Raw genomic sequence first — 59,371 nt, 5'->3', positions numbered from 1 at the left:
GTAGTTGTGGCTCCTGGGCTCTAGAGCGCAGGCTCAATAGTTGTGACGCACGGGCTTAGCTGCTCCGTGGCATGTGGGATCTTCCCGGACCAGGGCTCGAACCCGCGTCCCCTGCATTGGCAAGCGGATTCTTAATCACTGCGCCACCAGGGAAGTCCCCGGAAATGAAATTCTTAATGCCATCAAGAGAACAAAGTCTTAGATTGGCCACAGACCTCATCAGCCCATAGCCTTGACCACGCCCCTTCCCCTGGGCCTCTCTCCCTTGTGTTTTGAAAGAGAAGGGCGTTGACCAAATGACCCTAAGGTGCTTGACATCTAAGTCACCTGAGACTGACTTTCCTCAGGGGTGGATGGAGAGGAGGAAAGGAACAGGGAGGGAGAAAGAAAGTTTAGGGAGCTGGCTTAGGTGGGACGAGGCAGAAAACCAGCTCCACACTGAGGCTGTGACTGTGTTTACCCCATTTTTCACACTGTGTTTGCATGCCCAGGAGCAGTTTCTATTTTGAGCATTAAACTCTCCCAACCCCAACACAGAGAGAGCCTGAGCAGTGCTTGACTCCTGCCCCCGGCACGGTCAGTGCCATGCGGCTCGCCCTGCCAGAGGCCTGGCGCCTTTGGGGTTTTCCCTGGTGGCTGATGGGCCTGAGCCAAGCCCGGGAGCTGTGCCAGGTCCCGCCACGCGGCCCGCCTCCACGCCCAGGACAAAACTCCCAGCCTCAGCAGGGTCTCCCCCGCCATGCAGGTGAGAAGTGGCGAAGCAAACATCTCTGACACTTAGGGAGACAGCATCAACAGGCAGGCTACCCTCTGGTTTCCCTCCAGAGGCCCGGGGCTCCTGCGGCTTCTGCTTGCTGTGCTCCAGTCCCTGGGGCTTATAAAAAAAGGTCAGCAGAGAGAGACCAGCCGGCACAACCTCCCAAAGTCCTCTTGCTCCCCTGAGCCCAGAGCCCCCTGGCTAACGCTCCCCAGCAGCCGGTGGGAGGTCTTTCTGGCCTCAGGACCCCACGGCCGCTCTTCATTTCTCCATGGACCTTTTCGGTTCCCATTTCTCTGGCTTGGGCAGCCCCCTGTGCTCACAGCCAGGCCACTTTTCTCTAGCCAGGGTCCTCTCCCAGTTACTCAGAGCATCCACCCTACTTCCTTGGTGCTCAACAGAGACCAGTACTCTCCTGACCTTCTCTCTGTCTGTTGTCCTCCCCCTCCCCCTTCAGACCTGGCTCACTCATCACAAGGCAGTGACTTTGCCCCCTGGAATGGGCTGGCCTTGTCTTCGGGGGCTTTGCAGTCAGGGCAGGCATTGCCGGACTTCTTCCCAGGGGCACCGTTGATCCCTTGCTTGCTGGTAGAGCCTGGATTTTCACAGCTGATCTATCTTCCTCCCTTCGACCAGCCATGTGCTTCACCCTGTCAGTCACAAGGGTCCATCCTCTGCAGTGCACCCCTACCCCACTGCCGGACAGCAAGAGGTGAGAGGGGGGTGGCCCAGTACCTTCTGGAAAAGGTTTCCTTGCTATTAAAATGACCCTGACTGGATGACACCCTTCCTCTCCTTCAAGTGGATATGGTCATGACTGCTGAGAAATACAGGAACCATGTGCAAATATGAGGGGGAACTTAACCACTATGCTGAGGATGAGTGCAGAGACGGAAAGAACTTGGGTCCTTGAAAATGTCTTTGAGATACTGACTTAACCAACCATGGAACTACCCATTTTGGGGGCTTTTTAGATAATAAAATCCCCTTTGTTTGGGTTTTTTATTCCTCACAGATGAAAGCATCCCGTGTTAGAGTGTAACTTACCCACACCCTTTGCCAGGTTTTGCATAAAGAAAATGTCCTATATCAACCCCAAATCTTTCTTTACCCGTGGACCAAATCAGGCCCTCTGCCTGCTTTGATAAAGTTTTACTGGAACACAGCCATGCCATTCTTTTACAGATTTGTCTATGGCTGCTTCTGCTTGAGTAGTAGCAAGAGAGACAGCATGGACTACAAATAAGAAAATATTTACTATCTGGCCAACTCCTAATTTACACTCAGTAGGCCAATAGAGAAGCAAAAGTTCCTCAAAAATTGTCACAGATTGGACTTCCCTGGTGGCGCAGTGGTTGAGAGTCCGCCTGCCGATGCAGGGGACACAGGTTCGTGCTCCGGTCCGGGAGGATCCCACATGCCGCGGAGCGGCTGGGCCCGTGAGCCATGGCCGCTGAGCCTGCGCATCCGGAGCCCGCGCTCTGCAACGGGAGAGGCCGCAACGGTGAGAGGCCCGCGTACCGCAAAAAAAAAAATTGTCACGGATTATATATAGGTACATGAAAACCTTAGGAAAGGAGGCACTGTCACATCCTAAAGTGTCTCAAATGCCAAGCATCAGGCCACAACCTGCCACAGAGTCTGTCCCGAGAAGGACATGAGGGGATACAAGCTGTTGGTCAAACTCACGGGTTGTGATGGTTAATTTTCTGCGTCCACTTGGCTAAGCCATGGTGCCCAACTGTCTGGTCAAACACAAGCCTAGACGTTGCTGTGAAGGTTTTTTTTTTTTTTACATGGGATTAACATTTAAATCAGGAGACTTTGAGTTAAGCAGATTTCCCTCCATAATGTGGGTGGGTCTCATCCAATCTTAAGGCCTTAAGGGAGCCTTAAGAGCAAAGACTGAGGTTTCCTGAGGAAGAAACAATTCGGCTTCAAGACTGCAACATAGAAACCCTGACTGAGTTTCCAGCCTGCTGGTCTGCAGCTTTCAGACGCAAGCCTGCTACATCAACTCTCACCTGAATCTCCAGCCAGCTGGCCCTTCCAGAAGATTTTGGACCTGTGAGTCCCCACATTCACATGAGCCAATTCCTTTAAACAATTAAATAATTAAATAAATTAATCTCTCATCTCTACCTATCACGATAGGGTATACAATAAATATAATGTAATATAATATAATAATATAACATAATACATATTTCCTATTGGTCTGTTTCTCTTAAGAACCCTATTACACTGGTCATTCTAATTCTGTCCCATCTGTAAGGCTGACATCTTAATTATTACAATGAGAGAGTTTTCAAAGTGAAGAGCCAGAAATGATTCCCGATGGACACAAAATTTAAGAATTTTAGTCATTATATGGCGCCATCCTTTCTTAAACACCCAGGACCTTAGTTTATAGTTACACATTTGGGGAAGGAAACTTGGGAATGGACAGCCTCTGTCACATCAGGGGCTAAACAGAGGTGGCTTTGATGGCAGGTTCAGAGGTAAGGTCAACTCGGCTGAAACATCTTTTTAAACCCGGGGTTTACAGGTCAAGTCTGGCCAGCTTGCCCCTTCCCCACTGGGGATGTTTTACATTCCTCGGGAAGTTGCATGCTTAGAAGAAGAGGTAGAGGAGCCCGCTCTTCCCTCCAGGACACAGTAGCAGCCACATCCTCTAGCTGGTGTGTCTCCCCAGAGTGCCTGAGGAAGATCATTTTGAAATTCACAACCCAGGAGCTGGACAAATGGCCCTTGTTTGTCAAATGCTCTGTGCTCTCTCAAGGTTCCTTTCTTTTCCATCTAGAAGGTCTCCACTTCCTCTGGCTGCTTAATATCCTGGCTTGAGGGAAGGTCTTAACACTTCTTAGTTCTCAGCCTTGAGTATCAGTCAGTATCTTGCTATTCATAGGAATTCTGTCTCCTAAGCAGCAGCAGACTATGTGTGGAGGGAAAGCCTTACTGAAGACATTCTCCTTTGAGAAGCCTCGTCCTGTAAATCCTCCTGCCCTTGTACTGTTTCATGACCAGCCACTGTGTCCAGTAAACAGTCTTGCTCTTTGCTAAATGAATCAAAATATTAAAAAAAAAAAAAGTCATTTTCTACTATTAAAATCATAGTTACAATGAAAATGCAGTTTGCTCAGGAATTTTGCATTGCCGGTTATTTTCATCTTATTTTTAAGACGTTATTAACTCATGGCCATTACAGTATCCATTCATAATAATCGACTTCCTAGCAGCATCCTCCAGGGGCATAGCCACATAGAAGGTGGAAGAACATATGAAATGCAGGTGAGTGGGGAGGTGACACAGGTCTGGGGGAGGTGACACAGGTCTGGGGGAGGCACAGGAAGGCAGGGAAAATCCAAGCAAGTGGAGAGATGTCCTTTCCCTAGCCTTCTGATTTGTACGGTTGGATGAACCCAAAAAAAAGTATGTATGTCCAGTGTCAGGAAGATAGGGAGGAGGGGGTGAAGAGAAAGATCTTTGACTTACCAACAAACCAGACCTGTTTATGTTCTCTGTCTGTAGATGTTCATGCCATCTTTGTTCTCATATATTTTTTTCGAGCAGATCTGGGGCCAATTTACATCCTCTTCTCTGGACAAAGTGGAGAAGGGACTTGAGATAAGCTGTTATTCTTCCTCAGAAGGAAGTTTCAGCAGCAGTCTTTAGCTGTATCACCTTTTAAAGCAAACTCTCTTCCTCCTAGGAAACCCAGTGCCTAAGCACTTATTAGTTCTGCAGAATGGGATACAGAAGTTTTTCCAAAGCATAACTTAAAGGACAAACAATATGTTGTGTGTGTGTGTGTGTGTGTGTGTGCGCGCACACAGGTGCACATGCATGCCCGTTTAAGGAGAAGGCACTTATATATGGCATATATCACTGATATTTATGTCCACTTGGAGAATAAATTCTCATTCCCAGCCCACCTCTGGAATGGGTTGCAGAATTCCATATATTAACCTAAAGTTATTATATTTATGCTGACAAATGGAGTTAATGAAAACCATTTCACATAGGAAAGAAAGGTAGATGGTATGCAAATAATTTGAGAAATCATCTGAAAACTGATGGCAAATCCTGCTGCATGTTAAGATCACGCAATGGGATGACCTTACTACTCAAGGATTCCACCAGAACAAATGGTGCAAGAAGCAGTCTGTAAGTGGCCTCTTCCTCCTGATGGGTTTAATAAAACAGAGCCCATTAAAGATAAAGAAAAGCTGCTTGGTTTAAATTGGATCTTACAGATCTCAATCAAGTACAATCATCCAATTGTTTTCTAAAGAATATACATTCAGAATCTGCAGACTTTTTGAAAAATTGCTTTAAAAACTCACTTGTTCAGAATCTTATGTTGGAGAGAGTAAAGGGGAAAAATCATACAAAGTCATCCATAAAAGACCTTAGGCAATTAACCAGTAATTTTAATTCAAACTCCCCTTTACTGTTTTAAGGGAATGGCCTTGAAAATAATCTTCATTATTAATATGATTTATGTTAAAATACATAAGCCTATTTTTCCTTCAAGACACAGAGAAATCTAAATTGCCTCTCAACAACATGTGATTGTACCGAGTCATTTTCACGACATGCCTCTCAAAGCACCAGAGGGAAGAAGGCAATTGCTCAGTCTTCTTGGAACGGTGCCCTACTGCCAAGAAGCTTCAAGCGGAAGCTGAGCAGAGCACCCTGCCCCAGGGGCAGCCTTACCTGATGCAAGAAGTCACATGTGTTTGATCAGACTCAGGCTCCTTTCCATTTCCACACTTACAAATCAAATATAAGTTTATTCTCTGTGGCTCTTTCTTAGCTAAAAATGTTGGATCATGAGTGCTCCCATTTGGCTTTTTATGGATCTTACAAGTCAGTCTGGACTGTTCACAAAATAATAACTTTTCTAAAGACTTTCTGATGCAGGAATGCTATAAAAAATGAGACTGCCCAAGATAACAGGATAAATGCTCTATTCCCTTAATGGGCTCCCAAAGGCCCCCTTTATTGGGGTGATGCCCTGGGGGAAGTAGTCTTGCAGAAAATTCTGTGGCCCCAGCTTCCCTGAGGCCCGATCTTCCCACAGAGGTAGATATTGTTCTACTCTCATTCTCTGGTGGCATAAACATGACCACCAGGGCCACCAGGGGGCAAACCTAGATTCCATGTCCCCTTGGATGGGGTAATGAGCCTCCCCAAGTCTGTTTTCTTACCTGAATCTTGCAGAAAGGAAAAAAAAAGTCAGTCCTACACCAAATGTTGACTAAACACCTTGACATTCCAGGCAGAGTCAATATCTAAGGAAACAGATATAATCTCCTTCCATCAAGGAGCTCATGATAAAAGAAATGAAATACACAGTGTGCCAGAAAATAGTATTCATGGGCCAAGGATGGGCATTTTAGATAGTGGGCCAGGGAAGACCTCAGAGAAAAGCAATTTGTGTAAAACCTGAAGGAGATGAAGGAGTGAGTCCATGCAGATGTTTGAGGGGAAAGCTTTCCAGGCTCGGGGGAATAGCATGTGCAAAGGCCATGAGGTGGGAGTGGGCCTGATATGTGGGAAGACGAGTGTGGTCAGAACAAAGAGAGGGAGGGGAAGTGGGAGGAGATGAAGTCAGAGAGGCAATAAAAGGGGCAAGATCATCTAGGAAAAGTGAAAGTTAGCAAACTATAGCCCATGTGACACATGTGGCCTATCCTGTTTTGTTAATAGTTTTATTGGAACCTCAGCCATGCCCTTTGATTTGCTTGTTATCTATGGATGCTTTCGAACCACAACAGCAGAGCTGCAGCACAGAGCACTTAACCCACAAAGCCTAAAATATTTACTATCTGGTCCTTTACAGAAAAGACTTAACCAACCTCTGGCTTAAACCAATAGTGGTTTATTTTTCTCCATGGCAGGAAGTCTAGAGTAGGCAGTGAAGGCATTATGCAGCAACTCCATGATGTTAATAAAGACCCAGACTTCTTTTATCTTTGTGCTCCCCTAGCTTTAGTAGGTGGACATGTTGTATCATAACCTCAAAATGGCTGCCAATGCTCCAGACATTACACATTTTCCACATTTGAGACAGAAAGGCAGGGAAAGGGGGTATCTATCTGATCCTTCTATCAGGAAAGCAAAAGTTGTCTTCACTCTCCCACAGCACACTTTTCCCTATCTCTTGGCCCAGAATTGGGTCATGTGACCACTTATAGCTTCAAAGGAAGCTGAGAGAGCCATGAAAAAGATTGTCAAGACTGACTTAGACACTAGCTTTCAACCTCTTTTGACTGTGGCCCACAGTGAGAAACACATTTTATATCGCAGCCTAATACACATAAATGAAACACAGTGCAAACAGAAGTTTCACAAGACACAACTTACGTTTACTATGTGTGCTATACATTGATATTTTCTATTTTTTTTAAATACTAGTCAAATCACCTACTAACTTAATTTCATGATACACTGTTGGGTTGTAAGTACAGTATGAAAAATACAAGTTGTCATGATCCTTCACCAGGGAGTGGCACATTGCTGCTCCAAACAAGTTGCTCACCCTTGCTCTCTCCCTCTCTGTCTCTCTCTCTGTCTCCCTCTCAACTTTTTTTTTTTAAGTATTGTTGATTCACAATGTTGTGTTAGTTTCTGCTGTACAGCAAAGTGATTCAGTTACATATATATATATATATATATATATATTCTTTTTCATATTCTTTTCCATTATGGTTTATCACAGGATATTGAATATAGTTCCCTGTGCTATACAGTAGGACCTTGTTGTTTATCCATCCTATATATAATAGTTTACATCTGCTAATCCCAAACTCCCAATCCATCCCTCCCCTATGCCTCCTTCCCCTTGGTAGCCACAAGTCTTTTCTCTATGTCTGTGAGTCTGTTTCTGTTTCGTAGATAAGTTCATTTGTGTCATATTTTAGATTTCACATGTCAGTGATATCATATGGTATTTGTCTTTCTCTTTCTGACTTACATCACTTAGTATGATAATCTCTAGGTCCAACCATGTAGCTACAAATGGCATTAGTTCATTCTTCTTTAATGGCTGAGTAATATTCCATTGTATATATTTACCACATCTTCTTTATCCATTCATCTCTCAATGGACATTTAGGTTGTCTCCACGTCTTGGCTATTGTAAATAGTGCTGCTATGAACACTGGATTCATGTATCTTTTCGAATTCTAGTTTTCTCCAAATTACTGGATCACGTGGTAACTCTATTTTTAGTTTTTTGAGGAACCTCCATACTGTTCTCCATAGTGGCTGCATCAACTTTCCTTTCTTTTCCTTTCCTTTCCTTCTTTTCTCTCTTTCTTTTTTCCAAAGAAGGGAATGGGTACTGGGTTGGCAACTAACCGTATACACAACACCCACCATAAGTGAGCTGCGGGTCAAATACAGTTCCATTGAATACTGAAGGAAAAGGTGATTCTCCTTCTGAAGGTACTTGACGATGGACACTCATGGTCCACGTGAAATGCGGGTAGTAACACCCAACTCCCCAGGAATGTTGAGGGGATTGTGTGGGATCCCTGCTGTAAAGCACCTGGCGGAGTGCCTGACACACAGTGGGAGTGCGGGACACATCAGGTTGCTTCCTCAAAGCCAATCATCACTCCAGGCTAGTCCTGGCCCTGATGAGAACATCAGCTTCACCCACACTCTCAGGTGCTGGAGGGCGCCAGGGAAATTGTATCTTACCTGGGTGCTATGTCTGCTTATCCTACTGGGCATGAATGAATGCTCAGAGGTTGAGGGCTATGTTGAATTTTACTTACTGTTAAAAAAAAAAAAAAAACAACTTTGTGAAGCACCCAATTTTTGTCCTCAGCTTTGCGGATCAGACCTTTGGGCTATGCAGGAGTGGAGGTCCCCAACCACTGGGATGCCCTGAGCTGGCAGAGTTTGGGCCACTCTTCACGAATTCATGTCAAGGCAGAGCTGAAAGATCCCTACCTGGCCTGGTCATCTTTAGCTCCTTCATTTTTACAGGTAGGGAAACTGAGGCCAGAGTGATTGCAACATGGCAAGGTCATGCAGGAAGTAGATGGTAGAGACCAATCTCTTTACCCCAAATCCAGCAACCCTAACAACAACGATTAGCCCAGCCTCTCTCAAGTGGGGTCCAGGGGCTCAAAGACTCAAATCCCAGGCTGATTTTTGCCTATGTGGGCACCTGCCTTTTTCTAAAAGGTCCATGTCTGATTCTAAAATGACCATGTGACTGTAAAAAGATTAGGAACCACAGATTGAACGAACGTAAAATGATTCACGTTGGGGGAGGGAAGGGGAAGTCCCGAGGTCAGTACTGGGATAGCGATACAAAACAGAAATTGCAATTGTTTCCATCAGCCCCTTCCCCTTCCCTGTCACCCCACACCCCAGAATCACTGAACTGCTCTGAGTTCCCCAAAAGGCCTGTGCCCTTCTGTCCCCTCTGCCTCTGCACAGGCAAATCCTCCTGCAGCAGGCAGTAACCGGCAGAGAAGCTTATCTCCTCTTAATCATCAGAGGATCTGATTTCTTTTTTCTTTTTTACAAATGAGATTTTATTTTATTATTTATTTATTATTTGTTTGTTCGTTTGTTTGTTTATGACTGCATTGGGTCTTCCTTGCTGTGCGGGGCCTTTCTCTAGTTGCGGCGAGCGGGGGCTACTCTTCTTTGTGGCGCGCGGGCTTCTCATTGCAGTGGCTTCTCTTGTTGCCACACACGGGTTCTAGGGTGCGTGGGCTTCATGGATTGTGGCACACGGGCTCAGTAGCTGCTCCGCCGCATGTGGGATCTTCCCCGACCAGGGATTGGACCCGTGTCCCCCGCATTGGCAGGCAGATTCCTAACCACTGCGCCATCAGGCAAGTCCAGGTTCTGGCTTCTTAAATGGAGTGGAGCTCTGAGAGGCCACAGCAAGCAAACAGCCGGACTGCACACAGGTGGCCCTTGAGCAAAAACTAACATCGCTCAGGTTCTACTGATAACCTCCTCTTTCGTGACAGGCACACTAGTAATTGCGGGGCCCGCACTGCGACCTTTGTTGGAAACCCAAGGTTGTCCTTTCCCCCAAGTTCCCTGTCCTTGGTTTGCATACCGGACCCTCCCGACCGAGTCGGGGCTGCTTCCTCCGCGAGTCTCCAGGCGCCCTCTGTGTAGTCCGGGGACACCCCGCAAACCAGACGCCCCAAACCTTCCCCGAGGCCTCTCAGACACCGCCTGGAGCGGACCCTCCCAGCGGTGCCTGGGGCTGGGCTGGCCGCACAAGGTGACGTGACGCCATTGGCCGACGCGGGGCGAGGGGCGGGGAGGGGCGGGCCTGACGCTCCAAGCCCCGGAGCAGTAGGCGCTGCGGATGCATCTCCGGTGACTGCGAGGGCAAGGCACCAGCAGCGGCTTCTGGACAGCGCGATGAGTGGACGGTGAGTGATGCACGGGAGAGAGAGTTCGGGGAGTCCACGGAGCTCCGACCTCCGCCCACCGCCCGAGCCCAGGACCTTCCCAGCCAGGGGCTCCGGAGTCTGGGCACTGGTGCCCTTGGCTGCCGCGTGCAAAGTCCCCTCCCTCTGCCAGCCTGGCGTATTGCGGGCCTCGGGCCCAAGGCTGAGAGTGAGCACTGCGCCAGGCACCTCCTCCAAGGAGAGGGCACTTTAGAGGCTAAAACCTGAGCACAGCAGGTGTGCGCGCGGCAGCAGGCTACATCTTTGCCCACCTTGTCTCTCATCTTGGCCAATATCCTAGAAGCATTGATCTTAGAACTGGGGGGAGAGGCTCGAAGTGCCTCTGGCACAATTTTCAGATTTCTTGGATGGAAGACCATGAGCACCAAGATAATAGCAGAAGCAGGGCCTCACAATTGCTATTTATAGAGGATTTGCCTTGTTCCCAGACCTGTGCTAAGAGCTTTAGCACAGTATGCCATCTACTTCTCACAGCCTTGATACTTTCATTATCCCCATTTTCAGATGAGAAAACTGAGGCTTTAAGAGTTATGGAATTGTCCAGTTTTACCCAGATGAGTCAGTGGTGGAGTCAGGATTTTAACCCAGGGCTTGTTATGCCTGGTCTCATTCATTTCACCCACTGACTTCAGAGCTCACCCTGCCAGCCACTCTGCTCGCCCCCGTGCTCCTGACTGTGTCCTGCACTTCCCACTCCAGACAGATGCCTTTGTTTTTATTCATCTGGCACAGGCCTGGGGGAGTGAGGGCCTTCTCTCACACCAGGATCAGTGCCAGGCCAGTGCCAGTGTTTTCTTGAAACACTGAAAAGAGAGCTGTGAGTAATCCCACTTCACAGAGGAATTAAATAGGGTCACAACAGGTGAGGGCTGGGATTCTGGAATTTTAGCCCAAGCAGGTTGGACTCCGAAGCCATGTACTTGCACCTGCAGGAGGGATCCTCACTGGCTTCTATCTAGTTTAACTGCTCACGGCACAATCAAGAGTTGTTGCCAGAAGCCATGAGTAAATATTAACTACAGCTAAAATGCCAATCTGCCTGCCCCCCGCTCCCCTGAGTAATTCCTGAGCTGCTGCCGGTAGGGTGGGAGGTGCTGGGTGGGGGGCAGGGGGTGTACTGGGGAGGGAGAGGAGAGGAAGGGGAAGGGAGAGAAGAGAAGATGAACTCCTTAAACCTAGGTCACAAAATTGCTGGCTAAGAAGTTGTAATGGGGTGTGTTTCAACACTGTCGGTACGTTTTCATTAGTTTTTGTCATTATTCCCTCTGTGTGTAGTGCCTGTGGTTTGAGACTTTACAGGGAAAGTGAGATTGAGGCCACAGATTAAAGTGTCAGTGTGAAAGCCAGGAGGTGGGACCATATTTCCCCCATGAGACTCCAGCAAGTGGCCTGGAGGTTGAGAATAGAGTGAAGTCCAGGGTCCCCCCGGGTGAGGGTCAGCTGGACAATGACCCATGACAACAGAACATGAACAGAACTCAGGCGTGTGTTATAGCTCAGGTCCTGTAAATGCAAAGGCTCAAAGGGGAGACTCTGATTACCAGAAAGCACTCTGGACTTGATCTTGGTTTTGAGAGTGAACTCAACCAGATGTTGTGGCTCACAGATGCTCCTGCTGAGGACTGTCATCCTATCTGAGTCCCAGGTTCCCATCTCCAGAGCCTCACTGTCTCTCTGGAGACCCTGACTCCCACTATGACCTCTACTAGGAACTTCTGTTTATCATGGGTGAACCCCATATGAGGCCCATCTTACCTGTTTCCTCATTCACCTTCACAGCAGTTAGTGATTCAGCTCATGAGGAACCTGAGGTTCAGAGAGGGAAAAGGGACTTGCCTAAGGTCACACAGCTAAAGAATCCCAGAGGAGCAGAGCTTTAAACCCAGATCCTTGCAAAGGCTGGTGGTTATTCTCTCACAGAGTACACTGAAGAAAATATTTTCAAGTTGTTTTAAAGTAAATCAAAGTCAAATAGGAAGTGGCTGCACTTCCCGAAGCTTCTGCAGTTTTGTCACTCTTGTTAAAGGGGAACTTGCAGTTTGCTCAGTCTCCTTTTCTGGCTGTCTGACCTCCTTCCCCAGGATGCACTGCTTAGAGAGATTTGGAACCCCCTTCCCTTGCCTTGCCTGACCTTGGGGGGTGGAGTTGAGGGTGTCATACAGCCCCGTAGCCAAGGAGCTAGGAAGAGACCTAAAGACACTCTGGTCCAGCTGCCAGTGCAATCCTGGCTAAACTGAGGCCCGAGAGACGTCACAACACATTGAAGTCATGTGCCAAGCTGATACCCCAGCGAAGCTCATACCCAGACTTCTCTCTAGTATGCCCCTTTGCCTCCTCTCCCTTGCTGTGGCACATTTCAGTAGAAGTTCTTAACCTGGGACCTGCAGGTCCAGAAGCACATGAGCAGGGGTTTACTGATCCTTCTGCAATGGTGTGCAAATTCAGTGTGTGTATGTGTGCACACACGGGCATGTTTCTGGAGACAGTGTGTTAAGCTTTCAGGAGACTCCAGAGGGCTCCATGACCCAGAATATTCTGAGCCGAACCGTGTCTCACAGGAAACTACCTCCAGCAGCTGCATGCAGCACACAGGTCTGGTGCCGTGGGTAGCGCTGGCTGGGGGGATGAGAGGACGTGGGGGACGAGGAGGGGCAGCGATTTTGTGCACCCAATGCAGCTCTGCAGCAGCTGGCACTCGGAGGGCCGGCACCTCTGGCTCCAGGCCATTGGGATATTAACCAGTGGTCATTCTGAGTACCTGTTTGGCCCAAAAAGCATAGCTGAGAGGATTCCTTTTTTCCTAGATCTCTTCTTCCATAGGCAAGGGCTAAGCTCAGTCTGGGGAGGGAGAATCCCGCGGGGCCAGGGAATATGTATGTAAAGGGAAGCAGTAGGATGGGAAATGCTTTCTTGCCCCAGGGTGCCAGGCCTTGAAAACGAGGGCAGAAGCCGGAGACCTGGCTGCAGGGTTCTGGTTGCAGTACCGCCTCTAGGTGGCGACTGTCAGAAAGCTGTGAGGAGGGCCAACCTGCCTGGATGCAGAGGCCCGGGCTCTTCAGAGGAAGAGCAGCGGTGTCAGGGGGCCTGGTGCTGGGATAGGCTCAGGGAGAGTGTTGGTGGAAGCCCAGGACCTCGAGGGTGGGGACGATACAGTAAAGGTGAGCTGGGGTCAGGGGGTAGACCAAGGGGAAGGCGGCGAGTGGAGGTGCCGGGTGGCTCTGCAGCTGCCGTTCCTGCTCTCCCTCGACTCCAGCTGGACTGTGCACAACGTCCCCCTGGGCTTCCAGCCACCAGGGCTGGGGCAGGGAGGGTGTGGCCAAGCCCAGGGGCTGAAGGTAGAGGAGCGAGGAAGGGCAAGGACAGCAGTGTGGAAGGGGATGGAAGCTGCAGCTGCTGCGTCCCTGCCCGCCATCCACATCCCAACAGCTGGTTTTCTCGGCAAAAATACGTTGCCAAGGGGTGGCCTGTGTCTGGCCAGACCCCCTCTCAGAGGCAGCCGGTACCAGCAGGCACTAAAGCTTCTTCCCTGGCCAACCTCCTGCCATTTGCCGGTTAACAGGTGCTAGCTAGGGAGGGCCCATTTAAAGGTTCATTGTTTTCTGCACCACCTTCCTGCTGGCCCTGGCTGGCATTTGAAAGTTGCAGCCACGGACTGCAGAGCAGGAGACTCAGGCTTCACAGGAATGCATGGCAGTGTCACCAGCACCTGCCCTTTCCCTAGGAGCCTCCTACCTCCTTCTGGTCTGAGCAGCCTGGGCTGAGAGGCTCCCAGCTGTGCCTCCACGTGCTCCGTCCTCTTTCTTTGACTCACCATGTCACGGTCTTTACATATTTGATTTTAATCCTGCCTAAAGAAGAACTTCAGAGTCATAATTTTATAAGATGTTAGAACAGAGGTTACCAAGCACTCAGATTTCAGACATCCTCAGAACGTTTTAATTTGGATGCCAATACATTTTTCATTTTGCCGAGTTAGAACAACAGCAACCATCTATCATTGCCACTGTTTTATGAAAGAGAGGGCATCGTAGGACTAATAAGTAGGCAGCACGTCGTCTTGAAATAAAAGGCTTTTGAATGCAGTGGGTGTAGCTTCATGAAAACGCCACTGCGTTAGCTTTCTTTTTCTCCTTCTGCCGTTAGCCAGTAGGAAGTGGGCTGTAGTGATGGCCTGAGGAGCCGCAGAGCTGCATTCTCCCATAATAAGCAGCTCCATGACCCCAAAAGAGGAAAGATGGGCCGCAGCTTTAAAGGCTTCATTGTCCTTTGTCCCAAACCGAAGGCCAGGGACAAAGCGAGGGCAGGCAGCGGGCCCACTGTCCTCAGCAGCCCCTCCTCACGGCTGGCAGAGCAGCTGCTGAAGTGGAAAGCGAAAACAATCCACTGCCTGCTCACTGGGACAGGTAACCATGGCTGGCTTGCTGCCCTGGGGCCCCTCCTCCGGGGCACAGGGAGCCCTGGCACAGCCTGCGTCCTCGTCCTCGGGTTGGGGACAGAGCCTCCTCCAGCCAGGGAAGCAAGTGTGGAGGCCTGAGCTCTGTGCCCTGGGGCCTGGGGAAGGGGAGCAGGCTGGGACAAGGAAGGCTGGACTCCCGAGAGCCACAGGGCTTGGCCTGCCCAGCTGCACCTGTCACTCTGTGCTTTGCAGCCTGCGCCTGGGTGGTGGGCCAGCCCATCCTCTCCCTGACCCCTGCTTCAACCAAAGCAGCCCCGCTTTAATCCGTTTGTATGTTAAGCTTCTCCTAGGGCTTTGTTTAAAGATAAGATTGTCCTTTTTTAAAAGGTAGAAAAACACTCCACTGGAGATTCATTTAAGTCCTGCCCAGTGCATGAGGACAGTGAGTGTTTAACGGGAGGTTTCAGGAACACGCTCCAAATGGAGAGAAATCTCAGCTGGCTTTCTTCCCAGGGTCTGTGTGCCCGCTGTCCCTCAAAGCTCTCTCATTCAGGTTACCCCCAGGATGCCTCTCAGGTACACATGCAGCTCACTTGAGAACCGGACAAGACACTGGGAGTATCAAAATCAATGAAAACCTCCTCTACCTCCAGTCGGGTAAAGGAGGCACAAATGCAGTGCTGGCATTGGGAGAGGAATTCTGAGAGTGACCCCAGAGCTCAGGTCTGGAACACAAGGAGATGGAGGTGTTGCCGAGTTGGGGTGGGGGGGATGGGACATGTGAGAACCAGAGACCATGAGACTGGCTTCGGGCCACGCACATGATGGATGTCAGAGGCCACAGCATTATGTGTTCTCTCAAAGAAGAGATTGTTTTTCTACAGAGCAAAGCTCTCCCCCCCCCAATAAGGCTCAGACCCCGCCCGGCAATTTGAAAGAAACCTCAGTTCGTTGCCTCCCCCCAACCTTGTTCACTTATCTCCTTCCCTCACCTGGGATGGTGTACCCCATTCTCTGTCCCTGCCACATAAGCTGTTTACCCTACAAGCCACCTTCTCCTTTCACTTTGCTCTCTGCAATCCAGGACGCTTCTGCACTTTCCTCCTGATTTCCTCTGAGCTTTCTCCCCCAGCCGATGTCACCCAGCTCCAGCTGGAGACACTCGGCTCGTTGGTCGTGTCCTTTAAATAAGCAGGCTCTTGAGGGCAAAGCCTTCCAGAAGGCCATTGCAGGGAGCCTCTCCTGTGTTACTCAGCACAGTATTATCGAAAGCCCTAGGCAAAGCCGCAGATGGGGCTCCCCGCCACGCACCTCACCTTCAACCAGAGCAGCCCCTTTAATCTGATTTGCATAACTGTTACATTTGGACAAAGAGTTCTACAGTTGAGAAAATTTCTAACTCATTGGAGATGGATATTCTCATTGTATAGATGGGAAAATCAAGGCCCAGAGAGGAAAAAGCATGCAACTGAAGCTACATGGGTCTTTAGCAGCTCCCAGCCCAAAGCACTTTAAGAAGCATCTTCTATTAATAACTAATCACTGCTTGATATAGAGAATTCCACTTGTAAGTGTCCCTACTAAATAGAGCAAAATGGGCATATTCCCCACACGCTTTGGGAGAAATACAGTGTTCATAAATGGAGTCATGTCATGTGTCAGCAGTTATACACACACACACATACACACACACACACACACACACACACACACACACACACACATATACATACATATATATATTCATTTTAACTTTATTATTTACCGAATTAGTCAGGATAGCCTAGGTTATGCTGCAGTAACAAATCCCTGAAACACAGCAGAGGTTTATTTCTCTTTCCCAGTCCATATTCGTTGTGGATTGGCAGAGGCACCCACAGAAGCACTCTGGGACCCAGGCTGACCATCAGGAAGCTGTACTTACTGGGACATGTGGCTTTCTGGGTCACCACGACAGGGAACAGGAGAGCCGCAGGGTCATGCATTGGCTCAGATGCACTGGCCTGGGAGTGACAACAACACTTCTGTTTGCAGAGCTAGTCACGTGGCCCCATAGCTGCAGGGGGCGGGGGAACGGGAGCCATCATGTGATCATTCCAGGGGCAGTAATTGTCTCTACCACAGTCACCCAACTTTAAACAGTAAAATGTAGCCCATAAAAATCCAGATGTCTGGCTTCTCGTGAAACACCAGAAGATGTGCCCCTCTGGAAGAGGAATGTGTCCCCAAGTGCCCTGACCAGTGTCCCTCAGCTGAGTCACTTCCCCGGCCCCTGGAGACTTTTGCATGATTTATTCCAGCTGTGTGTGCACAACTCTGGAAAGTTGACTTTGGGGGACCCCATGAGGCTTTCTGTATTCGTCCAATGATTTAACAGCCATTTGCGGACCTCCTGCAGCGTCCCAGGCTTGCACTCCGTGCTGGAAACAAGTGGTGAGGCAGAAAAGCCACATCCCAGCCACACCACCCTCCTCCTGTCCTGGGAGAGTCCAAACAAGAGGCCGGCCCTGCAGGGGAGAGCCGAGAGCAGGAACTAGGCCAGAGAGGAGCTGTTGCTGCTACTGCTGCAGAAGGGGTCTGCTCCGGCACGGGCTTCCTGGAGAGCGACGGTTTAGGGTACAGGACGAGGACGACGCTGGGTTCTGAGCGGAGAATGGCTGCACAAGCCCAAAGGGGAGAAAAAGCATAGAACCCATTAGGGGAACTGTGGAGCTCAGAGCAGGAAGTGGGGGGAGTGGAAGAGAAGCTGGCTACAGAGGAAGGCAAGAGAAAAAACCATCTCTTGTTATTTCTGGGTAAATCCAGCCCTTCCCATTATGAGCTTGCTTAAAGCAAGACAGTTGTGTCATGGACCCACAGAAACGGTGTTGACGGAGAAACCCAGCCTTGCCCTGAGCTGAAGCCAGCTTCTGCATTGGAAGCATTTGAGGAAGGACCCAGGCAGATCACTTTTTCCACAGGGTATATGAGGTGCTGAGGAACCGAAACCCTATTTTGAAATAGGCCAAGAAGAAGGCAGCTGGGAGTCCCCAGCTCCAGGCCCCCACGGTGCCAATGCCCTGTGCCCTACAGAGGTAGGGCTGGCTGCTGGCCACAGCTGGGGGCCTGCCCTCTCTGCAGGCCACATTTTGCCTCACTGTAGACTCAGGCAGAGGGGAGGAATTTAGGGGATGATTCTGATGTCACTGGGAAGCCCACCTCTCTCAAACCATCCCCATTCTCTACGCCAGCCGTGTGTCCCCTGCCTCCAGAGTCAAATGCTCATTCAGGGCTGGTGTGGCCACAAGAAGGCTGGCACATCTTGTTTGTGGGTGGATCAAGCCAGCAGGGAAGAGTGTGCTGGGCTTGTCAGAGTCAGCGCCCCTCTGCCGCGACGGGCTCTGCTCTGAGGTCACCGATAACACAGCAGTTGGACCTGACCTTGACCACCTCCCGCCCACCCCCAGTAGCACTGGCACACACACAGGTCAGGAAGACGCGATTGAGCCAGGTTTGTGTGAACAGATGTTGGGGTTTTTTGTGAAGGAGCCAAGCAAGCTCCATGGTGTGAAAGACACACTGTGTGCCCTGTCGGTGCCACCTCCCAAGGTAACTAAACCCCTCAGATTCCTAGCTGCAACTTGGGAGAAGCGGGGGCAGAGGCAGGGTCAAGGTTAGAGTATGCATGTGTGTGAAGCTGTGGCTCAGTGCCCGACACATAGTGGGTCTTGATAAGAGAGTGCTTGGCCAGAATAATGCAGAGACAGAGAGAAGAATCTATACAGAGGATGCCAACAGGATAGAGAAAGCTCTAGTGGATTTACCCTTTGTGAAAGAAACCCAGGAGGGCTGGGGAAGCTCCACAAACTTTTCCAGGTTGTGAATGAGAAGAGATAGAGACAGTTTCGTGGGTGAGTCCACGAACAATCCTATAGGATAGAGGTTACTCCATTGTACAGATGAGAAAATGAAGGGTCTGGGGGTTTAAGTCACTGTCCGATTTCAGTATAGAGAAGGGGCTAAGAGACCAGCATCTGGAATCTAGATGCTTGTGTTTGGTGACTTTGCCATTTACTCACTGGGAATCTTGGGCCAAGTACTTAAGTTCTGTCCCTGTTTTCTCATCCGTGAAATGGGAGTAGGATGGTGTTTACCTCATAATGGTGTTGTAAGGAATAAACAAGAGAATTCATAGAACATGCTCAACAGTCCCCAGCATGTAGTGAACATGGTACCAATGAGCCCGTCACTAGGAGAGCTGGTCCAGGTGTGTTGACTCCAAAGGCAGTGATGGGGGGACCACCTCAGGCTCCGTGGAAACGGAGGAGAAAGGCCAGGGGTGACTTAGAGGTTTGAGGGAGCAATCAAGGTAGAAACCATCATTCAGGGTGTCCATCAAGAAGAAGAAGCATATAATCTGAAATATTGAGGAGATTGATTTGATTCCTGGGGATCAGGAAGAGGTTTTGGGAAGGGGGCTGATAGGGCGGTTCTGACCTTGCCCTGCCAGGGCTGACACGTGTGGGAGTGGGGTCCCATGAAATCCTCTACGTCTGGCCCTGTACCTGGGGGCGGGTGTGGGGTGGGAGTGAGGTAGGGGTTGGGGCGTGGGGACGTGAGAGGGTGGGGAGGTGGGAGGTGAGGCAGAAGCTCCAGCCTCTGCACCAAGGCTCCGGCGCCACACTGGCCATCACTCCTCCCAGCTTAGGTGTCTGTGGGCCCTCCTTTGTCTACCAGCAGGTAACTTCCGAGTCTGCAGACAACAGCAGAAGATGAAGGAAGATTGTCCATCCAGTTCTCACGTGCCCATCAGCGACAGCAAGTCCATTCTGAAGTAAGCCATTGTGAGCAAAGAGGGGTCTCCATGCCTGCCTTTCCCCCGTGGCCACTCCCCTGCCATGGGCAGCCTGTGGGTGGAGGAATTCTGGGCACATTTTGTAGACACAGTGATGTGCCTGCCCCAGGGACAGTGATGAGAGCACTTCTTTTTGAAGTGCTTTGGAGATCAAGGATCAAGGCATGAGTCTGACCCCCGCCTCCCTGGGCAGACAAAAGCAGGAAAGCGTGACAGTGCCTGCTGTGAACCTGCAGAGATGGCGTTTAATTTATATAAAAACTAGAGCAATACTAACATCTTATTGCATTAAACAATTCAGGAAAAGAAAAAACCCCTCAAAACTAGTTTTGAGTTTTTATTGAAAAAGGTATATTTTTCTCAGCTTATTTTATTTTATTTTGTTTATGATGAGACTCCTGGTCTCATCATAAAAAAACTGTTTGGGATACTTTTCCAAGTTCATTGCTGAACTAAAGAAAAGTGTATTTTTTCATTTTATCTTGCTTTTCAAGTCCTGAGTCCAAGTATTTTCTAAATTTGGGTAGCTCCTATCTGCCATTCTGAAGACAAAGCAAGTCTCCTTGAAATGGACTAGCTTTTGCTGAGGACCTGCCCGCTGGGGTCCTCCTACTAAAGACCCTGAGAAAACAGACGGTACTCCCGCACCATCATTTTCCTTATTTAAATCCGATAATAAGAACAATGTAACAATATTAAATATCATTTTGAAAAAAGTCATAATAACAACCATACATGATTTAGATATGTTATACATGTACGTATCCTAACAACTTTATATTCAGCGTTTGCACGCTTATAAGCACAGTGAACATGCAGCATTGAATCCTGCATTGTTAATGCCATTAAGTTGTAAATGGGTTCCCTTGTCAGTTACCATCACCCCACATCACACAGGGCTGCCCAACAGAGCACCAGAGCATGGGTGAAAGCATTACCTGAGAGGTTCAAGAGCATCTCTGTCCAGTAGGGGAGCCACCAGCTACATGTGGCTGCCGAGCACGGGACCTGTGGCTGGAGAGATGTAGTGAATATAAAAGATGCTCCAGCTAGCGAACATTTCTTACGAAATAAAATAATGAGCAGAATCTCATTAATAATTTTTACATAGATTTCACGTTGACATGATAATATTTTAGATACACTGGATTCAATAAAATGTGTTATTAAAACTAATTTCCCCTGTTTTATTTTCCTTGGTAGTATAGCTACTAGAAGATTTAAAATGATGTGTGTGGCTTGCATTGCATGTCTATTGGACTGCATTGCCCTGCAGAGCCCAGCTTGGGTACAGGGAGCTGTCCTCATTTTCTCTCCGCCACACCTCAGCCAAGGCACAAGCTGTGGCTTTCCCTTTATCCTGGGGAGACAGCATTTGGACAGAGTAGCCGTCCTAGGGCCTTCAGGATCTTACTCTCAGGGGCTGTCACCTTCATCCCTTGATCACACGCCCAGGAAGTCAGGATGGGGAAGAGGCACCCTGGTGGTACCTTCATAGCAGCCACCCCAGACCCTTGTACGAAGAAATATGGGGAGAAAAAGGAAGCCTTTAAAATGCCGATTATCCAAGCCCAAGTGACTTATTCTGAGAAGGTGACTCAGAAGTAAGGTACAGGGAGGTTGTCAGGAACTCTTATCTATAATAGTGAAATTGTGCAAACACCCTAGAAGTACAATAGCGTGGACCCCTCTGTGAGTTTTTACCTGGGCCCCTCTGTGAGTTTTGCTTCCTTCACAGCCCCACCCCGGGCTTTCCAGGAGCGCTGATCTGCGAAACTCCTTAGAAGACCAAAGGGTGTGTGTCTGATGGCAAAGTCTAGTCTCTCAATGGATTATATGTTGTTGGCAAAACATGTACACTATGCCCATTTTACAAATGAGGAAACTGAGCCCAGTGAAGCCAAATGCCTTATCCAAGGCCCCACGACATTCCAAGAGCATATGTGTGTCTACCTTTTTTAGGTCGGAGCTCTTAAGCCTGCTGAAAACCTACAACTGCTACCATGAGGGCAGAAGCTTTCAGCTGAGACACAGAGAGGTAAGGCCCATTTCTCTTCTTTTTCATAGGGTCACCATTTATCCTGGCTTGCCAAGAATAGTGCTGCTTTATACCTGTTAATCAAGGGTAATTATAAAGACCATTTCCTTCACTCTGAGTGTCCAGTTTGGATAATAAATTGTAAGGTCACCCATCCCCTGAGTTGGGGACCAGGTTATCTCCTTTGAGATCCCTGCAAGGGGTACTGAGGGTCGGACCATCCCCATGAGAATGCAGAGCCGATGGAAATCCCCTTGAGGGCCTTCTCCTTCCACCTGGGACTTTTGTCTTCGTGAAGGCCAGGACATTGGAGTCTGAAATCTTTGAGACTGCACAGTCCAGCGCTTCATCCGCTCATCCCAGCACAGATGAGGAGCTCAGCACAAGGCCCTGGCTTGCCCAAGTTCACGGGGCAATGCAGGAGTGAAAGCAGCGTCTCTGTGCTTGTCAACCAAGAGGAAAGCCTTGCGATAGAGGAGAGCTCCCCAGAAGATGCTTACAGGGCCAGGAAGGTCCGCACATGAGAGGCAGGGTGGGTGTGGGGAGTGGAGGACACTGGAGAGCACGGGTCGGATCAAACCCAGGGCAGCTGTGCAGGGATGTGGGCTTGGTACACCCAGACCCTTCCTGATTTTTCAAAGGAAGCTAGGTATCTGGAATTTCATGTGGAATTCCCAAACCTCGAAGCACTGTGTGGCCTAAACAAAACAAGCCAAATACAAGCACGTGGGCACCAGCTGGACTCCAGGGAGTGGCCAGCAGGGCCCAGGCTCGGGGAGCTGCTCACCGGGCAGATCAGGTGAAGGCCTGGTTTTGCCACCCACCATCTAGAACTTCCAGATCTTTCACATGGGAGCCCTGGTCGGGATACTGGGGCATTTGAAAAGCCAAAATGGGGTGTCTTATCGTGATCGTGATTAGGCTTTATTTTGGGAGGTTTCCACGGTTGAGATCGGGTTGACTCTTGGAATTTTCTCTAGCCCATCAGTGTCTGGCAAGAGCCAGTGGCCTCTGAGTTCCCCTTCTGTTGTTGAACATGGGAACGGACGGTTCAAGCCCCGGGAACCCACAGAGACCTCATGCAGGCGGAAGCCACTCTGCTCACTAATCTCGCTTCCATTAGTTCTTCAAACAACCACACATCCCCTTCTGTAATTACTAGAACAGAGGGTGAGCCCCGAGGTGCAGGCAGCTCTGGGCAGCAGGGGGATCGCCAGTCAGTGTCAGGGAGGTGACCTCCATCAGCCAGGCCAGGCCAGTGTCACACAGTTCAGGAGCCTGGACGGGAGGGAGGCTGCTAGCTCCTGGCTCAGGCAGTGCTAGGCTGCCTGTGACAACCTGGAATGACACAGACCTCACACTCTGCCTCCCCTTGACCCACCCACCCTGCGTGGGGCCTTGGGACCAGCCCTGACAACTTGTTCCCCACCCCTCAGAATTTCTGCATGCTTCTGTGCTCGCACTCCTCTGCAGAGCAGCCTCTGACGCCCGTCTCAGCAGCCCGCCCTGGCCCAGCTCCGTACTGCTGCCCGCAGGGCTCTGATCCTAGCATCCTGCTATCTCTGCTTTCGCTGTCTCTTTTCTTACTTGAGTGATAAGCCCCTAGACCTGGGCCAAGTGCCCTACTAGTCCTGCATCCCCTCGGCTAGGCATGGGGCGGTACCTGTGCATAGGTATTAGATGACTAACCAGCAGATGCAGGCCTGGAGCAAGTTGGGATGAGTCCTGAGCCCCAGCGTTCTGGGCAGTTTTGATCTGTGCTGCTAAGTGAGGAGTTGGGCCCACTTCAGTTCTTGTGCTGAAGGCATGAGGTGGGGTCTTCTGACTGGACCCTGTTCCTCAGCTCTGGGCCATCCAGGGATTGCTCTAAGATCATGATGATTCTCGACATGTGGTCCCCACACCAGCAGCTTCTGCATCACCGGGGAACTGGTTAGAACTGCAAATTCTTATCACCCTCCTTCCCACAGGCCTGCTGAATCAGAAACTCTTCACCCTCCCAGCTGTGTTTTGACAAGTCCTCCAGGGGATTCTGAAGAAGGCCAAGTCTGAGAACAGCCAGTCTAAGAGCTTGATCTTGGCTCTCGGGATTCCCCAAGACAATCCCCTCTGTAGGAACAGCTGAGTGGGGAGAGGGACAGGGAAGCCCCAGACCTGTTTGTGTGATGGGACAGTCCACATGGAGGAGTATAGGACCCTGCATTGGGGAAGAGCTGCTCCTGCTGGCCCCAAAGGCGGGAACTTAACATCCCACAGGCAGGGATTTTCATATTCCCAACCCTAAAGAAGGTGTGAGGGTCTGACCTCATCTCATGGGAGCCGGAAAGTACCTTTCAGGAACCTTCTGTAGCTTTAACAGCCAAGGTTTGCCGGCCTGAGGGAGTGCGTGTCTTTGGGAGGTGACCGCCACCATAGAGACAGGCTACCGGCTTGGGAGTCGGGAGTTCTAATGCTGAAATGCGTGACTGGGTCCTGGGGCACCACGTCTCTGGGTGACTCACCCACCACCCAGCGTCTGGGGCTCTGCAGTTCCTCAGGTTGCTGACCTGGGACCTTCTGGGCCTCAGAGACTCATAGTTCCTAGATCTTGCTGCTGGGCCACCCGAGACTGGGCTCTCCCGGCACTGCAGACGCTGAGGGCAGGGCAGACAAGAGGAGCTTTGCCTCTGTTGTATTTATTGTAGTAAAAGAGCTTTGTGAGGGAGGAGTGACCATTTTCCAAACAAAGAAACTGAGACTCTTAGAGTCTCTGGCCCAAGATGACCCTGAAGGAAGTCAGAGACTCTGGCGTGGCTCCAAGGTCTGAGCAGAGAAGTGTATAATACAGCGACACCATCGCCAGCATTAAGCTCTGGAGGTCTGTGGAGCTCTTGACTGAGTATGACTCACCAGGACTCAGGGACTCGGAAAGCAGTTTGTCACCCCTGCCCCCCAAGCTCGATCCCCAAGCTAAGCGTGGGGAGCTCAGCCTCGGGTATGCCCTCCCAGCGCCGCAAGGGGCTCTGCAAGAGACCCCCCCCCCACCCAACTTGTTGTCTCTGGGCCTGCCTCAGCCTGGCTGCTACAGTTTGGGGCACTTTCTTGTCCACTGTCTCATCTGGGGCCCACAGAACTCAGAGAGATGAAATGTGTCACTGGCAGGGGCCACACCCTGGGGCAGGCATTTCCCTGTGAACTTTCCCCCAGCTTCTACAGAACTAGGAACAAAGGATTCCCGCTCAGGAGGCCGAAGCAGTAGCGTCCTTCATTGTAAACCTTGCCTTTGGGATCATTTTGCTTGTTTTACAATGAAAAGTGTGATCAACTGGGAGCAATTGTGCCTTTTGAAGAGAGCAAAGCATTTTAACCAGGCTGGTTGGTGCCTCTAGAGAATAATGGACCACCCCGGAAATGCCAGTGGGCAAATATATCACTGCTGACTGTGTGAGCTGGAGGCAGTAGGGCCCTGGTGTCCTGGTGTGTGGTGTGTGGCCGCTGCCAAAGCCAGCCTCCCACCCCGCCCCGCGCTCAGCTCTGAGTAGGCTCAAAGCTCCCCCTGGTGGCATGAGCGCACACTACACCCAGTGTAGGACCTCAGCCCCTGGCCCCGGCACGAGTGCAAGAAAGCGAAGGACCTTCCCTCCGCCAGGGGTCCCCTTTCCTCTTATAATGATCCCTCTTCTTCTAAGGCCTGAAGGCAGGAATGACAGGGTTGACAGACAGACCACCGGTTCCTGGTGAGTGCTAGGCCCGTGGATGTATTCCCTGGGGGTTCCTGAGTGCTTTCCAGTCTGTCTCTCCAGGCGGGAGGGGCATTTGTGTCCCTTCCCTGTCTCAGTGGTGGGTGGGAGGAGAATGAGACTGCTCCATAGGGCCCCACCACGAGGACTTTCTGTTCGGCTGTTCTGTCCTCGAGAGCTTGGGACACTGCCAGAAGCCCCTTCCCCCAGCCCTTTATTCATCTTTTTTTTTTTATTGGCACCTTCTGAAGGTGCCATTAGCTTCTTTTACGTCGGGGGTATTAGCAGAAGAGCCCAGAGCCCAGGAATCTCGTTGGCCCTATCTGATCTCCCCAAATGCAGCAGTGTGATTTCTGAGCTTGGGGGGATTAGCCAGCGTCATCCTAGTTTCACACCGCTTTGCTATGAGACTGGCGCAGTAAGCCTGACCCGTCCAGTCACCAGCCAGGCACCCGCTCAGCAGGTCAGCTCTCCTCACCACCTCCTCAGGACGTTCTGGCCAAAGCCTGCCCCGCACATATTTGCTGGAGAAAGTCAGGGATCCAGAGGTTTGAGTCAACCAGAGACACAGCGGTTGTGACAGTTGGAAAATTGTATACACTGCTTATAACTCCATCTCCAAGTTCATTTGTACCGTTTCCCCAACCACTGTAGGGTATGAAGGACAGGCGTTGCTGTCCCCATTTTACAGATCAGGAAACTAAGTAAGCTGCTTGTCTGAAACTTTTTCTTTTAAATTCATGATCAAAAAAAAAAAAAAAAGAGGACAGATAAATATTGTAAATGTCCAAAGCAATTTTTAAAATATTTTAAAGTCAGAAAGAAAGAAAGAAAGAAAGAAAGGAAAAGGGGGGGAAGGGAGGGGTGGAGGGAGGGAGGGAGAGAGAGAAAAGGAAGGCAAAGTAGTTTGCTAGTCCACAGGGCAAGGAGGTGGGGGAAGCTGAACCTGGCCATGAGCTTGCCCGTGGCCCCAGCTCCATCCTCCTCCTCTCCTCTGTCCCTCCCACGCTGACCAGGGCAGCCAGCTCTGGCTTGGCCCAAGAGAACAGGGCAATAGGTCTTAAGCCTGTCTCTTTGAGTTCTCTGATGCCTCACCTGTCTCCCTGAGGAAAGCAATCTGCCCCCTCCCCTATCCCTCACCCTCACCTCTTGCTTGCCAGGTGCCCCTGGGAACTGGGATTTGCCAGGATGTAGGGACCCAGGGCTGTGGGGGACCCATGGACATGTGGAGTGAGGCCCTGGCCCCTGAACTTGCCTGAGAGCAGGGCACCTGGACAACACCCTGCACTTTGCCCCACGGATAAGTGGCCCCTGGGTGGAGGCAGGTAAGGGTGGGGATGGGTGGGGTCAGGGCTACCTGGTCCAGTCGTTTGGTGCCCTGCAGGCTTAGCTGGTGCAGGTTCTGTCTTGGCCGTCAGCGTGGGGAAAACGCTCCCCACGACACAACAGGACCTGTGAGGTGGAGCCACTGAGGTACCCGCGGGTGGCCCAGTGACAAGTCCCCCGAAACACAGCAGGTGCATTTGCCGAGACCCCCTGTTTGCTCATGGGCCTCTTGGGGGGAGCAGCGGTGTGGGGAGCCACGGGCCTGACTTGAGAGTGCCCAGGACCTGGCTCTGAAACCACTGGGGCTGAGGCCTTTGCTTCTCCTCTCCCCCAACCTACTCATTTCCCCACCTGTGAGGCAGCCACGTAAACAACAGCTACTCCACGTGTGGGCTTGTAACCTGCGCCCCAGGATGTGTGCGCGTTTTAGCCCATTTACTCATCAGCACAACCTAGGAGGCAGGTCCCAATAATTACCCCCATTTTACTCATGAGAAAACCAAGGAAGAGATGTTAAAATAACTTGCCCAAGGTGATCAGCCAGTTAGGAGCAGTGCAGACGGGATGCGTATCGATTGCCACATCATGTGAGATAGGCTCTTATTTGGAGCAGGGGTCTCACTATGAGTTGCCAAAGCAGGAAGCCTCTCTGCAGAGGCTCTGTTCCCTCCCAGAGACCTGCCAGGGGCGGTGCCCACCTGCTGTGGGGGGAGGGAGAGGGTGGAGAGGTGATGCAGACCTGTATGTTATTTGCAGAAGTCTTTACTGGGGAGGGGTCAGAGTTCATGGATCACGGGAAGGTGCAAATAGAGAGTTCTAAGGATGCTGCTGGGACGGGGGCTTGTTGGGGAAACTGCATCCTGGCTAGGTTGCCCAGAAGCCTGGGAGCACTGGTGCCAGTCCCTCTGCAGTCTCAGCAGAGAGTGCCCTGGAGCCCTGACATCACTCAGCCTCCCTCTGGGGGCCCCCCGGGCCTTGCCACTGTCCGTCTGTCTGCATGAAGCCCAGGGGTCAGCAGAGGATCCAGTCCTCCTTGGCATGTCCCTCCCACTTGGCCGATTTTCCTGAGACTCCCCAAAGAGCCAGTCCAGAGGGTCCACAGTGCTGGCCCCGGGCAGTGTGGGCTGCTGGCCACTGAAGCAGGTGGTGATGTCCTGTAGGGACCCAGTGGTGCAGCTCTTCTCACGGGAACGGGCTGGCCGGTGGGGTCTACTGGGTCGGACCCTGGCTGCAGCCTCATCCGGCACTGAGGTGGGCTGCGCCAGCTGACAGATGGACTTCACGTAGTCTTCCAGGCTAGGGGAGGCGGGGGGATCCTCTCCAGGCCCACCAGGCAGCATCTCCTCCAGGGTCTCCCGAATTGTGGGCAGGTGGGCCACGGAAAGCAAAAGCCGGGACCTCATGGCTGCCGGCCACAAGGAAGCAGCAACCTGTTGGTTGACAGAGGACTGGGGTGAGGGACTAGTGTGCCATCCTGACACCCTTCCTGTGTCCCCTCCCCACCTGAGGCTGCCTGGGTGAATCACATGTCTGAGAGCAGTTTAAAGTCTGCAGATCCAAGACCAGGCTCGAACTCCAGGGCTCTTCCTGCTAACATTACTTAAGATTCTGTCATTACTGTTGTTCAAGAACCTGTACAAATCAGAGGACCCAGCCTCACGGACTGGAGTCAGAGGAAACCTGGGTTTAAAACCAAAGTTAGCAGTTCCCGACCCGGAGTCCTTTGGCAAAGTCACCTCTCCAAGCTTCCACTTACTCATCCATAACATGGGGTTAAAAATACACCTCTCAGGGGCGTTGGGAAAAGCTTATGGAATGACACCTCATGGGAAATTCCATTATGAATATAAAGCCCTCCACAGCTATTGTTACAGCAGTTAGCTGCATCCTGGTCTCTAACCCGCAGTGAGGCTGTGCGCGTCCCAGGCTGAGAACTGCTTCAAAGATACCCAACGCCTTTTTGTTTTACCTCAAACCAGAGGGCAGTTGCTGTCTCTTACCTGTAGCTGAGGAGGTCTGGGGGTAGCAGGGGAGCTGGATGAGCAAGGAAGTCCACAGGAAGCCCCCAGGAAGCTCAGGGCAGAGGGATCGGGGTCCAGCAGTTGGAGCCCTGGGTCCGGCTTCAGATTGCTGGGAGGAGGACGACGAGGAAGATGTGCTACGGCCTCTGTACGATGTGCCACTGTCCAGAGTGGAACCCTCCCTGAGCTGTCTGGCGAACCTCGGGGCCTGGCAGCTGCTTTTATACCTTTCCACCAGCAATCAGTTACTGTCACACGGGCCAAAAATAGCAATTCTCAGGAAGGCTCTCAGAGGAAAACAGCTTGGCGGGCGGGGCCTGGCCCAGCTGCCAGCTTGGAGCAAGGCTTTGCGCCTGTGGGACGTTCTGGGAATGTTTACTCTGCAGGGCAGGGGTGGGGTGGCCACTGGGAGAGGCAGGGGGCTCCACTGGGCTCCCACAAGCAACCCTAGGGTCTGCCACCTCCGCCTAGAAGTGTTCCCCACTACACCTTACACTAGTACCCTGCAACCCCGGGACACTCTGGCCCGGTGCTAGCTCTTGCAGAGCTTTGGGCCTGCACCTGTGAGGGACCCTGCCAGACACAGCGATGCAGGGCTCAGCCTGGAGGCGGCTAAGGCCAGGCTCCCTGGGCCTGCTGGGAGTTGGGATGTGCCCACCTTCTTCTGGAACCAGGGGCAGCCTGCAGGGTCCTGGTCTTGCTGCTTCCCAGATGTGGTGCTTTCAAATGATAACTGGTTTGTTTCTTTGCTCCCCAGATATCTAATTAGTAAGCCTGTGCACCAGTGACTGTTCTAGGTACAGAGGACGTAAGCAGTGAATGAATCATTGCGTCCTAGAGCTTAGCTGTTAGTGAGGGAAAGAATTAAGTACTCAGTGGATGGGTGCTGTGATGTTGGGTACTGATTACAGCTGCAAAGGAAAGGCCAGCTGCGCTGTGGTCAAGGGGTCAGGAGGGTCCTCTCTAAGAGGGGACACTGAGCAGAGAGCTGAACAGAGGGTCGTGTGTTCCCAGTGGAGGGGCAGCATGTGCAAAGCCACTGTGGCAAGAGTCTGCTGGGCAGGGGACAGCCAGGGGCCCACATGACTGGCCCAGGTGGGGAGAAGTCAGTGGGTTTGGCATGGACACTGGGTTTCCCTCCTAAGGGGATAGACAGACACTGCAGGATTTGAACAAGGGTGCAAGAGTCTGGTTTCTGCTTTGAAGGATTGACTTTGCCACTGTGCGCGGGCTAAAGGGCAGCTAACAGGGAGACCGAGGAACACCCGGCCAGCGTTGGGAGGCCACTGCTAGTGTCCAGGGGTGAGTGTGTCAGCACAGGAGGCAGCTGAGGGAGAGGCAGGTGACCCCGGTAAAGCCCTTGTAGTGAGCCAGCACCATGCCCTTCTCAGACAGACCCCACATCATCCACCTAGCCGTGGGCCCACCTGGAAGGTACCTGTCTTGTTCCCACAGGCAGGGGATGGAAAGCAAGTCACTGAGACAGAAGCTCAGGTCGGAAGTCTGATTGTTGCACAGACCCTAGGTGCCGAGGCAAGTGGGAGGAGCCGGCAGTCCCAAGTTCAGGCATTCTGGCTAGAGTATTTCTCATGGGCCAAGGCATGTGGCCAACCCGTGATCAGGATTTCAGTTAAACATAGCAATTCCCACCTCGATGGCTCGTCCATCTGGATGCTTCTGTAGAGCCTTTGTCTGTTTCTCTGGCTCTCTTTGAATTCATTAGCAATTAGCAAATAAGCCAATAGGCTGAACTGAGGAGGAAAGTGTTGACTGGGATAGAATTAGTGGGCCCAGGTTGATTTCCCAACTTGTAGAAAGTCCAGGCCCCGGGACCTGTGTTCTCGTCCTGTTACTTCCCCACCTGCGTGGTGAGGGCTGCCCTGGAGGTCCCTCTTCTCTACTTTGGGCTTCTCTGATTTGGTCAGAGAAAGCTGCAGGCTGACAGGGCCTCGGCTCCATTCTGATGGGGCCAGGCTGGGGGAGCAGTAGAGCAGTGGTAGGGGGCTCAGATTGGGCTCACCCATGCCGCTTGTGCAGGGACACCAGGCCTGAGTCACATCAGGCCAGCTGGTCCCCAGCATAGCTTAACCCTGACCTCAGAGGCAGCAGCTCTGCCTCAGCCCTTCGCTTCCCCAGAGCAAGTCCCCCTGCCTCTTTCTTCATGGCAAGGTCCCCAGAGCCTTCATACAGCAACTTTGGAGGTCTGGCCTCAGTATGTCCAGCCTTGCTGCCCCTGCCCCAGCAGTGCCCCCAGAGCATCAAAGGGTCTGGGGCTGTGTCTGCTTCATCTCCTCCACCCAGAGTCCATCATGGGGCTGGTGTCCATGAATAAACATGTCCATGAATGAACACACCGAGATGTGTTCCTGGTGGGGCAGAGGCTCTCTCCAGCGACCTGTCAACATCTGACGGAGGCATGTGAGGCTAAGTCTGAAAACAAAGACCTGAACCCCTGAACCCCACTTTGGGTTTTCTTACTATCCTCACAGGACTTTTTTTTTTTTTTTTCGGTACGCGGGCCTCTCACTGTTGTGGCCTCTCCCGCTGCGGAGCACAGGCTCCAGATGCGCAGGCTCCAGACGCGCAGGCTCAGCGGCCATGGCTCATGGGCCCAGCCGCTCCGCGGCATGTGGGATCTTCCCGGACCGGGGCACGAACCCGTGTCCCCTGCATCCACAGGCGGACTCTCAACCACTGCGCCCCCAGGGAAGCCCTCCCCACGGGACCTTTAACTGCAGTGGATCAATCTAGTCTTTCCGTTACAGTTACATATCTGTTACATATCACATACATACAGTTCCATATCTTTAGTTACATATCTGTGCCTGTGTAGCATCAGTGGTTATCAAAAATAGCTCTGGGTTCTTTTTTTGTTGTTGTTGTTTGTTTTCTTTTTTAGCAAATAGTGCAAGGCCATTTCAGAAAGCTATGTGTATTTTTGATAAACTTGAACAGACGAGAAATATTTTCTCCGTGTATGGCAGGGTGTTTTAAACTATTACTAACTAACCATGAAATCGACACTGCAGGACACCTCTGTAAGCACTGCCAGGGATATGACATTTTCCACAAGGTCCGTCTTCTCACAGGGCTTTTGATGTCAGCAAGGAGAAAGAAATGGCATTTGTGAATCTAAAATGGTGCTTGAGATGGCTTTGGGAGAATGACGATTTAAGTTCATTGCCAAAAGACCAGTATCAAAGCAGATTAGGAGCACATAGCTGGGAAGACCTAGACTCTGTGGAAGTGTGAAGCTGAGAATGTTTCTGGCAGGTGCTCTGAGGGTGCAGACAAAGCAGCCTGGCCAGGCACACATGTGGGAGTGATGAGGCTGGACACAGGGAGCCTGGAGGTGGTAGCGCTTATACAGGAGCCGGAAATAGGTCAGAGGAATAGAATCAAGGACCTGAGGGGAGCAAGTGGGAGCTGGCTGAGGGTGCTTCCGGAGGACTCTGTCGATTAGGACCTCAGGGTTGGTGGTAGGGGAGTGGCCATGCCATCTGCAGACCTTGGGAAATGAAGGCTGGTCGGGGACGCGGGCTGGGAGCTGTTGTAGATATTCCGAGCATGTGTGCCAGTGGTGGGACGCGGGACTGTCCATGTCCCAGGTGGTGAGGGAAGCAAGCCTGGCCCTCGGGAAAGAAGGCAGCTCAGTAATCTGGGGGTGGGTTCAGGCCACTATGGGAAGAGTGTGGGGACTGTCCTAGTCCACCTCTGCTCTCGTGGGCATGGGATCCAGTGCCCTCGGCACATGCCTAGTAGGGCCAGCTGACGTGGGTCCCCTGCCCAGGTGCAGCAGTGGGTGGAGAGGTGCCCTGTGTTGCACTGGTGTCTGCACAGCCGTGCTTCCCTGGAACGTGTTTCCTTGCCGCTCTGTGGACGTGCCTGCCAGACAGCAGCCGCGTTCCTGTGGGACACCTCACTCAGCCGCCCTGTCCCAGACCCTGCGCCCGGGCGGTGGAAGGGCACGCCTCAGGCTTCCTCTCGGCCCCGGGCCGCGTGCCTTGGAGCACATAGAAGTTCGTGCGCCTTCCCCCAAAGGAGGACAGGACGCCAGGGAGGAGAGGGCGTGTCTGGGGAGGCCTGAGTGCACGGTGAGTCCCGTGGGCAGGGGCTGAGTCCTGAGGGCGGGTGGGGAGGGTAGGCAGTGACCCCTGAGCGCGGCTGCTCTGGGGGAAGAGGCTGACCCGTGTGGATCCCCACAGGAAGAAGGAGCTCTGATCATCGAGGGGCTCCTCAACATCTCCTGGGGACTGAGGCGGCCCATCCGGCTCCAGATACAGGATGACAGAGAGCGCGTGCACCTCTCCCCCGCCTCCTGGGCACCAGGACACCCGTGAGTGCCAGGCTGGGTGGGGCGGGGCCAGGTGGTCTCCGCGACACCCGTTCAACCCGAAAGTATCCTTTGGGGTGTCGGGGGCGGGGGAAGTTGCTCTCAGCCTAGCCCCATTCCCATTTGGGGCAGGAGCATGGCAGGATAACCCAACCTCATCCCTGTCACCCCGTGACATCCTCAGCCCGTGACCTCACCTGCCAACCTGCAGCCTCACCCCCAGGTGGTCCTTCTCCATGACAACCAAATCACTCCCTCTTGGAGAACGTTCCAGGCTCCCCTCACCTCTGGCTGTGCTTCTCAAGCTTTCCTTGTCCGTAAGAGAGAGAGGGCTCTAGGTGGGGGGCTTCCAACACCCTCTGGAAGTTAAGCATCTCAGCATCTGCTGTTCTATATTTAAAACGCACACAATTTTAGCCTCCTCCTGCTCTGCTTTTATTCCACTATCAGAATTTATTTTTATAAATTTATCAGAATTTAATATCAGATTTATTTAACTATCAGAAGAATGTTTCAATCAGGATGAAATGGCTTTCTACCTGCCTTATCGTTTTAGTGGACGTTTGCCTCTTCCCACCCCACCCCATAGACGGGACGTTTGCTGCTGCATTTTGCTGCTTCTGCATGTAATAAATCCTTCTAAAAGTCAGAAATTCAAAACATTTTCCCCTTCAGAAATTGAAGTAAAGTTGCTTCTCTGAGAGCCCTTAACACATTGACGGCCCTGGGGCATCCCCAGGTATCCCTGGTCACTCATAGCAAATTTTTAGCCGCACAGACTTAGAGCTTAGAGTGTGGATGGGCTCCCTAGAAAGGAGGGTAAAAGTGGACACACGAGCAGTCTCAGACAAGGGCCTGCAGAGGCCTCTCAGCATTGGGTTGGATGCTCTGTCTGCTCCTTGCAGGTTCCTCCTCACCGTGTGGCTACTTCCCATCACGCCCATTCCTTCCCCAGCCCACCACCAGCTACCCTGGCTTGGAGACCACCCTGCTCGGAGGCCTGGAGGTTGGCCCCCTCGAGGTTGCTGCTGCCCGACCCCCGCAGGCCTGAGGGCAGCCCAGAGAGCCCCCTCGGCATGTGGCCGCAGATGCCAGCTGCCTCAGCCCAGCACCCAGCAGCACCCGGGCACTGTGTGTGTCCCTGTGTCCATGCAGCGGCGCCCAGCACAGTACACTGGGTCTTCAGGACAGACTCCCTCTCCTTCCAGCAGACACTGGGGCGATCCTTTGCTTTTCTTTTAATCTTTTACGTTGACTTAATATGAAATCCTGGCCTCAGCTCTGCCTGCCCTGATTCTTGCCTGTGTCCTGTCCACAAAGGCAGCCAGCCTCTTCTCTTTGACCTGAGCTACTTTTCTCTGCCCGCAGCCCTCTGAGCACCACGGTTGTCTCTTTTCAGAAAGGAGCCACCTCTTCAGGATGGCAGAGTCACTGCCCAAGAACCAAGCGCTCAGGCCGGACCCAGGGAGGAGAGTTCCAGAGACAGCTCAGGTCAGGGGGGGCCTCGAGCTGCCCAGGACCCTGTCCTGCTCATCTGGGGTGGGAAGGAAGGGAGGGGTTGGCTCATGACCACCGTCTCTGAATATCAGCTTTGTGGAGTAGCAAAGAACGGCCTGTTTCCCTTCAGCAGCAGCCCCTGCTAAATCCCTCCTCGACCCGGGAGAGGCTTTCTTATCGACTCCTCACCTAGGGAAAAGGAATCAGAGGCTTGCAGAGGTGATGTCGTTTGCCTGAGTCCCTGCAACATGCACCCTTATAGAAAGGAGAGAACATCAGCAGAGGGTGCGGCTGCCTCCTGGCCTTGCAGGCATCTGGGACCTCTTCCCCACACACCGGGATGCATACCTGTGTGTCTGTCCTCTCTGCGCTCTCCCCTTGCACTCAGTGAAGGGCTTGTCCCAGAGGACAGGGCTGGGGCTGTCAAAGTCCTGCTCTGCATCCCTGGAGACGGAGGCCCAGAGGCTTATGGCCATGTGGCACAGTGACACAGGTTATCCTGTCTGGGGGTCACCTTTCCCATCTGCAAAGTGGGCATCACGCAGGCTGGACCCCAGCCTCCGACACAGGGACAGTGGTCACATTGCCGTCTGCTTCAGCTCAGTGCTACAGGGAGCCACTCTCCACACTCAGGACCACCATGGGAGCAGTTCTGTCACCACCGCCCTCACCCCAGCCTGACCCCCTCATCTACTTCTCACCACAGAGCCCATGGAGGAGGACGAGGAGACCCCACAGCTTATGCGGACCAAGAGTGATGCAGCCTGTGTGATCCAGAGGCGGCCCAGGTGCCGCGCCCCTGGTGAGGCCCAGAGGATCCGGCGACATCGGTTCTCTATCAACGGGCACTTTTACAACCACAAGGTGATGTCCCAGCCCGGCCTCTGAGGCCACAGGGAACAGCCCCAAGCACGGGTGTAACCACTGGGCCTTCTGTAGGCCGGGCTCCGTGGCGGTCACGCCAGAATTCACCTTCACCATGGCCCTGTGTGCAGATGTGGTCATGCCCCTGTCCCAGTGGAGGAACAGGCTCGGGAGGAGAACTGCCTCGCCCAAAGTCACATCAAAATATCATTCCACTTCATGGCCCCAAAGCCTGTATTTTTTCCATCACACACTCACTGTCAATTCATTCTCAAAAGTTGCATGGATATTTGGAAAGTGACGCCAAATTCACTTTTAATCAGGTGATTTTCTGAGGTTTCCACCCAAGCTCAGTTGATATGGGAACGTCCTGTCCCCTACTGTCACTTTCACTTGGTAGATGAAGGCAACTAGGTTGAGGTGTGCCCAGAAGCACGTGTGTCTTTGTCCCAGAGAACCCACACTTCTCCTTATTCCCAGCAATTAGCCTTTTGTCCAAGTATTGTATTGACCTCAGGAAAAAGAGCTCCTTCCCCAGATGACATCATTCCGTAAACAAACCAAACTGTAAAAGGAGAAGTTGATTACTATACTATAAATGGCACAAGTGGCAGTGTGGGTGAGGCCCTAGATGGGGGTGTCCTGGTAACAGAGCCACATCCTGCAGCAGTGGGAAACTGGAAGCCAAGGTTTTTAGGTTAAGCAGCTGCCTTCTTGATAGGTGATGACTCATGGGAGGGGAAGGGGAGCCTGGGCAAAGGGAGGTCTCAGGGTCAGATCTGAAGGACAGTCCCCCAGGTGAGGTCTGCTGGGAGCCATTCAAGCCACTCTTGGGGTGCCCTGCACTTCGGGATGAAGAATTCAGCAAGGCAGCTGAAAGGACCCTGCTTCACCATCAGGACCTCCCTCCACTCCCTGCTAGGTTTGCAGTGAGTGTTAATGAGGGACAATAGGTTATCTTTACTAAATCCAGGAAAACCCAGGACTATTTGAGAGTAGTTTCCTGAGAGAGGGAGGGGGCGGCAGGGCTGAAGTTAAGCAGAGATTAAGAATGTCTAGATTAGCCAAAGAACCCACCATCTGACTTGGGTATTCTTTAAATCTTGTTCCAAAGGGGTTTTGTCCTTAAAGTGTTGAGTACCGTGTGCTAGTATTTGAATATATATTGATATGCTATTTTAAGGGATTACTCAAAAATTTAGAAAGACTATTTGCACGGGTTTAGGCTCTTTCCAGTTCTACATTCCTAAAAAGGAGCTTTTTGCTCCGTGACTCAGGGTACCAAATAGCGGGGTTTGTCTTCAGTACATTCACCTCTACTCTAAAGGAGTCATCTCTAAGAGGGGTGTTGGGCACAGTAAATCTTACGTTAGTCATTCGAAATGTCACAGGGACGTGGAGATGTCTGAGCACTCTGTAGCCTTTGAAATGAACAAACGAACAGTGAGGGCTTTCATCACAGCCTTTCATGTCCATGGGAGCCATCCTGCCAAGAAGGGCTCCTTAGCCAGCCAGCCCAACACTCAATACACTACCCATTCAGGCCCCAGTAAGGGCAGATTTTCCCCCAGTCACAGATTTACCTGCGCCGAAATGTAGACCCATTCTTCCAGGCAAGTTGAGTACCTGCCAGGACAGGAACTAGTGTCTTAGGCATGTTGGACAGTTGATTCACATCTCCTGGATGAGTAAGGGGCTCCCTCTTTTTCGCCCTGCGCTACATGCATTCAGAATCAGTGTCCCTAGAAATCAGGCAACAAAGTACTTAAGCTACAGGCAACAATTTAAAAAAAAAATTCCTAGAATTAACTTCCTGGGGTTGTTATTCCAGGTTTTATTTCTTAGAACTGTACCCTATTGCATCACTCAATTATTTTCCAAAAGTGTTCTTATTCACAGCAATGTTGGCTTGATTTCCAGACTGGGTAAAACTTAGTACTTGTTTTCACTGCTTTGCCCTGGCCTGTTAGATTCAAATGTGTTCTGTGAGGGGAAAACCATTGTGGTTAGAGATGGGAAAACAGCCACGGTACCCTTGTTCCTACTTGGAGTTGGTTGGTATCTTCTTGAGAAAAAACTTCAGGCAGAAGAAACACTAACAATGTCTTATTGACATGACCTTTCTTCTCCTAGAAATAGCCGGACTACTGTATTCCATATTTCTTAGAAACTGAAAACCTAGGCTGGCTTTCTGTATCACCCAGAGACATTCTACATTTCACTGTGCAGAAGGCAGGTCCAAGTTTGAGTCTGGCTCTGGTACTTGGGGACCAGCTGCGGACGCTGAACAAGTCCCTCGCGCACCCCGAGCCCCTACTGGGAAAAGCAGAGCTAGGGCCATACGGGAGGAATGTGTGAATTGGAATTTGGAAAGCAAGGAGGAGCTTACCCACACGGAAGTCAGACACGCAGGGAGGCCCCTGTGCCACAGTGGTGAAGCATGGGGTTTGGGGCAGCTCTGCCCTTTCTAGATGGGTGATGCTGACAAGCCACTTAATCTGTCCAAGCTTCCATGTCTTTCCTAAGAAAAGGGGACTAGTGACAGGTACTTTTAAGGGCTGTTGTGAGAATTAAATCAAAGATTATATATAAAGTGTTTAGCAGGTTTACTACCTAGCTAGTGATCATTGAGGACTCAATAAGCCTCAGACAATGCCCCGGTTGACTTTCATGGATGGTGTCTCATAAACAAAGGCAAGGTACCTGTGAGAATGTCACGGGCCCCCATAACTGTGCAGAAGCCATGTGGCTAGAGCACAGGGTACTTGGGAGGGAACCATGTATCATATGTGCATAACATGAGAGGAGCCACGGATGGCACTGTCTAGGCTGTGGGACATGCTGTAAGACAGTACTTCTCAAAGTGTACCCTACAGCTTCTCAACTCTGGGAAGGGCATACTGTCAAGTGTACGGGGCATTTTCCGCTCCGCGGCATGTGGGATCTTCCCGGACCAGGGCACGAACCCGTGTCCCCTGCATCGGCAGGCGGACTCTCAACCACTGCGCCACAGGGGAAGCCCTCAAATGCAGATTTTGATCCAGGAGTCTGGACTGGGGGGGCCTGAGACTGTATGCTGACACAGCTGGTCCAGAACACACTTTGAGTTGCAGAATTTCTGAAAGGTTGTTCCTCTGGCCAACAGTGTGGGTAATGGATTGAAAGGGCGGAGACTGGAAGGGGAGAGTTGAGAAGCTGATGCAATGCAAGCGGAGGGCCTCACCTCAGGCACCACTGGGAGGATGGAGAGGAGTGGCCAGATTTGAGGATGTTCAGCCTTAGGATCAGCAGACATTTGGTGATTTGATCAATAGAAAGAGTGAAGGAGAGACTGGTTCCCCCAACCGCTTGTGAGTTACTTCTACGGCCCTGGTTCCTGGAACCCAGAGAGCTGGACCTTATAGCTTTGTAGGCATCTTTCTTAGAGGCCTCTGTAAGATGTGAGTTGTTACAGCTTCCCTGCGCGTGCCCAGATCTGGGCACAGCTTGTGTGTGGATCTTTGTGGATGGATAGACGCAGGTGTTCCCGAAGCCCAGGTTCGCCTGCTGCTCCAGCCTGCTCGGCACCATCTGGCTGACAGTATGCCCAGACCCTGCGTGATGTCAGCCCCATGTCTCCTCTGGACTTGCCCTGAACTGCCTCCCCCTTCCTGTACAGACCTCCGTGTTTACTCCCGCCTATGGGTCCACGACCAACGTGAGAGTCAACAGCACCATGACCACCCTGCAGGTGCTCACCCTGCTGCTGAACAAGTTCCGAGTAAGTCTGGCCACAGACGGCCCTGCCCCAGTTGCTGGTGGTTTGCTGTTTGGTTGGGGGAGGGGGCTGGAGAAAGCCATGGCTCCTGGCTAGAAGGATGACCAAGGTTTCCTCAGCTGAGCTGGCATCTCTGGGAATTTAAGCAGAGGGAGGGGAGGGTCCCTGGGGATTTGTGTGTGTGGCACTGAGGATGTGGTTACTACCAGGGGTCCCTGTCTGTCTCTCCTGTCTGGAAAAGCCGTGGTCTGACTTCCTGTTACTATGTGCAGGTGGAAAATGGTCCCAGTGAGTTTGCACTCTACATCGTTCACGAGTCTGGGGGTAAGTGTCTGCCTTTGCTTCCTGATCATAAAAACAAAAGTCCCTGTCCATTTGGCAAGCTCACCAGCTGTGCTCCTTCTCTGAGGGCTGGGCTGGCTTGTGCAGCGGGCACGGGGCAGGTGCCCTCCTGGCCTCGGGACATGCTATGCCCCCACCACGAGCACCCCTCTCAGGCCCAAATCCAGGCACATTGTCATCCCTTTCAGAATCCCACCAAAACCACATGGTAAGCCACTCTCTCCAGCAGGTTCAGCAGGGAGTGGGGAGGAATGTGCATCTGGGTCTTCAAGGTGGAACAGAAGCCCGTCGCCCACTGAGAACCGCTGTTGCAGAACTTGTACTGCATGGCCCTGTGTCCAGTGCTGCACAGCGCAGGTCTGATAACTGAGCAGGCCTGGCCTCCCCAAGTCCACTTCCCCATCCCCCGCTCCTTCAGTCACTGTTCCTCTCGGAGCTGGGCCTTCACTGAAGGACATGATCACACATCATCAGGGCAGTGTCCACCACACAACACCTGGCAGTGTTGCCAGGCCCCCTGGACACCTGTCTTCCATTACCTTCCTGTCCTGGAACAAAGAGAGGCAGAGATGCCGTGAATTTTGTCCACCGCTTTCTTTTTCAGAGAGGACAAAATTAAAAGACTCTGAGTACCCGCTGATTTCCAGAATCCTGCACGGGCCCTGTGAGAAGATCGCCAGGATATTCCTGATGGAAGCTGACTTGGGCGAGGAAGTCCCCCACGAAGTGAGTGAGGGCTGAGGCTCGGGGAGGCCTGCTCCTGATTTAGGGGCTGGGGGACAGCATGGCGGAGCCCCAAGGGCTCTTAAGGTGACCTTGGGCAGAGCCCTCTTGGGCGATGCTTCCAGGGCCCCCATGGCCGTTCTGAAGGACCAGTACAGTATTGGTTTCAGCCCTTCTTCTTCCTGTCAGCCAGCACCAGATGTATCAGCTGGCTCAGGGGAGATAAGAAGTTGGGTCTTAGAAAACCATGGCCTGGCCTTTCCCCCTCAGACAGATAGAATCTTTTCCTTCATTGGAGCGTAGTTTGTTGTCATTGCATTAAAGACCCACAACAAGAGCTCCTTAACTAGGGCCTAACTAGGGCTTATGGAAGGGACCCTGTGGAGGTCTGTGTCTCAGGACAGCCTGAGTCCTGGCTGGGCAATGGGCACATTTCCAAACTCCCTGCACAGAAAAGGCCTATAGGGTGTGGACCCCAAGGAGAAGGCCCAGTGACCCTGTATCCCTTGAGCCATTCAGACTAGTGTAGTTTCATTCCATTGTTAAAAACAATGGCATTCCCACCGTCTCCACCCCACCCCCAGAGAACACCCAGTGTGACTCCACTCACTATTGAATGCTTTTCCTAAAATTCAGCTTAATCTTTCCTCCCAGGGATGGTAGTTGCCTTTGAGGTAAGAATGGGCTCCATCCTCCCATCCTGGTACACACAGAGCAGTGCTGGGTGTGGGAGGAAAGCAGGACAGCCTCTTCCTTGGATTTAACACTGCTGAATCGGCCACTATGGAAGCCACAAGGAAAAGAAAACACACTTTTGGCTTCTAATTTAAAACACATTAAAATGTTCTTGGATTTTCTAGGTCGCTCAGTACATTAAGTTTGAAATGCCGGTGCTGGACAGTTTTGTTGAAAAATTAAAAGAAGAGGAGGAAAGAGAAATAATCAAACTGACCATGAAGTAAGCAGCACTTAAAGAGCCAGTCGTGGGTACTGAACGTCAGGGCAAGTCTGCAGGGCAGAGCACCCAGTCCCACGGCTGGGAGACCTCTCTCCTCCAGGTGTGCCAGGTGTCCTCACGCAGCTTGGGGACACCTGCTAACCCTGGCTCCCCAGCACTGCCCTCTGACCTCTTGCTCAACACTGACACCAAGCTGGGGTGACAGCCTGCCAGAATAGGGGGATGCAGCCCAGACCACTCATCTAGCCTCGGCAATCTCACCAGCACAGGACAGGCACAAGCTGCTGAAAGATGCCCAGGAGAGTCAGGCAGGAGCACGGGTGGGCCCTGGACCAGGGTTGTGTGTTCTGCTGGTGACATTGCTCTGGAGGAGCAACCGAGAGGGGGCCTGCTTGTGCACCTTCAGCCTCGCCTGGGCCTTTCACGCTAGCCGGGATTCTAGGCCTGCCCCAAAGCAGCAGTTATTGGAACTGCCTGCACCAGCTGATGTTTGCAGGTGCAGGGGACCAGTTCAATGGAAAGGTGAGCAGGTGTTACCTGCTGGCTCCTGGGGAAGCTACCTCAGGGCCCGGCTCTGTGAGGTCAGCCAGGTTGCACATCCCAATGATCTGTCTCTCCCTCTGCAGGGGAAGCTCGGTCCCAGAGTCCCTCTTAGGAAGGGAAGGAGAGAGGCTGCTGTGAGGGCCCGCGGTCAGGGGACTGGTTCCGATTCTGGCATCTGGGTGAATGATTCTTAGAAAGGCTTCTATGTGTGCAGTCAGGCCCCATTCAGGCAGTCAGCAGAGACCTCGATCAGAGGATACAGTCTACATGCAGTCAGCAGTGTCACCGTGGCTAGAAAGGACTTGAGGGTCACCTGGTCAGCCTGTTCAACGTAGAGAGGAAACAGCGGCCTGCGATAAGGAGGCAGCACCACGTGACTGCAGAGCCAGGGATTGAACGCAGGCTTCCTGATCCCTACTTTGCCACCCTGTATACTCCAGCACACTCCTGTCTGTACTGGAGAATCTTTTTTTTAACATCTTTATTTTTACATCTTTATTGGGGTATAATTGCTTTACAGTGGTGTGTTAGTTTCTGCTGTATAACAAAGTGAATCAGCTATGCATATACATATGTCCCCATATCTTGTACTGGAGAATCTTTGGAATAGAAAGATCACTGTGCTTTGAAGCTTGACACGGCCTGCAGCCCTGTTTGACTGCTCCTCAAAGCCAGTGGTCTTGTGGGATGTGGGCCTGGCTTTTCCCTCTCCTGGCAGAGGAGACATAGTGGCCACTAATCAGCTGGTCAGGAGCCGTGGGTCTCCGGGCCCAGCATCTATGTGCTCCCTTGCTCGCCCCCTCCCTGTCCCCTCCAGTAGCAGTGAGTCCTCTTGGCTGTGTCTCCCTCCAGGTTCCAAGCCCTGCGTCTGACGATGCTACAGCGCCTGGAGCAGCTGGTGGAGGCCAAGTAGCCCACCAGCACCTGCCTCTTCCGAAGTCCCCAGCAGCCAGCGCACTCTGAGCGCTGGTGGCCGGGCCCCGATTGTCACACACATTGGTCACTCTGGCTGAGGAATCCAGCACCCGTGTTTCTACCTGTCCACCTGCCTAGGTAGCATGAGTCCCATGTCCCTGGCTCTTGGCTCCAAGGTGAGCACTCACAGTGCCCAGACCTAAGCCTGAGGAGCCAGGAACTTGCTGGGTGGGGTCTGCGTGTGAGACTGGCCTGGGCCGTGAGCAGCCCTGAAGCTGTGACATGGGCCACTTATGTAGCTGCATAGCATGGCCAGTTCTGTTCACTCCACACGTCTCCTGCTCAGGAGAGCAGGACATGACCTTGTTTCTAGGGTGTGGGCTCCATCTGCTCTCCCGGTGCCCAGCCCAGAACCACAAGCCCTTATCCTCATCAAACACATGAGCCACTCGACCCCCGTCTGCCCTCGTCTCATGCTGCCACTCAGAAACTCCGCTGGGTAAAGCAAGGGCTGCCAGCAGGTATGGGGTGTGCGATGCTCCCAGCCATCACTTCACCATGGCGTCCCTGGCCCTCGAGCCTCTGATGTCACTCCATGAGCCTCACATAGCCCCATGCCCCAGCAGCAGAGGTCAGACTGGGAGTAAGACCACCAGCAGCCCATCTTCTCTCTGCAACACTCACTCTGAGCTTCCTCAGCAAGACCTGAAGGGATTCTTACAAGGAGCTCACTGCCAGAAACATGTCAATTTGATCGCATTGAGGAGGTGACCCAGGTGGCATTGTAAAGGATGCTGCCAGGGTGCGTGCGGGTCCAGGAGCTGTCCAGGGACCGCCGGCAGTGGCTCAGGAAGGCCGCGCTCTGCTCTGCCCCGTTGCTGCTCTCCTCGGACACCTGTGTGCCTCCTGCCCTCTCTGGGTGTGCATTCCTCCCCTCTCAATACTTCCCATCAAAAGGGCCACCAAGGGAAAAATGTCTGTTTGAGGAGAAAGGGCTTTGAATTCCCTGGGGCCAGATGCAGAACAATCTGGGTTTGTCAGCTGATGGAAAACATCTGGAATGAATAAGAAGGCATTTGCAAAAATTGTGCAACAGTTTACATTGGTCATGTGAGGTGTTTGTCCCCAAACAGAGCAAACTGGAGACCAAATTCTCCCACTGGGGCCCATGGATAGCGGATTTAAAGGGAAAAAGTATAAAGTCTCCCAAATACAGAAATTCAATATGAGGGAGATTCCCTCGGTGCCTTGTGCAGCGCCCATAAAGAACAGAGCCTGGGAGCAGCCGTGCCAATGGAACCCACCGTTCAGGGTGAACTTCGCAACAGGATTGCCCCGACCTGGCGCCATCTGCACAGAGGCAGGCACAGAGACGCCCAGGGGAGGGCCCGCTGTAGTTTCTGCTGTCTCTGCTTGCCTTTGACAGCATAGTTTCCTGGGTACTCAATAAAGGTGTGCTGTATTGAACTGAAGGAGTTAGGTCCAAGCTTTATTTTTTGCTTGTGTGTGTCCACCCTGACCCTCTGCTCTAACCTCTGACACTCCTGTCCCACAGGCCACGTGGCCAAGTTTGGCAGAAGAGCCAAAGCTGAGCCACAGCCCGCGGCTCATGACACTGACATGACTCCTTCCTTTCCGTGCACATTCTTGGGGCTGGTGTGGGGCCTGAGGACAGAGGCAGCTGCAGGGCCCAGAGGAGGAGTCATTGGTGGGGGTCTGTGGACAGCCTGGACAACAAGCACAAGGGTCACCCCGAATCGCAGAGTCCCAGCATCAGGAGGACCTCGGGAATCTTGCAGGGCTGGGGGCGGGGCAAGGTGACATGGTCTAGGAGAGGGTAGAGAACGACTCAAACAGGGATCCTCAGTAAAATAGTGAAATAGCTCCCAGACCGTATTTATAAGCTCAGGTCAAGCACAACTGTGGTCCGTTGTTCAGCAGTAATTGAGGGACCGCCTTGTGCCAGACCTGTGCTCAGCCCTAGAGGGACAAAGACAGAGCCATGCTGTGCTCTGTGTTCAGGGGTCTCAGACAAGACCTGGGAGAAGCAGGCCACACACCCTGGATGGTCAGGGGACCAGCAGGGCAGAAAGATGGTGAGGATCCCTGGGAGGAGGCCCAAGGCTGAGCCCGACTTGCCTAAGAGAGTGTGTGTGACATTCTAGCCTGAAGAGGCCTGCCAGCCCTGGAGCAGACAGGGCTTGGCACATGCAAAGCCATCAGATGAAGAAACCCTCTGTAAACATCCCCAGTTCTGCTTTTGGGGTTTTTTGTTTTGTTTTGTTTTCTTTCAGTTGTTACAATATTACTTCATTTAAGGCCTATCTCCATACGTGTCACTTGTGAAATAGAATTATCAAAACTAACTTCTGAATAACATAGCTAAGAAATCACTAACAAGTTGTACAAAAAGGGGACAATGTACAGACATACCTCAGAGATGTTGCAGGGCTGGTTCCAGGCCACTGCAATAAAGCAAATATCACAATAAAGTGAGTCACACAGATTGGTTTCCCAGTGCACATAAAAGTTACGTTTATGCCCTACTATAGTCTATTAAGTGTACAATAGCATTATGCCTAAAAAAACAATGTACGTACCTTAATTTTAAAATACTTTATTGCTAAAAAATGCTAACAATCATCTGAGCCAAGTTGTAATCTTTTTGCAATAGAAACATCAAAGATTATTGACCACAGATCACCATAACAAATATAATAATAATGAAAGGCTTGAAAATTGTGATGTCAACTGAAAAAAAAAACACAACCTATAATTTGTGAGTTATGTTTTATTTGGGGACCTTACTGAGAACTATATCCCATGAGACAGCCTGTCAGACAGCTCTGAGGAACTGTTCCAAAGAGGTAGGGGAGGAACCAAGATATACAGGAGTTTCTGCTTAAAAAAAAAAAAAAAAAAGCCAAACATGTAGTTGAACACCAAAACATGACTGCTGACCACAAAAAGCAGAAGTCTCAAGTTAATGATTTAGTGCCTTTTGGTGTATGGGAAGATGCAAGAGTCTGGGTTCATTAAAATTATTCCTTAGGGCTTCCCTGGTGGCGCAGTGGTTGAGAGTCCGCCTGCCGATGCAGGGGACACGGGTTCGTGCCCCGGTGTGGGAGGATCCCACATGCCGCGGAGCGGCTGGGCCCGTGAGCCATGGCCGCTGAGCCTGCGCGTCCGGAGCCTGTTGCTCCGCAACGGGAGAGGCCACAACAGTGAGAGGCCCGCGTACCGCAAAAAAAAAAAAAAAAAATTATTCCTTAGATACGCATCTTAACTCTCTAGGGCCAGTATCCTGTTTCTCTCCGTCCTAAGCTGCCCTCAGGGTGCACCCCTTGGAGCAGCTGCAGTGGCTGATGTCTTGATAGTACCAACATTTCTTGTTTACTGAAATGGCCGGCTACATTTTTTTTGTCCACAGTGAGAATTACCAAAACGTGACAGAGACGCAAAGTGAGCAAAGGTTATTGGGAAAATGGCACCAATAGATTTATTCAATGCAGGGTTGCCACAAACCTTCAATTAAAACAAACAAACAAAAAATGCAATACCTGTGAAGCACTATAAAGCAAAACACAGTAAAACAAGGTATGCCTGTGCACTTCTGCAATCATCTGGGGCGTTACAAAACTTTTTATCAACACTACTTGCTTTTCAGAGGCAATCTGAAAAGCTGCTAATTCAGCTCACCCTGACACCACAATTTCAGACTTTCTCTGTTTGGCTCTGCGGTTTCCTGATGGTATGTATGGGAGTTCCATGTGCCTCTCTCCACAGAGCATAGATTATTTGTCATATGTTGCTTAACTCACTGGTATCGCAGGTAGTAAATGTTATCCAAAGATAAAGTGAAGAATTCCTGTGATGAGTGTCCTCTCCTAAAACAGGACGGTCTTCCCAGGTCAGGCCTCCAGAACCAGGGAAAATCATAAACACAGGATAAAATCAACATGATTGCAAAAGATCTGAACTCAGGAAAAACAGGGTGATTTGCCCAGAGCAAATTACCAGAAGGAATCAAAAAAGAGCTTGTTTTTCCCATGGTGATAACCATATGCTACCTGCTTAGAATGTTTACCAGAAAATGGATTAAAGACCTTCCCACTGTTAAAATAATGCCGTTTGTCCACCCAGGATACATCTGGCCCCTTAGTCCTAGGGAAACAAAGCACGAGGCTTATCCTGTCGGATCAGGTGATCTGTGGAGAAGCTGGCCATACACAATGTGCCCATGTGGGCAGGACACAGATGCCTGCAGCTGCAAAGCAGCAGTGGGATATTTTTGTCAGGTGCCCTGCTGGGCAGCAGCCTCCCTGCCCCTCAGTCCCTCAGCCATGATCGGGCAGGAAAGGCAGTCGGACTCAAGCCTTTCCAAATGTAAAAACAGCAAGTGCAAGTGCTGTATTTAGCCCCCATGAGCTGTGATTGTCTGGGAGAAAGCCAGCTGCTGACCCGCCCTTGGACTCCCAGCATTCGGGTGGGGCTCTGCTCCCTCCTGGCTGGGCTTTTAACAGAGATGTTTTCTGCAAACTCAGGAACGGGAATTCCCAGAGTTTCCTTTCCCAGAGAACCCAAAGGAAACAGAAAGCAAAGTCTCAGGCTTGGTGGACAGAACCCTTGTTCAGGGGCCCTTCATGGGAGATAGACTGCTCCTTACTGCACTTGGCCCTTGGACCACACATATGACCGGCTTCTTTTGCATTGTTGCCAAATGCAGACCCAAGGCAGCAGTGCTCCCTGTTGAGACAGTGCTTTTTGGTGTGTGTCTCTGTCTGTCTGCAAGGGAGTGGGGTGCAAGGGACAAAGCCATAGTAGAAGGAAGCTGTCTTGCCAAGACTGTTCTCAGCCCAGAAGCCTCTTCTTCCTAGAATGAGCCCTTCAGATACAACTGGGCTCAGGGACACACTGGACCCCACTGCGAGCCGTTTCCCAGAGGAACCCCAGCCATTAAGGGATCTGGCCTCTCTTGACCCAGTTTTCCCAGAAAGATGTTCTATTAGGAGAACACAGCCTATCTTTGCTACCCTGACTGTACCTCCCTCCTTTTCCCTCCCCCCTTTCAGCTTTCTGTTTTGTAAATATCAAGTGTGACCAATTTCAATAATTTAATTTGTTTAAAAATAACCTGGAATTCTATTTGAGAGATACTGCTAGGTAGAGGTTAAGAGCATAGGCTCTGGACCCAAACTGTCTGCCACTCGTGGCCTTAGGCAAGTTACATGCCTCCATTTTCTCATCTGTAATATGAGGATTATAACAATTCCTATCTCTTAAGATTGTGAAAGGTATATTAGCTTTGCTGTAGTAACAAATAACAACAAAAATAGTGGCTATAACAAGAGTGTTTACTTCTCTGACCTGTTACATGTGACTGCAGGTGGCTCCAGGTGGCTCCAAGTGGGCTTAGTGGCTCTGCTCCACATGTCTTCTCATCCTGGACTGAAGGCTGAAGGCGCAGCCCCTATGTGGGACATATTATTCTTGAGGCAGAGGGGAAGAACAGAGTGGTGGCAGAAACACAGTGACCCAAAGCTTCTTCTGGGATGGGCTATACTTTGTGTCCACACACATGCAGTTAGTCAATGCTACTCACATGTAAAGTCAACATCAGTGGGATGGGCTATCGTTCACTAGAAGACAATGAAAGTCACACAGGATTAAGCAGGGATGTTAAATCCAAGAAGGGTAGAGCAAATGCTCAGGAGCAGACATACCACAGGAATACTGAATGAGGCACTGCCACTGCTTCAAACAGTGCCTAGAACATAATAAGCACTCAGTGAGTGTTGGCTATTATTATACTAACGAATAAACTGAGGGCATAAAACCCTGCCTGTTTTCTCTCCCTCTCTTTTTTCCTTTTACCCTTTATTCTTCCTCCCCTCCCCACCCCATAACCTTTTCTATCTCTTGTCCCTCTCCATCCTTACTGCATGTGTCTTTAAGACGGGTACGAGGATCCCTGCTTCGCAAGGCTATAAAGATGAATGACCAGAGGATAGATGTAAAAGCACTTTGTAAAGAAGCATCTTATAAATTCATTCATTCAACAAATACTTGCTGAGTGCCTGCTACCTTCTGAGCACTGTTCTTAGCACTAAGGATATAACAAAGAACAAGAGACAGATCATGACAGCTTTGTGTGCCACTGTGAGGCCATGAGCTTTTGCTCTAATAACATGGGAAGACTTTGGGGGATTTTGAACAAAATGAATGACATGATCTGACTTAGGTTTTAAGAAGATCACTCTGGGGCTGTGAGTAGACGTAGGGAGACCAGTGAGGAATCCAATGCAATAATCCAGACAGGAGATAACAGCAGCTTGGTGGAGCTTATAGCAGTGGAGGTGTTGATAGTGGCTCAATTCTGGATATATTTTGAAGATCCAGCCAACAGAATTATAGATGGCTTAGATCTGGGTTTGGGGTGAAAAAAGAAACAACAGTGACATCAAGATTTTTGACCTGAGCAATTGGAAAGTTGCAATTGCCAACTGTCGGGATGAAGACTGATGAAGGAACAGGTTAGGTGAATATCAGTTCATCTGGGGGTATGTTAGGTTCGGGATGTCCATCACACGTGCAAATGCCATTGAGTAATTAACTGGATATATAAGTCTAGAGTTCAGTAATATTTGCATCCCAAGGTTGGACTGGAGTTACCAGTTAGGGAGTCTTCAGCGACTACAGATGGTATCTGAAGCCATTAGACTGAAGGAGTTCTGCAGGCAAACGAGGGCCTGGAGAGAAGAGAGGAGACGGGGTGACCCGGCACAGGTTAGGTTGGCGGAGGAGGAGGTTGGCTGTAAGAAATGAGAACCAGGAGAGATCATTACTAAAGAGAAAAAAGGGGGTGTGTTGAAAATCACGAGACTTTGGAGCCATTCCAATCCTTGGCCATCCACTTATACACTGTGTGAACTCGAGCAAACTTCTACTCTAAGCCTTGGTTTCCTTACCTGTAAAATGAGTACGATCGTTCCCATTTTGTAAGGGCTTTTTGGTATAATCAAATAAGTTGACTCATGAAAATTATCGGGAACAGTTTAGGCTCTCCAAAAGTACCTCTATATAATTAATAATTAAACAATATTTGTAGAAAGAATGAAGTCTCGGGGTGGGATAGGCTGGTGTTGCGTTTCAAAAGCCGTGACACAAAGGCGGCAGCTCGTCGGCCCTGTGGGTGGCTCCTCCATCTCAAAGGTCTTGTGGTCCTGGGGGCCACAGGACGCCTTCCAGGGGTAGGAGAGGAAAACAAAACGACAGGAAGAAACGAGAAGTTGCTTTTTTCCGCTGGGCCCGTGAGCATAGAGGGTCACTCCGCCAGGATCCTAGAGCGACCGCGCGGCGCAGGCGAACGGCTCGGCCTGCACTTCCGGCGGCGCGAAGGGCGCGGGGCAAGCGAGCGAGGGCGGCGGCGGGCTGGCGCGGTGAGTGGGCCGGGGCCTCAGGAGCGCGAGCTGGCTGCAGTGGGGCGGTGCCGACTGGGCAACGGGTTGCCGGGCGCGGCTTCGGTCCTCAACTCCCGGCTGCCGCGAGGGCTCTGCCGTGGCTGGCGCCGGGGGCGGAGGGAGCGGGGCGGGCCCGGCCTGCGAGGAGCGGCAGCCACAGGCCTCGGGAGAGCGGAGACCTTAACGGAAGCCCGGGCGAGTTGAGGCTAGAGGAGGACAGGCCCGGGATCGTGAGCCGCATTCCTTACGCCCTCCATCAGTCGCGTGTCAGGATAAAACAGATTGAACCAAGCGCTTGGGTAGCACAGGGCTGTTCTGAGCGACTTACAGATTCATTTAAACTTCTAACACTATGATAATGTAGTGGCCTTATTGTCATCCCCATTTTATGGACGAGAAAGCAGGCACATTCCAGTGAGGCGTATTCGCATGGCCAACAGCTCCTTTCACTCAAGTTTCCCTTAATACCCGCACTTGCTGTGAAATGAGGCTGAGCACCAGTCGGAGCGCTGGACTTGGCGTTGGAAGTTGGGGCTGCAGTCAGTTGTGCCACTAAGAATACAGGCTCTGGGGTCAGGCTACTAGGGGGTGGGAACCTGGCCAAAGTATACCTGCCTTTCCTTAGAAATGGAAGTAAAATGAAGATAATCCCATAAAGCTGCTCTGAGAATTAAATAAGATAGCCCAGTGACTGGCACCCAGACTGCCTGTTGGTATGATTTCCTCATCTGTAGGGTTCTAGATGGTTTAGATAGTCTCTGAGTTTCCTACTAGAACTGACTTCTGTAGTGTTAAAAAATAAACGTGGGGTGTTTTTCAGTGTATAATTACCATTATAGCTATTTTTGAACACCAACATCATGTACCTGACATACCTCCTTGTAATAGATGTCCTATAAATATTTACTAAAGTTAAGAAATGAGTAGTGCTCTCTCTGTAGTTTTGTGTTGTATGCAGTTTGCTTTTTCTGATACTTACCTTAATTGCAGCAGATATACTTAAATACACGAAGTCTCAGCACTGTCAGGCCTGGAGTCTCAATTATACAATAAGATGATGGAAAGGCAAGAACAATGATGTAATTTTTGTTTTCAGTTATTTGCTTTGTAAGCTTGTGTGCAGAGACCCAGGGTAATTATTCCCATTTTAAAGTCTACTTGCTGACAATAAGATGTGGAAATTAGTTCCAATAATTGTATTACCTTTGCAGTCCTAGGTTTTCCCACATTGTCACCTTTGGACATTTGGACATTTCCCACATTTGGACTTTGTGCTTCTTTGGTTGTGGCCATTATTTTAAGTAACCTTATAAGTAATTAAATGAAATTAATTTATTTGAAATTTTGAATTTTTGTAGCATGTGGGTATTTCTTAAATTCCATCCTATTTTTACATGTAAACTTACTTTCTTCTCCTCCTCTTCTTGTGTTTTACCTACCACCTTTTATTCTGTTTCATTACACTATCAAGTAAAAGTTCTTTTGAAATTTTTCTTTCTCAAAAAAAATTCCTCGTTTCAAGTTTTCAAAGAATTGCCCTCTTTCTTGGATCATTGGAATCTAGAGGAAATAATTATGAAATATCTCTTCATTGACATTTTCCTCATCCAGTATTTATTGAATAGATTCACAGAAATTTTCCACTCCTTATAGAGTAGTTCTTACATTCAAAACAACTTATGCTACAAAGTTAGAACTCAGTTGTTCTCTAAAGCTGTGCAAGTAGAACAGCTAAACAAACAAGGATAAACAGAAATAGTTAACAAAGTAGTATGATTTGTCATTTCTTTCTGATTTGGACACCATAATGGGTCACCCATGAGTGTAAGTTTAACATGGGAGTAAATATTAAAATATAATGATAATCTATTACCCAAATTTTGATTGTTTTTTGGAGTTCTTTTATTCCTATTAAGATATTACATTGTCTCCACTTTTTAATCTCATTTGTTATTGTCCAACAAAAATTTAGATTTCATATTTTTGTCCTGTCCCAACAGACAAAAACTCCAAAGGTAAGTTTGGTTATATTTATTATGTTTGGACTCTGGAATTATTAGAATTATTTTGCAAGTATTTTTTGCCAGAATTGTCTTTGTTTTTATTATTATTTTTATTTATTTATTTGCGGTACGCGGGCCTCTCACTGTTGTGGCCTCTCCCATTGCGGAGCACAGGCTCCGGACGCGCAGGCTCAGTGGCCATGGCTTATGGACCCAGCCGCTCCGTGGCATGTGGGATCTTCCCAGACCGGGGCACGAACCCGTGTCCCCTGCATCGGCAGGCGGACTCTCAACCACTGCGCCACCAGGGAAGCCCGTCTTTGTTTTTATATATATTGAATACATTAAAAAAAATTTTTTATTGGAGTATAGTTGCTTTACAATGTTGTGTTAGTTTCTACTGTACAGCAAATACATATATACATATGAATATATACATATACAGCAAATATATATATATACATATATCCCCTCTTTTTTGGATTTCCTTCCCATTTAGATCACCACAGACACTGAGTAGAGTTCCTTGTGCTATACAGTAGTTTCTCATTAGTTATGTATTTTATACATAGTATCAGTAGTGTATATATGTCAATCCCAATCTCCCAATTCATCCCACCCGCCCCCTTTCCCCCTTGTATTCATGTTTGTTCTCTCTCTATGTCTGTGTCTTTCTGCTTTGTAATAAGATTATCTATACCAGTATTTTCAGATTCCATATAAATGCCTTAATATACGATATTTAATTTAAAAATGGATGCAGTTTTGATGGGCTGAAGAGATATTAAAGTTGAATAATTAACAAATCATCTATAATTTGTTTTTTATTTTTTTTTCTACACATAGAAAATTCTGAGCTGTGTAGCTCTAGGAAGTGAAATATTCATTCAGAAGAAGAGTGTAGACTCTTAAGAATACATTTGGCTCTTCACCATGCGGTTAGGAAAACCTAAGGGAGGTATATCTCGGAGCTCGAGCCAAGGAAAAGTCTATGAGAACCAGCGCAAAACAGGCCGGCAGCGGCAGAGATGGGGAATGACTGTTCGCTTTGAATCAAGCTTGAGTAGACTGAGAAGAAGCTTGGATGAGAAGCCTTATAAATGTGTCGAATGTGAAAAGAGTTTCAGTCAGAGCTCAACTCTTTTTCAACACCAGAAGATCCATACTGGAAAGAAATCCCATAAATGTGCTGATTGTGGAAAAAGTTTCTTTCAGAGTTCTAATCTCATTCAGCATCGACGGATCCATACTGGGGAAAAGCCCTACAAATGTGATGAGTGTGGAGAAAGGTTTAAACAGAGCTCAAATCTCATTCAGCACCAGAGAATTCATACTGGAGAAAAACCCTATCAGTGTGATGAATGTGGCCGATGTTTCAGCCAGAGTTCCCACCTCATTCAACATCAGAGAACCCACACAGGGGAGAAACCCTACCAGTGCAGTGAGTGTGGCAAATGCTTCAGCCAGAGCTCTCATCTTAGGCAGCACATGAAGGTGCACAAAGAAGAGAAGCCTCGTAAAACCCGGGGCAAAAATATTAGGGCAAAAACTCACTTAGTATCATCTTGGAAAGCTGGTAAAGGAAGGAAGTCAGTGGCTGGTCTCCGCTAAGTAAAGGGCACTGCATCAGCCCTCTTTTAAAAATAAAAAGCATTTCTTTTAGAACTGGAGATATTTTTTAATAGTGCACTTAAATACTGTATCCTTTCCTAGCATGGAGACATTGGGAGTTTAATGACATTGGGCTGAGAGAAATTACATTGAGTCCAGCCTTCCTTATTTTTTATGTAACTTGGAGTACAAAGAATTGAAAATGTGTTTTGAGAGAATATAAGCTTGATCTCGTTCGAAATTGCTTCTTGCATCATTTTGACAAAACAGTCATGTTTTGATGACACGTGTAGAAGTGTAGTTCCAATGACTACTCAGTTTCAGGAATTTCTGTGGAAGGAATACTTAAAAGGGAGAAGAAATTAATTCCATTAGTTTTGGAGTTCTGTAGTAGATGAGATTTTATGTTTGTAAAGTTTTGTAGTGTATTAGCCATTGGTTTGTAAGTATGACTCAAGATTCAACATATTAAAATGAATTCATGTTCACAAATTTTTAATCAACAAGGTGCGTCACTCTATGTTAGCTTTCCTTTGTTTCTTTCCTGCTGCTTATGGATAATTAATTAAAGGAGTAGAATTTCGCTGTTTTTCACTAAATTCTTAGTAAGTGATACTCTAGAAGCCAAAGAGAGAACTGAATTAGACCGCAGGTCTCCTATTCCTGCTAATACTATCCTTTGTGATGGTGTTACGCCATGTCACTTGTTTTCCAGAAGTTAGAATGGATTTATGTTAGTCCATCCCCATGGCTTTGACTTCTCTTGGCATTCTCTTGTGCTCTAGCAAACTGAACTAGCCTTTTAGATCTATGAATAAATAATTAAACCAAAATTATTTTTCCAAAACCATCTCAACTTGCAAATTAAAAATCTACAATTTACTTGCCTCCCTGCCTTCCCCCTTGAGAGCTTCATATAACCCTGATTATCTTAAATGTTTGCCTGTAGCAAAGTGAGATTTTTAAAAAGTCAAGTGTTGGTGCATTGTAGCTCCTTTGAGATCTAAGTTTAACTTTTTCTGAGTTATATGAATTATTTACAAAACCAAACAAATTTCTTATCTTTCATCAGAACAATGCCGAGTACCAAACATTTTGATTAGCCTTCAGCTTAGGTTTTAATTTCTATTGAATGCTAACATTCTTCTGATTTTGTTTTGTATCTTTCAAATCATAACAGTTCCTGCTGTACTCATAATGACAGTTATCCATAAAAAAATTTTTTAAATGGAGTATTTTGGATACTACTACCTTCTGTTTATTTTTCTCTTGGGAAATTGTTTTGATGTAGTAGGCAACATCTAAAATCACAGCCTTTGGAAGAAGCACTTATTTTGTCTGTCTTTGATTGTCTCAAACTTGAACTTTGCCTCCCTCGTGGCCTTGTATTTGAGTGCAGAGTCATAGAAGATGGCTTTGTTGACAGCATTTCATCCAATAGGATATCCACAAAGTGTTTTGTGAGTACAGGCATGCCTTGGAGTACCACAATAAAGCAAATATCGTGAGGAAGTGAGTCACTTGAATTTTCTGATTTCCCAGTACATATAGAAGTTATGTTTACACTGTACTGTAGTCTATTAACTGCAATAGCATTATGTCTAAAAAACAATGTAATACCTTAATTAAAAATACTTTATTGCTAAAAAATGCTAACCATCGTCTGAGCCTTCAGTGAGTCATAGCAGTAACGTCAAAGATCACTGATCACAGGGCTTCCCCGGTGGCGCAGTGGTTGAGAGTCCGCCTGCCGATGCAGGGGACACGGGTTCGTGCCCCGGTCCGGGAAGATCCCACATGCCGCGGGGCGGCTGGGCCCGTGAGCCATGGCCGCTGACCCTGCCGCGTCCAGAGCCTGTGCTCCGCAACAGGAGAGGCCGCAACAGTGAAAGGCCCGCGTACTGGAAAAAAAAAAAAAACACTGCTCACAGATCATGTAACAAATATAACAATAATGAAAATGTTTGAAATATTGCAAGAATTGCCAAAATACGACACAGAAAAATGAAGTGAACAAGTGCTGTTGGAAAAATGGCACCAATAGACTCGTTTGATGCAGGGTTGACACAAACCTTCAATTTGTTTAAAAAAAAAAGTAAGGCAAAGCACAATAAAACAAGGTATACCTTATGAAGTGATCACAGTTATCTTTTACAAAAGACATTGTTTAGATTTTACTGATCGACTTATTATGTCTTCAGAGGCAGAGAAGCTATTGAATCAAATCTGAAATTGTCAGTGGCAAAAGTATTACTCCCACAAATTTAAAGGTGAGTTCAATTTTATTTTGACTTGAGTCAGTACTCCTGAGAGAGAGGGATACCTATAAAGGGCAAGAACCATCTAATAAGTTCCTAAGGGAAATGTAAGTATTTGTATGATTTTTTTTGGCAGGTAGTGGGAGTACCTCTTCAAAATAGAAATTCATAGCCACAAACAGTATTTATTCTCATGTTAGGGAAGTAAAGTGCTGTCATTCTGTTGAGAAAACAAATATCTGTTGAATACTGGCCATGTGTAAAAGACTGGTAGAAAAGGTAATTTTTTTTTTAAGGTAATACTGAAAATACAGGTCATGAATATACAGTATGACTGCCATTCAAATTGGGAGAATTTACATCTGGTACAGGGAAGAAGGAAGGGATCTTGAAAGGGTTGACATTTACATTAGGTTAGGGAATAGAAACCCAAAAGTCTGTAGAGGCCAGGTAGCTAATGTAAATGAAATGAGAAGAGCTGAGTGCTGTAAACTGAAGTGCACATGCCCATCTAAAAGGATAACCCTGACTCAGTTTTAGCCAGTTAATGCCATGCAGAGATTCTGGCCCAGATATGCCAGGTCTTTTGATTTTTCAAGAGAAACAGATTTTAAAGTTCACAACACTTCTTAACCAGTTTGCCACAGCTGAACTGTGTTTTGAAGGCTCTGTGTGTGACTGTGTCTGTGTTGGAGGAGGGGGTGGTGGAGGGAGAGAGCCTGGTATGGTGAGACGCAGAGGTACATGATGGAGCAGAAGCTGCATAGCACAGAAGGATCTGCTCAGAGAACAGTAGGTGGCTGTTTTATTGACAGTCCAGTTTCATCTAAGTTGCGAGAGAGAAGGCTGGAATGGGCCTCCAGCAGAGCCTTAAATATCAACATTAAGAGTGAAATGGTTTAATGAGATGGGATGCATGAAGGTTTTTGGAGCACAGGTTAGAAGGTAATGGATGATCCAATGAGAAATAATAGCCAGCCAGAAGAAAAATCTCCCAGAAGAGACCCACTTGGCTCACTGGACCTACAAAGCTTTACTTCCTACCTTGGGGCACAAGTCACCTTTCATTCCCTGCCCCACACTTAATGACATCAACTCCAAACTGCTCTGTACCTTTGCTTGTTCTGCTTTGACTAGTATATATTTCTGAGAGTTAGGCCTCCAGAAAGTAGGCTTTGAACCTTTCTTAGATGTTCTTCCTTTAACTGAATTGTAACCATCTCACTAGACAGTGAACTCCTGGCTTATAGTAGTCATTCAATTGAACGTTTTAATGAAGAAAGGCCAAGAAGGAAGTACAGAAAGAAGGTTAGAGAAAGAGGTAAGAATTTAGTTCTGGAAAGTTTTTAGGTTGGCTGTCAGCTTCCGTGGCAACCTAGCTAGAGTCTCACCTAGAACGTCACTTTCCCTGTCTGCCATCCCTCTCCCTCTTCTTCAGTCTTCTCTATTCTTTGGAAAGCCCTTGCTCATTGCATAATTCATTCTTCAGCCTTGCACATAGCACACACTTACATTTGTTGAATGAATTAATTAAATAGGTAGTGAAAGGACAAATGTATAAAATACCATCAAACTCTAAGCAATCAGATTCTCATGGTCTGAAGGAACCTGGGAAGGCCACTTACCTCATCCTTCTCTAAATTGGATGATTATTTTGTGATGATCAGATTCTTCTATTATGTTCTTTGAAGTATAAAATACACATACAGTCTATATGGTTTTAGAAAACTAATGTCATTTTCAACTTTTAAGTCACCCAAAACTCTGTTTTCCCCCTTAAAACCATATCTGGAACATTTTTGGGACTTGGCAGACTTTAAAACAGACTTTTTTTTATATATCAGTTTTGTGACCAAGCAATTCCAGATCCTCCAAAAGTCAGTGAAGTTTTTGGGAAGAGATGTGAAGTTGGTAATTTGGAGAGTCTTTTCTATATGATTTGAAAGGTAGACACTTGGGTCTCAGAGACCACTTGGTGTCCCTGAGAGTCAAGAGTACTCTTGTAATAGTCCAAGTTGAAAGAAATGTTTAAAGCAGGGCTATGGAGTAGGGAGTGCAGGGAGGAAAGAAGTAAGAGATACTGTGGTAACAGTGGACAGGTCTGGAGACACATCAGATTTGAGATGCAAGCAATAGAGGAAACAAGATGATGGAGGTTTCCAGCCTAGGTGACTAGGAGGTGTGAGGGAGAAGACGATTAATTTGCTTTAGGAAGTGCTGATCTTGAGATGCTTGGAGTATCTGGGTGAAAAATATAACGGGAGATTGAATATCTGTGTCTGAAGTGTAGAAGATATTGAAGAAGGAACTCAATATTTGTGCCACTCTTTGCCAGATGCTTTATATATGTTAGATGTATACTAGTCTTCTTGGGCTGCCATAACAAGATATCTGACTTAGTGGCTTAAACAGCAGATGTTTATTTTCTCACAGTTCTGGAGACCAGAAGCCCATGTTCAAGGTTCCAGCAGAGGTGGTTTCCAGTGAGGAATATCTTCTTACTTTCCAGACATCTGCCTTCTCACTGTGCCCTCACTTGGCCTTTCCTCACTCCATGCACAGGAGCAGAGAGAGAGATTTCATTCTCTAGTGTCTCTTAAAAGGATACCAGTCGGGCTTCCCTGTAAAAAAAAAAAAAAAAAAAAAAAAAAAAAAAAAAAAAGGATACCAGTCTAGTCCTATTAGATTAGGGCCCCCACCCTTCTGACCTCATTTAACCTGAATTCCATCCTTAAAGGCCCTATCTACCAATACAGTCACACTGGGGGTTAGGGCTTTCCCATATGACTTTGGGGAGGAAACAATTCAGACCCCAATAGATATTTCCTATTATAAACAGAAAATTCTAGTAATTTACTCAGGGTTAAACAGGACCAAAAGGTCCATGTCCTTTTGAATGTCCCTGTTTAAAATCTTGTTACCACATCCTAGACCATGTGAGATGAATCCACTTTTATGGCTATCAGAAACAAAAGTAACAACCCCATCCTCTTTGACCTCAGAGAGAGAGGAGACTTGAAGAATAGGGACAATAAGAATGAGTGTTGACTCTATACACAGCCTTCAGCTCTCCTGACTCCCTGGCTGAGTCTGCCTTGGTTGCATAGATTCGCATAAGTCTGGATTTATTTGTACCTTAAGAACCAAAGGATCTGAAACATTTAACAGGGACCTAGAAGAACTGAAGAGCAAACAAACAATGATGAAAAACATAATGAAATTAAAAAGTCTCTAGAAGGAATCAATAGCAGAATAATTGAGGCAGAAGAACAGATAAGTGACCTGGAAGATAAAATAGTGGAAATTACTGCAGAGCAGAATAAAAAAAAAAGAATGAAAAGAATTGAGGACATTCCCAGAGACCTCTGGGACAACATTAAACACACCAACATTCGAATTATAGGGGTTCCAGAAGAAGAAGAGAAAAAGAAAGGGACTGGGACTTACCTGGTGGCACAGAGGTTGAGAATTCGCCTGCCAATGCAGGGAACATGGGTTCGAGCCCTGGTCCAGGAAGATCCCACATGCCGTGGAGCAACTAAGCCCATGCGC

General features: G+C 49.4%; 3 protein-coding genes across 6 annotated transcripts; 2 read left to right on the top strand and 1 right to left on the bottom strand.

The window, feature by feature from the left end:
* The first annotated feature begins 10,093 nt into the window (after positions 1–10,093).
* Positions 10,094–43,959, top strand: RASSF4 (Ras association domain family member 4). Of its 4 annotated transcripts, none has more exons than XM_024739040.1 (11): positions 10,094–10,182; positions 19,334–19,430; positions 21,414–21,489; positions 32,761–32,891; positions 34,288–34,379; positions 35,092–35,249; positions 38,908–39,009; positions 39,279–39,330; positions 39,953–40,074; positions 40,932–41,029; positions 42,425–43,959. In XM_024739040.1, exons 2-11 carry the CDS (start codon positions 19,369–19,371, stop codon positions 42,483–42,485), a joined length of 954 nt encoding a protein of 317 aa, XP_024594808.1. In that variant the 5' UTR covers positions 10,094–10,182; positions 19,334–19,368; the 3' UTR covers positions 42,486–43,959. The 4 variants fall into 4 exon arrangements, with proteins under 4 accessions (XP_024594808.1, XP_024594807.1, XP_024594806.1 ...); XM_024739039.1 differs by having other exon boundaries at positions 10,101–10,182; positions 19,337–19,430; XM_024739036.1 differs by lacking the exons at positions 10,094–10,182; positions 19,334–19,430; positions 21,414–21,489 and adding an exon at positions 31,260–32,649.
* On the bottom strand, positions 27,281–31,100 carry DEPP1 (DEPP autophagy regulator 1). Its single transcript, XM_024739041.1, has 2 exons — positions 28,535–31,100; positions 27,281–27,964 (listed from the first exon to the last, which is right to left on the bottom strand). The coding sequence occupies exon 2, from the start codon at positions 27,935–27,937 to the stop codon at positions 27,311–27,313; it is 627 nt and encodes a 208-aa protein (XP_024594809.1). The 5' UTR covers positions 27,938–27,964; positions 28,535–31,100; the 3' UTR covers positions 27,281–27,310.
* Positions 43,960–49,791: 5,832 nt separating the features above from the next.
* On the top strand, positions 49,792–53,696 carry ZNF22 (zinc finger protein 22). Its single transcript, XM_024739105.1, has 2 exons — positions 49,792–49,926; positions 52,797–53,696. Exon 2 carries the CDS (start codon positions 52,884–52,886, stop codon positions 53,559–53,561), a length of 678 nt encoding a protein of 225 aa, XP_024594873.1. The 5' UTR covers positions 49,792–49,926; positions 52,797–52,883; the 3' UTR covers positions 53,562–53,696.
* Positions 53,697–59,371: the final 5,675 nt, after the last annotated feature.

This window comes from Neophocaena asiaeorientalis, unplaced genomic scaffold (genome assembly GCF_003031525.2).
Source record: "Neophocaena asiaeorientalis asiaeorientalis breed wild unplaced genomic scaffold, Neophocaena_asiaeorientalis_V1.1 scaffold202, whole genome shotgun sequence".
Taxonomy (NCBI): Eukaryota; Metazoa; Chordata; class Mammalia; order Artiodactyla; family Phocoenidae; genus Neophocaena; species Neophocaena asiaeorientalis.
Note: the sequence above shows the minus strand (reverse complement) of the source record. Positions and strands in the feature narration are given on the sequence as shown.

Bases quoted from the DNA above. Each gene is read 5' to 3' on its own strand.
- RASSF4 (XM_024739036.1), top strand. From the start codon at position 32,284: ATGGGATCCAGTGCCCTCGGCACATGCCTAGTAGGGCCAGCTGACGTG. The intron at 34,380-35,091 runs GTCAGGGGGGGC...TTCTCACCACAG, and splicing joins GAGTTCCAGAGACAGCTCAG to AGCCCATGGAGGAGGACGAG. The intron at 41,030-42,424 runs GTAAGCAGCACT...GTCTCCCTCCAG, and splicing joins ATAATCAAACTGACCATGAA to GTTCCAAGCCCTGCGTCTGA.
- DEPP1 (XM_024739041.1), bottom strand. From the start codon at position 27,937: ATGAGGTCCCGGCTTTTGCTTTCCGTGGCCCACCTGCCCACAATTCGG.
- ZNF22 (XM_024739105.1), top strand. From the start codon at position 52,884: ATGCGGTTAGGAAAACCTAAGGGAGGTATATCTCGGAGCTCGAGCCAA.